The sequence below is a fragment of the Eriocheir sinensis genome, unplaced genomic scaffold, assembly GCF_024679095.1.
Source record: "Eriocheir sinensis breed Jianghai 21 unplaced genomic scaffold, ASM2467909v1 Scaffold1201, whole genome shotgun sequence".
NCBI lineage: Eukaryota > Metazoa > Arthropoda > Malacostraca > Decapoda > Varunidae > Eriocheir > Eriocheir sinensis.
In genome coordinates, this window is record NW_026110521.1 from 15,001 (window position 1) to 75,000 (window position 60,000).

The 60,000-nt window shown below is 43.3% G+C and overlaps 1 non-coding gene across 1 annotated transcript; it reads right to left on the minus strand.

Annotated features, from left to right (window-relative positions):
* Positions 1 to 17,292: 17,292 nt before the first annotated feature.
* Positions 17,293 to 17,433, minus strand: LOC126989536 (U4 spliceosomal RNA). The gene has a single exon (XR_007743414.1). It is a non-coding gene; the product is annotated as a U4 spliceosomal RNA (small nuclear RNA).
* Positions 17,434 to 60,000: the final 42,567 nt, after the last annotated feature.

Consider the following 60,000-nt stretch of genomic DNA (forward strand, 5'->3'; position numbering starts at 1 on the left):
GAAAGAAATATGTACTCAGAAAAATAACACACACCAAACAAATGACTTTCCCCCCTCCTAAATAATAATAGGAACATGTCGAGAGAGAGAGAGAGAGAGAGAGAGAGAGAGAGAGAGAGAGTTATGCTGGGGTCACACTTAGCAGGATGTGGTCCCCGGAAGAGCAGGATGTGTGGATTTTTATTCCGGGATATATCCTGGGCCAAAATATCCAGGACAGTAGCAGGATGTGGCCCCGGGCAGGTGGAGCAGGAAGGATCGCATCCACCGCGGCATTGTCTGGGAACGGGACGCGAGCACCGCGCCGTTTCCGGCCAGGCAGCCGCGGTATACCGCGGCTTTCGCACCATCCTGCGCATTCAGGCTTCCCGGATACTCCAGGAAATGACCCATATACGCGGGCTTCCGCGGCTGCCTGGCAGGAAGCAGCGACAACCGCGAGCTGCCGGTGCGGATGTTAGGGCAGGCGGGGATGTCCAATGCGGATGCCGCAGACCATGGCCGGATGCATGCCCAGGAATCCCAGGTATATAAAAGAAACGCACACCAGGTCCCTGACATTTCACGTGAGCCCTCGTACCTGTTGCAACACCATGGATAACTCCGGAAGAAGGACGCTTCCAGGAGGAGGAACATCGCCTTGGCCGTGTGTGGCATGCACCACTACCTCATTACAACACTGGCCATTGATTACCTCTACCCTGCCCTCCACCCCGAAGGAAGAGAAGGGTTTGGGTGTGGCCCTACCTACAGAAGCGATTGCAATATGGCCACTACGACACTCTGATGGATGAATTGTATGCAGACAATCCTGACCTCTACAGGAATTACACACGCATGGACAGAGACGTTTTCGACAACATAGTGGAGAAAGTCACACCGATGATCGAGAAGAAAACAACCAGGTGGAGGAAATCAATCGATCCCAGCACAAGGGTTGCCATTACACTGAGGTTTCTGGCCACAGGCGACTCCTACAAGTCCCTGCACTATGCTTTCCGTGTAGCCCACAACACCATCTCGGGTATAGTTCCTGACACATGCAAGGCCATCATCACAGCTTTCGCCCCTGAAGTGCTACAGTTACCCGACACAGAAGACAAGTGGGTCAACATTGCTAACGGCCTCTACAAGAAATGGAACCTCCCCCATTGCATTGATGCCCTGGATGGCAAGCATATCCGCATCCAAAATCCAAACTTGGCAGGCTCTCACTATTTTAATTACAAGAAATTCTTCTCAATGGTTCTTTTGGCTGTGGTGGATGTGAGTACAAGTTCATGTACATCGACGTTGGAGCCGTGGGGCTGAATCTGATGGAGGTGTCTGGGCACGCACCCACCTTAGTGCAATGTTGAGAGTGGTGATAACCTTCCCCCACCCAAATGTCTGCCAAACACAGACCCTACGTCACCCACTGCCCACTACTATGTGGTAGGTGACGATGCATTTCCACTGCGGCCCTTCCTCATGAAGCCTTTCCCCTGCAGAGGGCTGACTAAGGAGGAGAGGGTCTTTAACTACAGGTTGACTAGGGCACGCCGAACAGTGGAGAATGCTTTTGGCATCCTCGCCAATCGTTTTCGTGTGCTCCACACCCCCATTTGTCTCCGACCAGACCGTGTTGAGCCACTGATTATGGCAGCATGTGTCCTACACAACATGCTGAAGAATGTGATTCTTGACGGAGACACAGAGGACCCTGCTACCCGACATGACTGATGGCCCATGGCGAAGTGATCCACCATTTGGAGAACCCTTGCAACGAACGCCTGGCAACAACTCTACCAACAGTGGCAAGACACAAAGAGCTATCTTGAGAGATTACCTGAAAGGTCCCTTTGGGCGCGGCTTGAGGTGATAATAAGTCACATGGGGAACAAAAATCTTCACAGCCATTCACTTCCTTTTCGCATCTGTCTCTCTCAAGGCTGACTGACTGACTGACTGACTGACTGAGTGATTGACTAGCTGACTGGATGACTGACTGACTGACTGACTGAGTGATTGACAGACTAGATAACGGAATGGCTGACTGACTGACTGAGTGATTGACAGACTAGATAACGGGATGACTTACTGACTGACTGAGTGATTGACAGACTATACAACAGGATGGCTGATTGACTGACTGACTTATTTACTGACTGGCTGACTAACTTGCAGACTGATTGACTAAGTGACTGAGTGATTGCCTAACTAACTGACTGACTGACTGACTGGGTGCTTAGCTGAGTGAGATAGATAGATAGATAAATAGAGAGAAAGAACGTTTTTAAAGAGAAAATTTATTATCACTGTTCCAATTAAAGTTTAGAGAACATTATATCTTGTGATTTTCAGAGCAACTAATTCCTTGACAGTTGGTGAGAAAGTTTTCGAGAGAGAGAGAGAGAGAGAGAGAGAGAGAGAGAGAGAGAGAGAGAGAGAGAGAGAGAGAGAGAGAGAGAGAGAGAGAGAGAGAGAGAGAGAGAGAGAGAGAGAGAGAGAGAGAGAGAGAGAGAGAGAGAGAGAGAGAGAGAGAGAGAGAGAGAGAGCACATACCAGTTATTCCCTGTACGTATATATTGAACCTAATGAGATGGAAAGAAGGAAGGACAAATATAAAAATGACAGTCACGGCATTATGAAGATTGACAACCTGGAAATAAGTTATACGCAAGTGGAAAAAAAACCCTGATGTGTTGATGAAGGAAAACGGGAAGGAGAGGGAAGGAGAGGGAAGGAGAGCGAGTACAGAAGAAGGGAGGAAGGCAGGTAGGTAAGGACACAGGTATAATAGGCAGAATGGATAAAGAAGGATGAAGGAAGGAAAAAAAAATACTGACGAAAGACTGAAGGCAGGAAGGAACGAAGGAAACAAAAGATGGAAATATTAAAGGTAGGAAGAAAGGAAAGAATGAATGAAGGAAAGAAGAAAAGAGGGAAGGAAGGAAGTCAAACGGGCAGGGATAAAAGAAGAAAAGAGGAAGAAAATAGTCAGGCAGATAAAGAAAGGAAGAAAGAAAACGGGAAGAAGGAACAGAGAAAGAAAAGAAGGAAATCAAACAGGATAAAAGAGAGATAAGTGGGTGACAGCGAGGAAGGAAGGATACAGAAGAAAGATAGACAGAAAGGAGGAAGGAAGGAAGGAGGTGTAAGGCAGACAGCGATCCGACAGGCAGGGAGGATAGATGTCCCCTAAGCCAATGTTAGGCGACACTGTATGCACGCAATCACACAGAGGATCTGAGACACTGTGTGTGTGTGTGTGTGTGTTTGTTTGTGTGTGTGTGTGTGTGTGTGTCATGATGGAGGGGATTTAGTTCAAGGGATAAACAAGACAGAGAGTGCAGGGAAAATATTAACAAATGGTGTTATGAAATTTGATGTTTGGGATGATTTTGTGAAGTAATGGATGATGGTGATGATGAAGAGAATGAAGAGCAAGAACAAGAAGAACAAGAAGAGGAACAGGAAGTACAAGGGAAAAGTAAAGTTAAAAAAAATACGAATGAAAAGACAAAAAATAAAATAAAACAAGAAAACGAAAAAAGAAAAGAAAAACAGCAGGGACAATAAAACGAAGAAGAAGAAGAAGAACAAGAACGAGAAGAACAAGAAAACAGGGACAAGAAGACGGATAAGGAAGAACTGAAGGAGAAGGAAACGATCACACACACACACACACACACACACACACACACACACACACACACACACACAGTCCCCCTCCCCACACAAACAGCCCCCCTCTACCCCCCCCCCCCAACACACACACACGCCTTAACACGAAGACCACCACATGTCACCTCAGAATGGCCGCCAACAGGTAATTCTGAGGAGCGTTCACACCTGAGCACGCGACAATATTACGACAAAGGACTGACGCCGGGAAGGAGGGAAGGACACGGCAAGGAGAGACAGACACACAAACACAAGCTGATGGAGAGACAGACAGACAGAGAGACAGGCAGACAGACACGAACAAGCTGACTGACACAGATACAGACACACTTACATACAAGCTGAAGAAAAGACAGACAGACAGACATGGAGACACTGGGAAAGAGGGAAGGAAGAGATAGACATTAAGGAGAAACAGACAGACAAAACAAGTCGAAAAACAGACGAACTAACAGACAAACATTTGTGAAGAAAGATTAAAAAAAGCCGCAAAAATACAAGGATAAACAGACAACAGACAGCCACAGAAGCAGATAGACAGTGTGAGAGAGGATAGGATAGAACAGACATCAAGGAGACAGACCACGGGTAGGAGAGAAATACACAGAAATACAGACCTACAGACACAGACAGACAGACAGGTAAATGCACGGAGACTAACTTCTTAACATGTATAAATTGAAATGCCAGACGGACGGGATATAGATGAAGGACATTTACACAGAGGAACAGACAGACAGACACAGATAAATGAATGGACAAAAACAGACAGCTGGACATAACATCACAGCCGGGCAGGGCGGACAGGGGCTTAATATATTGCGTTAACAAACCCAGCGTCACGAATTCAGCCTCGGTAATTTTCCACGGCAAGAATGTGGCGTCTTTCTGTGAAGTTGCACGCGCCTACACAACACAGGACATGCGAAGGGGTGTGATTCTTGTATCCTTGGCACGCGAAGGCTCACGATTCTTGTATCCTTCACCTTTATTTCATGTGTTTTTCATATGTTAAGAAAACACTCGTCTCCTCCCGAAATTGACCTCGCTTTCGGCCACCTTCTTTTATTCTTTTTTAGGAGCAGCGAGTAGCGGGCTTTTTTTTTATTATTGTGTCCTTTTTTGTGTGCCCTTGAGCTGTCTCCTTTGTTGTCAAAAAAAAAAAAAATACTCAATTTACATTCTATAATTTGTCTTATTTCCATTTTTTGTATATTTGTTCCACGCCTGAATGTTGAATGGACACAATTACACATTTTTATATATTTTTTTTTTCAAACCTGAACGCTGATTGTCGTTATATTCACAGGTTTGTCTTCCTTTTTTAATTATGACACGATTCTTTTACACCTCAAAGTCCATTGGAAACAGGAACAATTATACATTTTTTATTATTTTTTCTATTAATTACTTCTTTTACACCTGAACGCCAATTAGTCACGCTTACCAATTCATTTTTATCGGTATAACATGTTTCTTTTACAAGTCAACGTTGATACATTTAAGACGGTCAGTACCTAGCGAGGGCGTGGTTGTGTGAGCGATTCCTATGGCTCCTACAAGTTCTGGTTCACTGTCCACCCATCCAGCAGAGATTCTACGGTTCATCTGCCCTGTGGAAACTCTCTCATTGCCGCCTGGACGAAGAAGAGAGAGCATCTAACGAGAACGTGGCTGTGTGGGCGACTCCTACAAGTATTGGCTGGGCGGTTGGCTACTGGCTGGTTGGGTGGCTCCTACAAGAAAGCTCTCCTATGTGAAAGCTCTTTATCATTGGTGTTAGGACGGAAGGGCAAGTAGAGAGGACGTGGCTGATTGGCTGAGTGCGTGGCTGGGCGGCTCCTGTTGACTCGTGTCCATTCACCCAGGACAATCAAGGTCAGGCGGAGGTGACGTGACGGGGCTGAGACGCGGACCGTAAATCAGTGTGGGTCTTCGCGGGAAAAAGACGAGAATAAAAAAGAATGAATGAATGAAGCTCGTCGGTCGTATTGTTAAACTCGGATCAGGAAACGAAAGAAATATATAAATGTCGATCTCTGGCGTTGAACTAAAAGGAAGGATAAGAAAACTGTCGGCTGTGATGTCGGGGAAAAAGGTATAAATGTAAATATAAGAAGAAATAAATATCACGACGTTGGATAAAAAAGGAAAAGAATTGTTTCGATCGTGAAATCAGAACAAAAGGAAGAAAAACGATCAATCTTAAAGTTCAAACAGAGAGAGAGAGAGAGAGAGAGAGAGAGAGAGAGAGAGAGAGAGAGAGAGAGAGAGAGAGAGAGAGAGAGAGAGAGAGAGAATTACAATCATGAAATATACAATCGGACGAAAAACTATTGATTGCGGCGAGAAATCAACACACTCAGTTTTTTTTTCTCTCTTCTTTTAAAATACAAACTAAAGAAGAAAAAATCGAGATGCAGAAAACAAGGAATACGATGAATGGCAGCCGGAAGTCATCATCACGAAGACACGATATTTTTTCTTCTCTTGGGACAGGCGAGGAACAGGAAGGCTTCACGTCTGAGTCACGGCGAGACACGAACTTCAACACTATTGCTTCTCACATTAACAATTTGGCCATATTACACGACATTTCGTCGCCCGAGCACACACATTTGACAAGGCTTTCGTGGGTGTTACGGGCATTTCCAGGAGTAGTTTTATGACCCTGGTGGGAGAATGACCCTTCCTCTGTACGGTGAACCTAAAGAAACACTCATTAGAACCCGATTGGTCCCCTCTTTGACCTTCAGAAATAGTTGATGTGAGAAGCGAGTGTCTTACCGATCGGAGAGCTGCGCGGGGCCTCCTGAATGCTTGAGTCCAGCGACAAGAATGAACCCTTCCGGGAACAGTGGAATTATATGTAAACAAAGACTGCTCGGGACTTGAGATTCTTTGGTATAAAATTCTTGGTATATAATTCTGAGTTGAGAGAAGATTGACTTTTTGAATTCTTGCCTTAGCGACTATTGCTGTAAGGTTTTGAGTTAGAGACATGTTATTTCTTTTCTAAGTTAGAGACCATTTGGATTGAAATTTTGTGTTATAGCCAAATATATTTCTATAGACTACTGGTGTAACATTTTGAGCTACAAACTACAGGTATAAAATATTGACCTACATAAAGACTGTTGGTATAAAATTTAAAGTTCAGACTAAAAACCATGATATAAAAAAATCAATTACTGGTGAACGAGAATAAAAAAATATAGGTTTGAAAGTGTATCAGACGGATTTGTATTGAAATAAACAGAAAATAACAATATTGCAAAACAAATAATACAGTAAAGAAACGCCACTATCATTGTACTATGTTGATCGTGTTAAAAATTGCAAATAAAATGTGAAACTGAAAAAAATATGCCTTTACTGAAAAAAAATGTAGAGACTGGAAAACTGGAACCTGGGAAACACGGAGAAATTGAGGGAAAAAAAAGTGTTACCAGAAAAAAAAATATTACAGCTGAAGAAACAAAGTGGGGAGACAAATCAACAACAAGACAATAGAAAACAAAATAAATAAAACTGCAAGAAGAAAATATATGAACTCAAGAAAACACGAAGATATAAACTGGCAAAAAACAAAAAAAAAAAAAAAAAAATACAAACACACACACACACACACACACACACACACACACACACACACACACACACACACACACACACACACACACACCTGTAAACATAAATACAAACAAACGACGCGGCTCAGATGTGTAATCAGGTGGTCTATTTCCAGGTTAATGACCACGAGAGAGAGAGAGAGAGAGAGAGAGAGAGAGAGAGAGAGAGAGAGTTGATGGGCCGTAAAACTCGTGATTCTAAAACTATTTTGTGTATATATATATCTGTGTGTGTGTGTGTGTGTGTGTGTGTGTGTGAAGGAAAACTATGAATAACTCTCTCTCTCTCTCTCTCTCTCTCTCTCTCTGGATAATTAAGGCCTGATTTATCCTCATTAAAGGCACCTGATTGCGTGTCCCACAGACGAAGGGAGGAAAGGAGGGAGGGAGGGAGGGAGAGAATAAAATAGGGAGAGAGGGAGAGAGATAATAACAAGGGGACGAGGGTAGCATGAAAGGAAGGAAGGAAGGAAGGAAGGAAGGTAAGAAGGGGGAGAGAGAGAAAGAGAGGGAGAGAGAGGGGAAGATATTGAAGGAGAGAAAGGAGACAGGTGTTATTGATTGAGGTAGAGGAAAGAGGGGAAGGAATGGGAGAGAAGGAAGGAAGGAAGGAAGGAAGGGAGAGAGGGAGGAGAGAAGTACTGGAGAGAGGGGAAGATATTGAAGGAGAGAAAGGAGACAGGTGTTATTGATTGAGGTAGAGGAAAGAGGGGAAGGAATGGGAGATAAGGAAGGAAGGAAGGAAGGAAGGGAGAGAAGGAGGAGGGAAGCACTGGAGTAAATGGAGGAAAAGATGATGATGAAAAAGAGCGGAAAGGAGAGGAAAAGAACCACAGAGAAAGACAAAAGAATAAAGGAAGGAAAGAAAATTTAAAGTTGATAAGAAAAACAGGAGGGAAGGGAAAGGAAGGGAAGAGAATGGAAGGGAAGGGAAGAGAAGGGAAGGGAAGGACTAAGTAGGCAATGAGTGAAGGGAAGAGATGGGAAGGAATGTGACGAGAAGGGAAGGGAAGGGAAGGGAAGGGAAGGGAAGGGAAGGGAAGGGAAGGGAAGGGAAGGGAAGGGAAGGGAAGGCAAGGCAAGGCAAGGCAAGGCAAGGGAAGGCAAGGCAAGGGAAGGGAAGGGAAGGGAATAGAGGAGAAGGGAAGAGAAGGAAAATAAAAGACGAGAAAAGGGAGGAAAATAGGGAAAGGGAAGGAAAAGGAAGAAAATTTTGTGAAAGGAAGGAGAAAAGAGAAAAAAAAAGAAAAAATGGGAAGGAAATCAGAAAAAGGGAGGGAAAGGGAAGAAAAATTATTGAAAAGGAAGGAGAGAAAAAAAGAAGAGAAGGGAAGGGAAACAAAGAGAATGGGAAAGAGGAGAGAAAATAAGGGAAGGGAAGGAAAGGGAGAAAAGAAAAAAGACTAATGACAGAGGTAACAAAAGGGAGGGACCTTCACCCTATTAACACACCCTTCCCTCCCTCCCTCCCTCCCTCCCTCCCTCCCTCCCTCCCTCCTTCATTTCCCTCCCTCCCTTCACCTTTACCCTCACCACACCCTTGACCTTCCCTCCCTAGTTACCTCCACCCTTCGTTTCCTTCCCTCCCTCCTTTCTTCCCCTCCTTCCTCCGGCCTTTTCTTCCTCTCTTTCCTCCATTCCTCCCCTCTTTGTCTCATTCCACCCTTCCACTTCTATCTTCCTTCCTTCTCTCTTCCCTTCTCTCTATTCCTTCCTCCACCCTTCTCTTCCCTCCTCCCTTCTTTCCTTAGCCCTTCCATTCACCCTTCTCTTCACTTTTCCCTTCTTTCCTTCCCTTCACATTCCATTTCTTTATTTCCTTCACCTTTCTTTCCTTATTCCTTCCTTCCATCCCTCTCTTCCACCTCTCTATCATTCTCTTCCTTCTCATCCTCCTTCCTCTTCTTCCTCCATTTATTAACCCTCCATCATTCTCTCCCTTCCTTCCTCCCTATCTCCTTCTCCCTATTCTTATTTATCTCTCATTTTCCTCCCTTCCCCCATTGTCTTCATTGCTTTTCCTATCTCCACTTTTTTTCCTCCCTTTATGTAATCCTCTCTCCCTCCACCTTCCCTTTTCCTCCCTGTTTCCCTATCTTCTGCACCCTCCCCATAAAACTTAATTTCCCTATACTTATCCGACTTCTCCTCCCTTCTTTCCTTCCCTTTCCTTCCTTCGACTCAATTCTTCTGGTTCTTCTTCAATTCTAATTCATTCTATTCCCATCTCTCTCTTCTTTCGTTTTGAGAACTCTAATCTCTCAATCAGGGTCCAGGTATTCTTAAACATAACGAAGCTCACCTATTTGACAAGGCTTTCGTATAGGAGTTTTGAACATTTCCTTGCGTAGTTTTATCAGATAGACAGAAAGAAGGTGAATGTGTGTCTAGTTAGCAGTAGGTCAGGTTAATGAATGAAGGTGTTGTGGGCGGGTGATAAGACCAGGTGATATGCTAATTAATCAACTTCCCTTAACGGAGTCACCTGATAGCCCTATCTGATTGTTTGTCAACATTGTGTGTGTGTGTGTGTGTGTGTGTGAAGTCCCACAAAGCGAATTCTTTCCTCACACACACACACACACACACACACACACACACACACACACACACACACACACACACACACACACACACACATATAACAACTTGCAAAAGAGGGGAGACAAGGAAAGCAAGGACGAAGGGGAGGAGGAGGAAGAGAAGGAGGAGAAAGAAGAGGAGGAGGAGGAGGAGGAGAAGGAGGAGAAAAAATATGAAAAGGAAGATGATAGGTATAACAATAAATAATAATATTAATAATAAAAAACAGAACAAGGGCAAAGATGATGATGGAGGAAGAAGAACAAGAACAAAAAGAGCAAGAACATGAAGAAAAGAAGAAAAAGAAGAAAACAAGAACACAAACAAGAGAAGACAATCAAGGCGTAGGAGGAGGAGGAGGAAGATGATGAAGAGAAGGAAGGGAAAGAGAGTGGGAGGGAGGGAGGGAGGGGAGGAAAAGGTCAAAGGTGAATGGAGGTAAGGAATGGGAGAGAAAAAGAGAAAAAGAAGGAAAGAAGAGAGAGGAGGGGGAGGAGAGAAAGGGGGGAGGAGGGGAAGTAGCAAGGGATTGACTGCATTAATCTTTGCCAAACCTGCATACAAAAACAACAACAAAAACAAAAACAATAACAATATAATTAAAAAGAAAGAAAACAGCAATATTAACAAAAAAAATTACGACAGCAACAGACGAGGAGGAGGAGGAGGAGGAAGTGATGGAAAAAGAAGAAGAAAAGAAGAAAAAGAAGGAACGACAGGAACAAGAAAAACAAGGAGCAACAACAACAACAACAAGAACAACAACAACAACATTAACAGTAATTACTATGCTGAAACAAAGCTCAATCTTAGGAAGCGGAGGAGGAAGATCAGAAGGAGGAGGAGGAGGAGGAGGAGGAGGAAGAACTTTTGAAAAGGTAGCGTGACCCAAAGTGACTTTCCATCCACGCAATCTGAGGAGGAGGAGGAGGAGGAGGAGGAGGAGGAAGAGGAGGAGGAGGAGGATTTGAGATCGATGTATAATTGATGTGAGAGAGAGAGAGAGAGAGAGAGAGAGAGAGAGAGAGAGAGAGAGAGAGAGAGAGAGAGAGAGAGAGAATGGGGCTTCGCATGAGCAATTACGTCTAACCTACTAACCAGCCTCATCTTCTCTCCCTTCCTCCCTTTCTCCTTCTCTCCCGCTCACAATCAGTCAACCCCAATGCTTATATATGACATTGACGCCTCACCACTCTTATTAACCCAGTAGCAACAGGGATCATGTTTCTTAATGGTCCCTCTAAGCGAGAAAAATGAGAAAAAATCATCACTCACACAAACCGTTCCATAATGTATATATCAACGCATTTGTGATCAGTTTTTGCATCATCTATTTTGGGGGGTTTATATCATGGCACAAATTTGGCCCATCGCTGCTACCGGGTTAATGCCTTGTAAGTTTGTTATGTTGTGTTAAGTCTGGGCTCATGGAGGTAAGTTTTCTTTTCTTTGTTAACAGTTGTAGGTACTGTTTGTGAATATGTGTTTAGATCAAATGCAGTTGAATCAAGTCTCTCTCTCTCTCTCTCTCTCTCTCTCTCTCTCTCTCTCTCTGTTATCTTCCTTCCTTCACCATCTTATTATTCTCTTCTCTCTCTCTCTCTCTCTCTCTGTTATCTTCCTTCACCATCTTTATTCTCTTCCTCTCTCTCTCTCTCTCTCTCTCTCTCTCTCTGTTATCTTCCTTCACCATCTTTTATTCTCTTTTTCTCTCTCTCTCTCTCTCTCTCTCTGTCTCTCTCTCTCTCTCTCTCTCTCCTTTTATCTATTTTTGTTTAATTTTCTTTACAACCTTTCCATTCATCTCCTTTCCTTGACCTTTCCCTTAATTCTTATCTCTTTATCTTTCCCTTCCCTTCGTTCCTTCCACATTCTTTCTTCCCTTATCTCTCTTCTCTTACGCATATTTTCTCTCGTCTTTCCTCCTCCTCCTCTTTCCTTCTTCTCTCTCTTCTCTTTCCTTGCCTACCGTTCCTTCCTCCTCTCTCCCTCACACTCACTTCATCCTCCCTTCCCTCCTTCCCTCCTGTTTGCGTGGGGGAGGAGGAAGAGAGGGAGGGAGGGAGGGAGAGAAAAAACGGAGGGAAGGAGGGAAAAAGGAGACATGTAACGTTACTTTCCCTCCCTCCTCCCTTCTTTCCCTCCTTCCTTCCTCCCTTCTTTCCTCCTTGCCTTAGAGATAACGGACCACTGATTGCTGAGAGAGAGAGAGAGAGAGAGAGAGAGAGAGAGAGAGAGAGAGAGAGAGAGAGAGAGAGAGAGAGAGAGAGAGAGAGAGAGAGAGAGAGAGAGAGAGAGAGAGAGAGAGAGAGAGAGAGAGAGAGAGAGAGAGAGAGAGAGAGAGAGAGAGAGAGAGAGAGAGAGAGAGAGAGAGAGAGAGAGAGAGAGAGAGAGAGAGAGAGAGAGAGAGAGAGAGAGAGAGAGAGAGAGAGAGAGAGAGAGAGAGAGAGAGAGAGAGAGAGAGAGAGAGAGAGAGAGAGAGAGAGAGAGAGAGAGAGAGAGAGAGAGAGAGAGAGAGAGAGAGAGAGAGAGAGAGAGAGAGAGAGAGAGAGAGAGAGAGAGAGAGAGAGAGAGAGAGAGGTGTTGATGATATAATAGTAGTAGTAGTAGTAGTAGTAGTAGTAGTAGTAGTAATGGTGGTGGTGGTAGTAGTAGTAGTAGTAGTAGTAGTAGTAGTAGTAGTAGTAGTAGTAGTAGTAGTAGTAGTAGTAGTAGTGCGCAGGTAAGAGGCAGGCAATGGCGCCACACACAGGTATACACTAATTAGGACTAACGGAAGTCAGCCACCTGTCCCACCAGTAATTAAAAGGCAAAACACACACACACACACACACACACACACACACACACACACACACACACACACACACACACACACACACACACACACACACCTCCTCCTCCTCCCCTAAAAAGAATAACCATCGGATGTTAAACAGAAAAACACACAAAAAAAACATTGTTATACGTGAAAAAAACAATGCTTTTCACAACAAAGGACAAGGACATGAGGAGGGCGAAGGAGAGCAAGGACGGACGTGGGGATGCAGCACGTAACGACACACACACACACACACACACACACACACATTAACACAAGGACAGAGAGGAGGAGGAGGACGAGGACAAGGAGGAAATGGATTAGATAACCTTCAAGGATGATTTACGAAAAGGAAGACGAGAAGAGCGAAGAGGAGAGGATGAAGAGAGAGAGGATGAAGAAAGAAATGTAATAACTGTGTGTCTGAGGAAGAGGAGAAGGATGGAGATGAGAAGAAGGAGGAGAAGAGGAGATGAAGACAATGAATGCAAGGTGTAACTGTGTGTGTATAAAGAGGAGGAGGAGGAGGAGGAGGAAGAAGAAGAGGAAGAGGAAGAGGAGGAATAGGAGCATGAAGACGACAATGAGACGGAAAAGAAAGAAAAACGGAAGGGAAGAAAGAAGGGAAGAAGGGAAAAATAGGAACGAGATTGCGGGAGAGAAAAAAAGATGAGAAGGAAGGAAGAGAAGAGGAAATAGGAGACGCAATAAGATGAAGAAAACGAGAAAAAAAGACACGGGAGAAAAAAAATATTGGAAAAGCGAAAGAGGAATAAGAAAAGACGAAAAATAACAGGACCTGGCGTTACTGTGGCGTGCATAATCAACCTCTGTCACCTTCCTTTCCTTCCCCTCCGTGCCCTCACCTGGCCGCCCCCACACACACCTACCTGACTCCCAATAAGACGTCTCGATCGCCTGCAGAGTTCACCTTGACCGCCCCGCCCCGCTCAGCCCTGTGTGTGTGTGTGTGTGTGTGTGTGTGTGTGTGTCCCTCTAGCGCCGAGTTATCGTGTTTTAAGACCAAGAATAGCAGGAAGGATTACAAGGGCGGTTATGATGAGGTTATGAAGGAGTGTGTTATGGTGTTATTTTTCTTCTTGTTCTTGTTCTTCTTCTTGTTTTCTTTTTCTTTTTTTCATTTTATATTTTTCTTCTTTGTTTTTTCTTTCTTTTCTTCTATTTCTTTCTCTTCTTTCTCCTTCTCTTCTTTTCTTCTTTCTTTTTTGTTAACTCTTCTTTTTCCTGGTCTCCTTCTTTTTTCTTCTATTTATGTTTCTTTAATTATTTCCTTCTTTCTTTTTTCTTTCTTTCTTCTCTACTTCTAACTCTTCTTCTTCCTCTTCTTCTTCTTCTTCTTGGTCTAATTATTGTGGCTTCCCAATAGTGACTTGTGAGGTGGTGAAGGTGATGGTGATGATGGTTATGACAAGATGGTGAGAAGAGGAAATATACAATAGCTAGTGTGGGATGGTGGTGATGATGATGATGATGATGATGGCGGTGGTGGTGGTGGTGGTGGTAATGATTATGATGGAAAGATGGTGAGAGATATAAAAAAATATGTCTTGAGGTGGTGTGGGATGATGGTGGTGGTGATGGTGGTGGTGATGGTGATGATGGTGATGGTGGTGATGGTGGTGGTGGTGATGAAGATGGTGGTGTTGGTGTTGGTGGTGGTGGTGGTGATGGTGATGATGATGATGGTGGTGATGGTGGTGGTGGAATATTACATAACTAGATGCTTGCGTGTGACGCTGCCTGAAACAATAGAGGCGCACACACACACACACACACACACACACACACACACACACACACGCGCGCGCACACACAAAGGGTTCAAAGCTAAGTGTGGGACCATAATTCAGGACTTTCTCAACCACAACACACACACACACACACACACATACACACACACTTCCGGCATCACCACCACAACCATCACCACCTCCACTGCCTGCACCACCACCACGGCCAGTGTCAACCTAGCTGTATATTCCACCACCACCACCACCACCACCACTCTCTCCACATTATATAACACTTCCACCACTGAATCAATTACCTCCACGATAACGTCCTCTTCCACCTCCACCACCAACCGTTATCACCACCACCACCACCACCACCATTACCACCATTACCACCAACACCATTGCCACAAAAACAATAACACAGAATTGACTTTATAGGAAAAACGTATTACAGTATGGGGAGTCGATGCTATAATAGAGGAGGAGGAGGAGGAGGAGGAAGAGGAGGATATAAAAGTAAAACTAGAAAGAAATGACAAAAAAAAACATAAATCAGAGAGAGAGAGAGAGAGAGAGAGAGAGAGAGAGAGAGAGAGAGAGAGAGAGGAACTGAAGGGAGATGAGATGTCACCTACCTCAACCCTTCTCCCTCCCCCCCTACAACCCCCACCCTCGAGCCCCTAAACCATGGCGAATCTAGCCCCTCCCCTCCCCCTCCCCCTCCCCCCTACCCCCTTCCCCCCAAAACAGTTATGTATTCTCGGGCTCATTATACCTGGGAAGGAGGAGGAGGAGGAGGAGGAGGAGGAAGGATGGATAATTTTGGGAATAACAAAGATTAAGGGAAAACGTGAGGTGGTTGCAAGCTCTAATAAGGGTAAATAATAGAGTGGTAAGTAGTGGTAGTAGTAATAGTAGTAGTAGTAGTAGTAGTAGTAGTAATAGTGGTGGTGGTGGTGGTAGAAAATATATACTGTTGTTCTTGTTTACGTTGTAGATATTGTTTTATTTACCAACAGAAGAGGAGGGACAGGAAGTCAAAGAAGAAGAGGAGGAGGAGGAGGAGGAGGGGGTTGAGAAGGAAGAGTATGAAGAAGAAAAGGTAGAGAGAGAGAGAGAGAGAGAGAGAGAGAGAGAGAGAGAGAGAGAGAGAGAGAGAGAGAGAGAAAATGCAGGAGGAATGTGAAGAGACCGAAAAGAAGAGGAAGAGGAAGAGGAGGAGGAGGAGGAGGAAAGCATCACCTCCTAAATATGACAACTAATGAAGCAATCTCTCTCTCTCTCTTGACCTCATGACCCAAACACAAGCGTTGCTGAAAACAATCTCTCTACCATTTTTCTCCTTTACAAACTATAATTTTCGACGATCTGACTCATTCCATTTTATTTTTCTTCCATATCCGTGACATTTTTTTCCCCCGTTTTCTGTTCTTTTTTTTCTTTCCATGTTATTGTGCCGTTGTGTCTCGGTGTGTCAATGTTTGGTTAGCGAATCCGTGCCAATCTCTCTTTTTTCTGTCAAAACAACGCATGTGTCTCTTGGGTCATGCGGGGAGTGAGTCGTTCTATCAGTCAATCAATAGACCAGTCAGTCAGTCAGTTTATGTCTTGTGTGTTTGGTCTGGTTTGTGTTGAATTGTCTGACTGCTAACTCTCTCTCTCTCTCTCTCTCTCTCTCTCTCTCTCTCTCTCTTGTACACTATGGCGAACTCACACACACACAAACAAACAAACATTACTTACTCCTTTGTTCTTCTGTTTGTATGGGTTATAACTTGAGAGATAATTACACACACACACACACACACACACACACACACACATGCATGCACCCTGACGTGTGTGTGTGTGTGTGTGTGTGTGTCCAGCTAATGGTCACTCACGTTCCCACAACCCTCACTGCAGCTGTCACTTAGTCTATCCGTCTGTCTGTCTGTCTGTCTGTTTTGCTCTTTTTGCCATTTATGTGCTTGTTACGCGCATGTGGTGGTGGTGGTGGTGGATCAGGGGTGAAGAGGAGGTGGAGTTCAGAAGGAGGAGGAAAGAGAAGAAAAGTGGAGCGGAAGGAAAGCGCGGGGAATTAGACGGGAAAGAAGGAAGGGGCGGAGAGAATGGAGAAGGAACGGAGAGGAAGCGAAATACCAGGAGTGGATGTTGTAGACGACGAGGATGATAGAGTGAAATACAGACGTGACGAAAGACCAACAGACGGAAGGAAGAAGGAAGGAAGAAAGAGGAAGAGGGAGGGGGGAAGGGAAAGGGAAGGGAGAGAAAGAGCCGTCCTGAGTTCGTTCAACCGAAGCATTGACCACCACCATTACAAACACCGCCGCCACCACCACCACCACCATATGCAGGAAGGGAAAACACGTGGCGGTGGTCGAGAGAGAGAGAGAGAGAGAGAGAGAGAGAGAGAGAGTTCTTGTGGGTGTCGTCATTCAAGTGTGTGATTTTTTTTTTGCCCTCTTCACTCTCGTTCTTTGCCTCACTAACAATAGTTCCGTGTGTCTGTCCGCTATTCCCCCCCCTTCCGAGCGGTGCCACAGGGCCGGCGTGGTGCTGACTCCAGACAAGGATTTAGATAGGCTTCCCTCCCGCGTCGCGCCACCTCAGTCTGGCAGCGCTGTACGGCACGGCTCGCGGCCCACCTGCCTGTGCTGGGTGTGGCGGGGCGGCGGGGCTGCTTCCTATCCTTCATAACGCAACGGGGACCACGGCTTGTCATTCTCGTGTTATGAAGCATGATGGCTGAAGCTGATATTACTGCAACTACATAAGCAATATAATCAGAACTTTGTTTTTCAGTTTCAAGTCAGATGATTAGATTTTTTAGCCCAAAGCTGGGCTAACAAAAATTGCCATGGCCGACTATATTGCAAGTCGCCCAGGCGGGGTATTGGGAAAAGTTTTCAACTAGCAATAATCGCACCTCGGATGAACCTCATTGGTTACGATACTGCCACTGCGCAAAGCTAACACAACCGATCCCGCGGCGAGATTATATTCACCTCTGACTAACACCTGAGCTAGGTAAAATAGTAATATGCAAAGTTTTCTTTATTATCAGGTAAACACGTTTTATATCTACAAATATGTTTTTGTAATTATATTTCCAAATTAAGATTAGTTTTGAAAATAGAATTGATTTATAAATTATAATGATATAAGGCTAAAATTATGCGCCTTCATACCACAAAGGGGACCCAGTAACGTTATTTTTATATCCTGACGATTAAGTTTGATTTCCTACATCATATATTCTTCACATAATAACTTTTTCACATAATAGCCAACCCACAATACAGAATTACATAAATAATCAACTTTGGCTATCGAGAACAGTGCAAACAGAGACACACGAGCCGCCCCGACAGAGACCACCGCCGCCGCCTTGGAGGGGAGACTCAGGCAGACGCGCGGCTCCAGACATGGGAAGGCAGAGGACAGGTATCGCCACTCCCTAAGACCGCTGTAGTATGCATTATGGATCTCTTTCCGGCCTGCATGACACTACAATTTTCTCAGACGCTCCGGCCTCTCACATCAACTACTTCAAGAGGCCTGAAAGGAGATTAATCGAGTCTTTATGAGGGTTTTTCACGTTCATGGTACAGAAGAAAGGTCAAACTACCACCAGGGTTATAAAACTACCCCAGGAAAAGTGGATGGTATTGATTCAAGGCTAAGAAATTATATAATAGAGTTCCTTCCACGGGAGTAAAAAGGAAAAGAAAAACATGAGATTGAAGATAACGCTCAGAAATTAAAATAAGCAACATTATTAAAAAATACGATAGTAAGTTATAATGAAACAAATAAATAAACAGCAGTTGAAATACCAATCCATAAAAAAACATACTTAGTTAATTTACAGTCCATCGAAGAAAGAAAATAACGTCAAAACACACCTCTCTCTCTCTCTCTCTCTCCTAACACACACACACACACACACACACACACACACACACACACACACCACCACCACCACCACAGAATTCAAAATAATGGGAAGAAAATGCAACGTAATCCATAATAATTAACGAAGACGAAGACGAAGACGGCATGAGGCTAAACGATGATGATGATGATGATGATGACAACAGAAAATAAGGAGAAAAATTAAAGACAAAATGAAACAATACAGAAATAACACTAATACTAATACTAATAACACTGATAATACATAAACAAGAAAGAAGACAAATGAAGGGAAAAAAGAACTAGTATACTTGATAAAATATATAATACAAAAAATAATACTGATACGAATAACACATATATAACCACCACGAGATATACAAGTAAACAAACAGACAGACAGACAAACAAACACACACAGATAAGAAGACAAGTAGACACAGACAGGCAAACAGACACAAAGGCAGAAATAAAAGGAATACACACGAACCAGGGGAAACCCAGAGAGACAGACAGACAGACACGGAAAAACAAATACACAGACACAGACACAAAGGAATACAGGCTGAGACAAGAAGGTCACCATGACGCAATAGTCTCGAGCTGGCTTCTCTCTCTCTCTCTCTCTCTCTCTCTCTCTCTCTCTCTCTCTCTCTCTCTCTCTCTCAATGGAGGAGCTAGAAGCGTTAATAAGCCAGGTAACAAAAATCAATTGATACTTTGACCTACGGGTTGAGAGAGAGAGAGAGAGAGAGAGAGAGAGAGAGAGAGAGAGAGAGGGAGATAGAGAGAGAGAGAGAGAGAGAAGCAAACGACTCGGAATTTGTTAACCAATTTTTAGTGTATAAGTTTTCTTCATAGTAATACAATAATAATAATAATAATACTAATAATAATAATAATCATAGAAATGAAATTGATGATGATGAAAAAGAAGAAGAAGAAGAGGAAGAAGAAATACGAAAAAAAAAATTACTCATGCCCTAAATATTACTTTCATTTCCGTGTTGCCTTCTCCCCCTCCCCTCTCTCTCTCTCTCTCTCGGGGTGGTGCTGACTGACCTCCACTGCATAAAACAACCGTCGCGTGTGTTACTGGGCCAATGACGCGTAATTATAAAGAATAACGAACATACAATACAATACAATTACTATGTTCAGTACTGCGCTTCGTCCACCTCGCCTCCTCTTCATTTACTTGTTTGTCCTCCACCTCCTTGTCTTCCCTTTGTCTGTACCCTTCTTTTCTTCCTCCTCCTCTTTCTCCTCCTTCTACTCCTAAGTCATGCCTATCTCTTCTCCTACACATCCATTCCCACATAGCTCCTCTCAGCCCTCTTCACTTGTTCCTTTCTCTCATCTCTATGCCTCCTTCTACATCTCTCAAAAGTTTAATTACGACATTTTTATTACAGCAAGGTAGGCAGTTCAAGGACAAATATCAACACAATAACACAACAAAATCTCGCTACTCACTGCTCCAGAAAATGAAAAGAGGCTGAGACGACACAGGAGAGATCAATAATTTTAGATAGAGAGGTGTCTTGATATGCTCTCCTCCAGGGATGCCACAATATCGTACTCACCAAACTAGATTTTCCCATATCTAACGCATAACGACTGCACAAAACCCCCTATAATTAACACTTCTAGTAATATATATAAATAGGTGTCGTTAGTTTTGCGGGTGGGACATTTTTTAGCCTGAAATCGGGAAAAATGCGAAGCTGAGAACGACAATCTAGCACCGTTGGTCTCCTCTTCAAAGCGTTCAAGTCGTAATTATAACCGACTCACTCACTCACTCCCGAAGAATGAGAATAAATGCAACACTGCTTTTTATATATATACATTTTTTAACTTTAACTTCTGCTCTTGTTCTGGTTCTTCTTTCGCTTGTCATGGCATAATTTTTACAACCTCACCCCAGAAAATGAAACTATTAATTCCAGACCAAAAATGCTGAAAAATAATAAATCCAACAAAGATTTTATATATATGATACATTTTTTTTAACTTTAACTTCTGCTTGTCATTTGCTTGTCATGGAATATTTTAACTAACTAACTCACCCCAGAAAATCAAACTATTAATTCCAACCAAAAAATACAGGAAAAAAACACGTCCGCTTTACTATAACAAAAACTACTACGAGGTTTGACTACTACTACTACTACTACTAATAATAATAATAATAATAATAATAATAATAATAATAATAATAATAACAATAAAGAACAACGATAATAACATTCTAACCTTTCTTCTCTTACTCGCTCTAATAAACACGACAAAAGGGAGGAAAGAAACAAGATAGTAACCAACACACAATGGACAACAAAACATCCTACCCTTTGACCTCTCTCTCTCTCTCTCTCTCTCTCTCTCTCTCCATTCTATATGACATCGTAAAACACAAATGAAAGACAAACAAAAGGTCACCCACGTGTCTGCATGGTGTGTGTGTGTGTGTGTGTGTGTGTGTGTGTGTGTGTGTGTGTGTGTGTGTAATTATCTTGCTTCATCCGGTAGAAAAGAAGCAAAAGTTAACTATTCTTGCTGATCAAACACCTGCTCTCTCTCTCTCTAACACACACACACACACACTATCAAAACTTTCTATCTGCTCAACCATTTTATTTTATCTTTTTAATACTAATGTAACACCATCATCACCGCCATCACCACCATCATCACCACTCCAATCCCACCACCACCACCACCATCTCACTATACACACGCCACCACAGTAATTAATAAAACCCATCATTAGTACCCTTCCCTCCCCATCCTCCCTCACCCCCTCCATCCAGCCCCCCCACTAACCCCATCAGGAAGTGTTACCAATTCTGATGTATACCTCATCCAGCTCTTCCTCGTATTGCTCATCACTCTCATCACCACTAACATGACTGGTTATCGCCCTGGAGTCATCACCACCACAACGAAAAGTAACCAACCGACCAGACATTCACTTTTTTTTTTTGCTTGACCTTCTTGTATATCAACTGCTTTTTAAACTAGGCTAATTTCCGCTTGGAGTAGCTTTTAATAACTGCACTTTTTTATTGTATTTCTTGGGCATTCGAGCAACTGATCTTTCGTCCGCAAGGAAAATGAATAAATAAATAAATAAATAAAAATACATATACGGTACTCCATCTCACTCTTTTGTTTTTCTTCATCTTTTTTAAATTTTTATGAATTTTAACTATTACGGCATTTTCTTGAGCATTCAGACAAGAAAATAAATATATCCAATAGGACCAACAAACTCCAACTCGATAATACACTAAAAAATATATGTAAAAAAAGACGGCCACATTCCTATAACAAAAAATAATGACACAACGTTTAGATAATAATAATAACAAAAAAATTCACATCCGCAAAAACCTAAAATCCTCACAAAATCGTATCTTCCATTTCTTTAACTTAATTTTTACTCTTCTTAAATATATGTATATAGATTTTTAACATGACCTTTTTTCTCAGACATTCAAAGTGCTTTCAACTCCACAAAAACCTGAAGTACTATATGAAAAATTGCCATTCATTCTTTTTGTATTAATTTACTTTAACATATTCTTAAATAAAAATTAATACGAACGAACCCCCTTTTTTTTCTCTCCTCCTACTACCCAGTCTTTTAACACTTCATTTTTCGTCTTGTAATTTCTGGCAAGTAATTTTACATCCGCAGACCGCTAAATTATAATCATAATTCACACCATATTTTAAGCGGTTTCCCTACTTTCTAAATCTAAAATATAAACGACTTTTAAACAAGACTCTACCTTTTCCTTCTATTCTACAACCTTCAATATCGTCTTGTTTTTTTTCCGGGTCTGACAACAGTAATTTCATATCCGCTGAACGCTACAACACACAAGAAACATGTACTCTACTTTATTTCTTAGTTTTTTTTCTTCCATGAATTCAAATTACTTAACAAGGGGCCTTTTCCTGCAATTACCCAACCTTCAACACCTGTTCCTTTCCTTGGACGCTCTGGTAAGCCATTTCACATCCCCGCAAAGCTTAAGTACAGAAAATATAGCTCTAATACCACCTTGCATAAGCGTACATATTAAATACTGCATAAGCTAGGTCACTATTTGAGGTGGCAATGATTGTTGTTCTCTTTGATGTTCATTAAGCTCCAAACGTTGACTATTGATATCACACACGGCAAGGTTTCAACACACGCAATAGTCATGTGCAGTCACTACTCTTGTGTGCAGTATTAGGATCTCTATTTCAGCACTACTGCTTTCCCTCTCTCCTTTGTCATCCTCGCATTGTTAAATCCATTTCAGTGCTTCAGGAGGTTACGGGCTGATTCTACATGTCTTTACAGAGGTTGTACTCTACCTACTCTCCCTGCTGCATTACTACTACTACTACTACTAATAATAATAATAATAATAATGATGATAATATTAATTCACACGATGATAGAAACGACGTTCATCCCTTTCGGGCGCCATCCACATTCCCTTCAGCATCACGAGTTTGGCTGCGTCCAAGCCACGTTCTGCACGCACGCAAAACAAGTGTTCAGGTAACGTTACGACCATCACCAGCGTGTAACACGGCTGGCGTGCCGCTGATAGCTACACCCATTGTGTTTTTAATGCGAAGAAAAATGTTTCGACTAATGAAGACCTCTCACCCCACCCCGGCGGATGTCACGTCTCCACCGTGCACCGGATGGCACTGACGAAGGGTTTCTGAACGCTTACCCATAAAAAAAATTAGGAAGACAAGAAAAACGAAAATATGAGAATACAAAAAACATAGGCAAGGGAAGCTAAATCCACCCCCAAAATGTATTTATAGGATTGATGACGACGGTATAAAAATAATATATAATAGGCAATAACCCAACCCCCCCTCCCCTCACGAATCCCCCCCCCACACACACACACACAAAAAGATAATCCCAGTCTCATCAAACTTATTTCCAGGAACAATAAAACTGATAATGCTAAATTTTCTCAAGGCGTATATTCAAGCAAGGACACACACACACACACACACACACACACACACACAGAGGTAGATCAAACAGACAGACAGACAGTTAAACAGATCACCGTGACAGTTTCCACACGTCTCTTAGTGGTCTGTGTGCCCTTGAGACGGAAAATGATCTGCTTTGATTGCCTCGGTGGGAGTGTCTCGAAGGCTATACACACACACACACACACACACACACACACACACACACACACACACACACGGGAAAGAATAAAGTGGAAGGGATAAATAAGGAAAGTGAACTATATGGTGCGGCTTGCTATGATACAGTAGGAAAGATAAAAGAAAAGATGAAAGAAAAGACATTCACAAGTCTTCGTTTCTGCTCCGGGAAGGGGAAGGAATAAGAGTTGATGTTCTTTTGTTTCAATCGTCATGACTCATCGCTTGGCCTTCCCTTCCCTTCCCTTCCCTTTGCTTCCCCTGACCCCCTTTTCCTCTTTCCTTTCCTTTCATCTCTTCTCTCTTCTCTTTCAATTCTCCTTCGTTCTCCTCTTCTCCTCCCCACCTCCTTCGTTTCATTTCCTATCTCGTCTTTTTTTTTTCCATTCTAACTTTTCTATTCCTTCACCTTCCCTTTTAATCTTCGCCACCTTGCCTCTCTCTCCTCGTTTCCCTGTCTTTATTTTCTCTTTTCTTTTCCTTAACCTTCCCTTTTAATCTTCGCCATCTTGCCTCTCTCCTCGTTTCCCAGTCTTTCTCTTTTCTTCTTTCTTCATCTCCTTTATTCTCCTCACTTTTCCTTTCCTATTCGTTATTTTCTCTGTTCTTCTTCTTTCACTTTCGTTTCCTTCCTTCCTTTCTCTTCCCGACCTCCTTCGATTATTGCCTCTCCTCTCCTTTCTCTTTTTTTCACTTTCTTTCATCTAATTTTTCATATTCTTTTTCCCTTTTCCTTCCGTCTCCTTTGGACCTTCTTCTCTTCTCTATTTTCTTGTCTTTTCTACTCTTCCTCTCCTTTCTCTTCCTTTCCTTTCTTTCCCTTCTTCTTGTCTTTACTTTTTCCTTTCCTTCATCTCGCTTTCCTTCCCTTCTCTTTCCTCCTCCTCCCCCTTCCAAACCCCTTCATTCCTTTCCTTTCTCTTTCTCTATATATTCTTTCCCTCTTTTCTTTCCTTCCTTATTTATCCATTTATTCTCCTTATTCTTCTCCCTCTTTCCACGCACTACATCTACCTAAAATAGAAGAAACGAATGAGAGAGAGAGAGAGAGAGAGAGAGAGAGAGAGAGAGAGAGAGAGAGAGAGAGAGAGAGAGAGAGAGAGTGACGTAATCTTGTGTATGGAAATATGGCGAGAAAACAAGAGACAGGATTTGAAATGAAGGCAAACAGGGAAGCCATGAAAAGGAGGAGGAAGAGGAGGAGGAGGAGGAGGAGGAGGAGGAAGAGGAGGAGGAGGAGGAGGAGGAGGAAGAGGAGTCAAGGGAGGTGAGGGAAGGTGAACATCAAGGGTCAATGCGTACCGTTATATTTATCTCAACGGAGGAGGAGGAGGAAGAAGAGGAGGAGGAGGAGGAGGAAGAAGAGGAGGAGGAGGAGGAATTAGAACTGGGTGTTGGAGGGATAGAGGTGGAGCGTTGCTAAGGAAGTGTGAAAAGGAGGAGGAGGAGGAGGAAGAAGAGGAGGAGGAAGAGGAAGAGGAGGAGGAGGAGGAGGAGGAGGAGGAGAAGGATAACGGTTAGGATAATTCGTTGGGGTAATGATTTAAAAAAGTTTCATTCTGAGAGTTCCAAACGAGGAGAGAGAATTTAAAGTCGGAGGAGGAGGAGAAAGAAGAGGAGGAAAAGGAGATAGAGACACAGAAGGAGGAGAAAGAAGGAAAGCGAAGGGAATGGGAGGAAAGGGAAGGGTATACATAGTAGTTGATGGGAAGGGAAGTAGAAGGAAGGGAAAAGAAGGGGAGGTAAAGGAAGGGATACATACTAGTTGAGAGGAAAGAAGGATTACCAAGGGGAAGGAAGGGGGAGGAAGGGGAAGGAAAGGGAAAGAAGGGGAAGGAAGGGAAAGGAAAGGGAAGGAAGGGGAAGGAAGGAAAAGGAAGGGGAAGGAAGGGAAAGGAAAGGGAATTATGGAAGGATAAGAAAGGGAAAAGAAGGGGAAGGAAGGGGAAAGAAGGAGAAGGAAGGGGAAGGATTGGAAAAGGAAAGGGAATTAAAGAAGGGTAAGAAAGGGGAAAGAAGGGGAAGGAAAGGGAAGGAAAGAGAAGGAAGGGGAAGGAAAGGGGAAAGAAGGGTAAGGAAGGGGAGGATAAGTTTGTGATGGATTGATGGGCGGTGGGGCGTGGTTGGTGTAACGGGAGGGGAGGAAAGGGGGAGGAAAGGGGAGGAAGGGAGAGGGGAGAAGAGGAGGAGGAGTGCTACAGGTGAACTGAGGAGGAGGGAGGGAAAGGAGGAGAGGAGGAAACCATCATCATCATCACCACCATCACCACCACTACCACAATCATCACCATCATCACCATCACCACCACCATCACCACGCCCTTGCTCCCCGCCCTTTCACATTTCCTCATATTCGTGATTTGAACACCACTTTTTTTCCCCTCTATGTGCATGCTTTACACACACAGACACACACACACACACACACACACACATGTACTTTCACTCTGCCCTGGTTCTGTAATTATATTCTGAGTTGAGGGAAAAAATTGAGAGAGAGATGTGTGTGTGTGTGTGTGTGTGTGTGCGCTTCTACAGTCAATTCAGATTCCTTTCCCATGTCGATTTCCCTAAACTCAGCTGTAGCATCGAGAGCAGCACAGTTTACCTTCTCCGTGACACAAGGCAGCACAATCATTAAGGTTAGCACAGTTTACCCTCCCCAGCCTCCCTCGGGTCAACCAGTCATTAACCAAGGCACGAAGGGAAACGGCGTGTGGTTGGACCCGGCGCTCTGGACACGATTTTGCCTAGACAGAGTTGCAGCCACGCAGTGTATAGACATGAAGAAAGGTAAGTAGGTAGGTAGGTTACGTAGGTAGGTAGGTAAGTAATCAAGCAGGCAGGATGGATAGAGATGAAGGAATAAATACATGTATGTGATAATTAACACATTCATATCATTAACATTAAAAAATATATTAGTTCCCATGTAAACAACTTTTTTCGTACAGTTTGGCGCTACAGAACATTATGATGATAGCCATTATTTTTAGTACTGTTATTTTTACTGCTATTATTATTATTATCATCATCGTCAGAGAGAGAGAGAGAGAGAGAGAGAGAGAGAGAGAGAGAGAGAGAGAGATTTGATTTGATACATTTATTGAGATATACACATACATCTAACAGTATACATATATAGCCTCAAAAGGATGAAGGTACCTTTGTTTAGAGAGAGAGAGAGAGAGAGAGAGAGAGAGAGAGAGAGAGAGAGAGAGAGAGAGAGAGAGAGAGAAGGGGGGGAGGGGGGGGTGACGAGCGCGACCACAACTTGTCACCTGAAGGCTGGAACGAAATGGAAAAAATACGAACCGAAACGGAACGAAAATACGAAAAGTAAAGAAAGGAAAGGCGACAGACAGACGGGAAACCGAGAAAATGGAGGGGAAAGGAGTACAAGGGAACAGACAGGAAGGGACAAAAAAAAAGAGGAAAAATAAACAGACAGGCGTGAAAATGGGAAGAGAAACGAAAACTTAGAGAATGGAACAGAAAAGTAAAGAAAGGAAAGGCGACAGGGAAAAACGGGAAAATGGAGAGGAAAGGAGTACAAGGGAATAGACACAAAGGGACAAAAAAAAGGAGGAAAAATTAACAGACAGGCGTGAAAATGGGAAGAGAAGCGAAAACTTTGAGAATGGAACAGAAAAGCAAAGGTGAGAAGGACTGGGAGGGGACGGAAGATAATCGAAAGCAAATTAGGGGAAAGGAATGGAATGATAAAGAAGGAAAATGAACAAAATCACGTGAAATACGAAATACAGACACCAGAAGAAAGGAACAAAAAAGGGAAGAGGTAGATAAGATAAAGAAGAGGATGAGGAAAATAAAAAAAATAAAAAATCCAATGAAACAAAACAGGAAAAAAAACGGACGAAAGTGAACTGAGAGGAAAATAGAAGAACAGTAGAGAGAGGAAGAGAAAGAAATAACAGACACCGGTACGAAAATTATAAAAAAAAAATGCAATGAAAGAAAACAGAATGAAAAAGAAATAAAGGAAAAAACGAGACCAGAGAAGAACGGAAAGGAAAAGAAAGGGAGAGATAAGATAACGGAAAACACAAAGTCGGAGGAAAAAGTCACAAAATGGAATATCAGAAGAAAGATTGAAAGAAACGGGAAAAGAGTGAACGGAGGAGAACTTAAGAGAACGGATACTGAATGGCGGACAAGGAAAAGGAATAGAAGCAAAACACAATAATGGAAGGGCAGAGAGAGGAGGGAAGAAAAGAAGGAATAGGGATAATAGTTAATGACGTTGGGAGAAACAGAAGAGGAAATAATGAAGAAGATGAAAGGAACGGAAGAAGGAACAGAAGAGAGAGAGAGAGAGAGAGAGAGAGAGAGAGAGAGAGAGAGAGAGAGAGAGAGAGAGAAGAACGGAAACGAGAGAAATGAGATAATGATGGGAAGAGAAATGGAAGGAATAGGAAGAAGAGGAAATAATGAAGGGATGTGAGGCTTTATCCATTATCTTCTCTCTCTCTCTCTCTCTCTCTCTCACCTACAACCTTTATCCGTCCTTTTTTCCCTCTGTTTCGTGTCATAAAGGAAAAAAAATTAAGTAAGAGTGAAGCAATAAAACCTGTATTGAGTGTGTGTGTGTGTGTGTGTGTGTGTGTGTGTGTGTGTGTGTGTGTGTGTGTGTGTGTTTGATCCTTGTGGTTCGTGATACAAGGCGATACAGGCCAAGAAAAGCGAGGCGTTTGATGCTGTATTAAAAAAAAAGAGAAAAGGAGAAAGGGAATAGAAAATGAGTCTAGGAAACGCGAGCGACCCAAACCAATATGGAGGTCATGAAAGGAGACCAAAGAAAATATAAAAGTAAATAAAGAAAAGAGAGGAAAAAAGCTAGTGATGGAAAACTAACTAACTAACTAACTAAACCAGGCTAACAGTATCAGCACTAACTAAACCTTACTAACTATACTAACCAACTAACTAACTAACTAAACTAACTTAACCAGTCTAACAGTACCAAGCACTCAGCACACCCCACCTGCCAGCGATCACCCTCCATGCTGCCAGGCCGATGATGGATCTTAGTGAGGTCAATCGATACACGTTAATATGCAAACTTTAATCTATCTAGGTCGAGGGGTACGGAGGCAAGATTGATGGGGACGAACTACAAAGACGGAGAACGCTGCACACGATACCGTAGTTGTAAATGTTCCGGGAACTAATGACGTTTGAAGAATGTACAACGAAGAAGAAGGGAAGAGTTACAAAAGAGAAAGACAAATAGGAAATGTTTGAAAGAAGAGGAATTGAAGAAAACGAAGAGAACAATGATAATATTAATGTTTGGGATAATGTTTAAAAGAAAAAAGAAGAAAACTTGACCAGAACAATGCTGATAACAATGTTTGGGATGATGTTTAAAAGAAGAAGAAAAGAAAAAGAGAAGAAAACTTGAACAGAACAAAACTACTAATAATGTTTGGACAATTGTTTAATTAAGAGTAGTGTAAAAAAGAAAGAAGAAAACTTATATACAGAACAATGCTTATAAGAATGTTTCCACTAAAAACAACCAAAAAACATTTGAACAGAAGATTGACAGTAAGTGTTTGGACTAAATACAATCAAGAAAGCAGATTGAGAGGAGAGAACGAACGCTCCAGAGTAGAGAAGAATGCCAGGCGCCTCAAAACTCCGCAAACAAAGAGACGCTTGGCTGACTGATGGTGTGGAATGCGCGCTTGGCGGAATAAAATTTAATGGTTAGTTTTTATGCAGCCGCTGTGTTTCATTTCCCTATTATCTTTTTGCATCGCTACACACACACACACACACACACACACACACACACACACACAGGAAGCAGAAGGTCAAGATACTGGTATCACATAATATTAATGAGTCTTTAATTAGTTGCAAACAATGAAGGTAGCATGGTTAATTACTACTACTATTACTACTACTACTACTACTACTATTACTACGGCGGAAGGAACAAACAAATTATCTAATAATAATAATGAGAAGAAGAAGGAGAAGAAGAAGAAGAAGAAGAAGAAGTAGAAGAGGAAAAAGAAGAAGAAAAAGAAGAAGTAGAAGAGGAAAAAGAAGAAAAAGAAGAAATAGAAGAAAAAGAAGAAGATAAAAGAAGAAATAGAAGACGAATATTAAGTTGGATCAAGAACAAGGTCTGGAATCTTAATATGACTCTAATGATGATGACGGCGGATCCAAAATTACAGGATGATGATGACATTAAAGAAAGAAAATATGAAGATGATGATGATGAGGGAGATGTGGAGGCTACGTGAAGGCTGACTGACCGCATAACTGACTCAGCGATTGACGACTGGCTGACTGACGGACTGACTGACTGAATGGCTAACTGATTAACTGGAAGAGTAACGAAATGATTGCCAAATATATGACTGACTGACTGATTGCCTGACTGACTGACTGACTAAATAAATACTTAACTGAGTGACTGCATGAGTGGCTGACTAACTCGCCTGACTGATTAATTACTGACTTACTGACAATCTACCTTACTTCTGACTCACTATGACTTACTGGCTGACTACATAGATCATTACTGACTTACTAACTGATCTACTAACTTACTGACCAAAGACTGTGACTGACTGATTTACTGACTGGCTGACTGGCTGACTGGGGCGAGGAGCACGTGTCAGGGCCATGTCTACTCCTTTGTGTATGAATCAACTGTATCGATCCGTTTCCTTTTTTTTCTTTTTTTCAAGGTCATGCAAACGGTCGATTCTCTCTCCCCCCCTTCCCTCCTCCATCCCCCCTTCCCTCCACTGAACCCCTTACTCCCCCCTCCCTTTCCTCCCCTTCTCCCTCCCTTTCTGATCGTGTTTGTCCCTTCCATTTTTCCTTTCCTTTCCTCAACCTTCTCCTCCTCCTCCTCCCTCTTCTCTTTACAATGCTTTCCTTCTTCCTTCTTCTCTTCTTCTCGTTGTTGTCTCCTCTATTTGCTCGCTTCCTTCCTTCCCCATCTCATCTTTTCAATCCTTTCCGTCTCTTTTCTCTCTTCTTTTCAGTTATCTCTTCCATTTTCGTTCCTACTCATCTTTTCATCACTTCCTCTCCTTCCTTCCTTTCCTTCTCTCATATTCCTTCCCTTTCCCTTCCTTCCCTTTTCCTCTCTCCTCTTCTTTCCTCTCTTTCGTCTCATTTACCTCCTCTTATTTCAATCTCTTCCCGTTCGTTCATCATCCCTCTCTTCGTTTCCCCTTCCTCCCCTCTTCCCTTCCTTCTCACTCCCATTTCTCACTTTTTTCCTTCTTTCTCCTTCCTTCTAATCTTCTCTCTCTCTCTCTCTCTCTCTCTCCCCTTCCTTCCTTATCTTTATTCTCTCTCCCCTTTTTCCTCCTACCTTCCGTCTTTAGATGTAAGTTCCTTCATTCAGAACTCGGCTTAAAAATTATTTCGCATTTTACTTTCCTTTCCGTTCAGCTTCCATCCCATCCATTTGATCCTCCTCCAGAATTCTCTTAGTTTATATCTTCTGAAATCTCCACTTCCACTTCCTCCTCCTCCTCCACCTCCACCAACTCCTTCATCTCCTTCCTCTTGTCGTTATTCCTTCTCATTCCTCACCACAACTTCATTCCCACCTCTCCATCATCACAATCCTCAGAAGCACATTTAGTTTTCTTCCTCCTCCTCTTCCTCCTCCAACACAACCTCCACAATTACCTCCTTCACCATTACCTCCACCACACAAAGGCTGACTGACACCCGTATCACCAACACCTCTCTCTCTCTCTCTCTCTCTCTCTCTCTCTCTCTCTCTCTCTCTCTCTCTCTCTCTCTCTCTCTCTCTCTCTCTCGTTCCCTCCATCATTTCAAGGTGCGTGTGTTTGTTTGTGTGTGTGTGTGTGTGTGTGTGTGTGTGTGTGTGTGTGTGTGTGTGCAAGGATCCGAACCAGCAATGTTCCGGGCCACAAAAGGACATCTTGAAAGCGTAAAATCACCATGGGTCCGATATATAAGGAATTTTGGGTCTATTTTTCTGATTTGTATTACTCTCTCTCTCTCTCTCTCTCTCTCTTTCCTATTTCAATTTTCTTATCTCGTTTTCCTTCTCCGTTTTCTTTCCTTCCTTTCATCCCTATACTCGTCTATTCACGTCTCTACTTCAAGTCTCGTGTAGCGGCAGTGAATCGCTTCCTTTCTTTCTTTACATGAGGCGGTGTGTTTTGCAGCCTTGCCAGATTGTCGTACTCAGCCTCCTATGTTTCCCGATTTCCGACCCCAAAACTGCCTCCTCGCCCCCAATAACACCCTTCATATATAGTTATCGTTAAAATGGTTAAGTATTGGTGTGTTTTGGCAATAACTATGGCTCAGAAACAGGTAAATACGAGGCGCTGAGTACGACAATCTGGCAACGGTGGTGTGGCGTGGCGGGGATGAGAGGCCCTTCAGCATGCCGTCTCTCTCTCTCTCTCTCTCTCTCTCATCAACCTCAACGTTCGATTCTGTCCACATTGACATTTCTCACGAGGACATACAAGCCACGTCGTACTGGATGCATTTGTAAAACGTACCGAACACACACACACACACACATTCACACATACACTCTCTCTCTCTCTCTCTCTCTCTCAGAAAATATACACCCGAAAAGTAAAGGAACGTTGTGGTTTGTGGTGCATTTAAGGATAGCGGAGCGTGAGGAGGAAGAGGAGGAGGAGGAGGAGGAAGAGGAGGAAGAGGAGGAGGAGGAAAGCATAACCAAGAACAGGAATAAAAAAAAAAAATCAATAATAATAATAATAATAATAATAATAATAATAATAACAATAATAATAATAATAATAATAATAATAATAATAATAATAATAATAATAGGAGAAAAAATAAAATACTGAAGGAGGACGAGAGAGAGAGAGAGAGAGAGAGAGAGAGAGAGAGAGAGAGAGAGAGAGAGAGAGAGAGAGAGAGAGAGAGAGAGAGAGAAAATATCGGAAGTAATTAAGGAAGGCAGGAAGGTAAAAAAAAAAAAAAAGAACGAAGGAAGCAGAAAAAAAAGGAAATCAGAAAGCAATTCATCCACCAACATATATCAACCACTCATCCATCAACATCCAAGCACCGAAAGTCACCCACACCACACACACACACACACACACTTACTCACCCACCAACACCCATCCACCGTCATCCATCCACGTAACCCATCTTAACCCAACCCACCATACACCCACTAACACCCACTAAAACCAACCCCATTGCACCCACTCACCCAACTCATCCACTACCCACCTCTCCATCCAACCCATTACACTCCCCTCACCTACTCTCCATCACCCCCCACATCCTCCTCATCACACCCACCCCATTACTTCACCCCGCTGGAACCACCCCACCTCATCCTACCCATCCCATTACAACCCCTCACCTCACCCCTTCACCCCTCTCATCCTCTTCCTCATCCCCACACTCAACCAGGCAGGAACACACACACTCATTAGACTCCCCCCTGTGATTTAAAGGTTACAAATACACCCATGCCATTATATCCACACCAATCCTCCCCCCATCCCTAGCTCCCCCCTCATTACACTCCCAATCCACACCCACATCCCTCCCACATCCCACATCCTCATACTCATCACACCTTTCTTATGATCTCAAGGCGTCGTTCCCTACCTGAGGAGTGTTCTTACCTGCGCGCCTAGTGAGGAGAGTGACAGGTAATGTATGAGAGGGAGGGAAAGAAGGTAAGGTAAGGTGGAGATGGATGATTTAATGGCGGTTCTCTCTCTCTCTCTCTCTCTCTCTCTCTCTCTCTCTCTCTCTCTGAACTTAATTTTAGCTATTCTTTACTATCGAGTACATTATTTTTTTGTTTGTTTTGTAATTAAATATACTATTATTAATGTTTTCTCTCTCTCTCTCTCTCTGAACTAGATTTTAACCTTTTTTTCAGTTTTATCAAGTACATTTTTTCTGCCATTATGTATTGTTATTATCACTATTTTCTTTGTATTCCCCTGTACGCCATTCTTTTGTTTTCTTTCTTATTGTTTTATGTTGTTATATCACTGTAAATTCGCCTTGTACTAATTCTTTGCTCTTTTCCTTCCGCGTCAGTCTCGTAGTTTCGGATCAGATCGGATACAAACTAGAAATAAGCGGTTCGGATTCTCTATAATGAACACGCTTTATTTTTAACTTCCCTTCTGTCTCTTCCCTCCCTCCATCCAGCCAGCCATCCAGTCATCCAACCCTCGACTATTCTGTCATCATCATCCTCATCAGTTTCACTACTCATCCTCTCTCTCTCTCTCTCTCTCTCTCTCTCTCTCTCTCTCTCTCTCTCTCTCTCGTCTCCGGCTTACTCTTTCTTTTCTTCTTTGTTTTAATTTCTTCTTTCTTCCTACCCTTTCTCTCCTTCTTTCTTACCCTCATTTCTCTCCCTCTTTCCTCCCCTTGTCGTGTCAGATATTAGTAAGTTTCCCCTCCCTTGTTGCGCGTATCTCTCTCTCTCTCTCTCTCTCTCTCTCTCACTCACACACACACACACACACACACACACACAGGCACAGACTTCTAAGAAAACGCTAGGAAACGCTAATTACGAGCACGAACGAGAGAGAGAGAGAGAGAGAGAGAGAGAGAGAGAGAGAGAGAGAGAGAGAGAGAGAGAGAGAGAGAGAGAAAAACACTGACATGAGAACAAAAAATAGTCATGTCACTCACTCATCACTCACCTCACTCACTCACACAATCACTCAATCACTCTCACTCACTCACTCACTTCAATCATTCACTCCCTCTCACTCACTCACTCACCCACACACTCACTTCACTCACTTATTCACGTTACTCACCTCATCGTGCAGTGAGTGAGGTTAAGGTTGAGCACTGGCCGAGGAGTGAGGTGCTGAGCGTGTGTGCGTGCGCGCGTGTGTGTTTTTTTGAGTGCACATGCCACGCGCCTCAAATATCTGCAACACACACACAAACACACAAACACACGAACACAAAGGTGGGGATTAACACCTCACACCTGCACGCACAAATTACAGGTGAAAAAAAAATCAGAAACGAAAAAAAAAAAAAAAGCACACGAGTAGATTGATTTAAAAGCCAGCAGCAACTCAACACATGTGCCCAGGTAACTTAAGCAATGTGTTACTTCGTCTGCAACACCGTCAACACTCCAGCAGGTAACACACGTCAGGGTCTGTCAGCGAGGCACCAACACCAGCACGCCAACACAACCACGCACAGGCCGCGGGAGGAACGCAACACACACACACACACCCTCCCGTTACACCCTTGCCGGAAACACTGTTGTTCCTCCGTGAGCGAGTGGTGTAATTCCCTGCCTGGCAACCCTGCAGCGGCGGGTCACGGGAAGGGATGCCATGACGGGATTTTTATATTATTGTTATTATTACTATTGCTATTATTATTATTATTATTATTATTATTATTATTATGAGTTTATTATCATTGCTAGTATTATTTTAGTATTATTATATTATAGCTTATGATTCAATTCCCTTTATTTGGTTTTCTGCTTATTCTTTTTTATATAATCATTAGTTGCTATTTTTGTCATTATAGATATTTTATTATTTTTTATTATCATTATTATCTTACTTTTAGTGCTATTATCAAAATCGTCTTTGTTATCATTACTGTTATCATTATTACTATTATTATTATTATTATTATTATTATTATTATTATTATTATTATTATTATTATTATTATTATTATTACTCTACTACTCTTTAAATTATCATCACAAGTCATATAAATTCTCTGCCTATTGTTATTCTTTTAATGTATATTTGCTAGGGACGATATTTTTATTTATTTATGCTGATTAATGTGTTTCAGACCAGCTTTACCAATACTCATATACTAACATTTACCTACGAAACTGCAACAAAAAAATACATATATGTTTACATGGCCAAGGGCGTGTTTACTGTTAATATATAGCGATGTTTGCTGTGCCAAGGCCGGGGAGGGCGAGCGTGGTGCCGATAAGGCGAGGCTGACGAAAAAGAGATAAGGTATGTGAGGGGGTGAAGTGTGCGTGGGAGGGGTGGAGTGGAGGAGCGAGGTTTGAGTAGACTGATAGCATTTATACCGTATTTTAATTACGAACCAGCGTATATACCCCCCCCCCCCCCTCTCTCTCTCTCTCTCTTTCTCTCTTTCTCTCTGTCCGTGGCGCTGAGAAGTAGTACAGTCAATAAGTAACAAAACTACGGTTCTGGAAATATATACCGTGACTGTTTTCCCATCTTCAAGGGGGAGAGAGAGAGAGAGAGAAAAAGAGAGAGAGAGAGAGAGAGAGAGAGAGAGAGAGAGAGAGAGAGAGAGAGAGAGAGAGAGAGAGAGAGAGAGAGAGAGAGAGAGAGAGAGAGAGGATGATCACCCCTTCCTCACCTTCCTTCCTTTCTACCTTTAATTAACCTGCTAACTACCGCACGGCGTATCTGATCGTGTCTAGTTAGTTCTTGCAGCCCCGGACAGGTGTAGAGGTGCACCTGCGTACCTGGCAAGGGTTGTAATTAGGAGGAACAGAGCGAAGGGGCCGGGAGGGGACGATGAACTGAAGGCGATGGTAGAAATTACTATCATTAACATTATATTAAGTACTGATGAGGGTGGTGATGATGGAGATGATAGTAGTAGTAGTAGTAGTAGTAGTAGTAGTAGTAGTAGTAGTAGTAGTAGAAAAGATGACGCCACTATAAACAATTGCCTACGCCATGACGGGCTGGGGCCAACTACCATTCAGGCCCCTCAAGCAAGTCTACCGGCGCTATAGGCGTAGACGTAAAAAAAAAGTAGTAGTAGTAGTAGTAGTAGTAGTAGTAGTAGTAGTAGTAGCAGTAGTAGTAAAAGCCCCAGAACTACCTATATAAGAAAAATATATATAAGATACACTCATATTTTCCTTAATTTCCCTTTTTCCCTCTTCTTCTCCTTCCCTCTTCCTCCCACGACTTGACGATTTTTTTAGGGGAGACAAAAACAGATATAAAAGTGGCTCATGATGCGGCAATTTTTCTCCCCTCCTCCCGTCCCCTCCACCTCCTTTTATGCGAGGGAAGGAAACGAAGATGACAATATTTTCTCATTCACTCCACAAATCCATTCTTCGTCTTTTCTCTCCCTCAGCAAAAATATTTAAATGACGATGAAGAAGCCAAATGCAAAACCAGGAAACAGAGCGAAGGGGCCGGGAGGGGACGATGATAACCCATGATAACCCAGCTCGTAGAATAGTTAGTGTGATATTCCATTTTTTCTTACCTACTACTACTACTACTACTACTACTACTACTACTACTACTACTACTGCTACTATTACTACTTTCCCACCTGGTCATATAAACACTAATTACAAGGTGAACGAGGACCCCAGAGCGCAAAGAGTGGGAACGAGAGAGAGAGAGAGAGAGAGAGAGAGAGAGAGAGAGAGAGAGAGAGAGTATTTTCCCCTCATTTGTCATCTGTTTACACACACACACACACACACAAGACAGTCATGGGAGCGAGGGAAGACACACTCACACATTCACACACACATTTCCGCGTCAAAAACCGTGACACATATGACTCACCACACACAAAAAAGGAGACGTGACAAATTTGATGCACACGAAAATGAAATAAAAAAGCGTAACAAAAAAAGGAACAAAAAGAGGAAAAACAAATAAAACATCAACACTGCATTTTCATCTCCGTTTCGTTCCTCTTATCAATAAAAAAAAATAATATACATACGTTAAGCATTATATTACCTACATTTGTGTCAGACTGTAAACTAATATCATCGTAGGTTAATTAATATAGCCGGGTGTCTCCTAAGGTATATTCATCTACCAAATAACCCGTGTAAGAGAAGGAATAGATTTATGCAGCGTGCTTAGGCGAGACACGGAGCCAGCAAAACTTGACGTTGAACTAATACGAATACGAAAACGCAAAGTAATACAAAAGCTTCAAATAGGCCATGCTCCAAATCCACGTAAGACGACAACGAAGGAGGGAGGGAGGGGGAAAAATGTACTATTATTAACGAATAATCGAACTTTCTAAATCCAACCTCAGGAGTCCGCCATAACGGTGTGCACGAGTATTAAAGGGAAAACAGGCTGTCACATACTCACCGCGGAGGTCTGGTGTGGCTTGTTAGGCGGCGGAGGTGGTGGCTGAGGCTGCTTCTTTGGGCCCGGTGGGGTAGCGGCAGCGGTGGGGGTTAACGGTGGGGCGGGGGCGTGCGTGGAGGCTGCAGTAGGGGCGTGGGCGGGGGTGCGGGTCGAGGCAGACTCCCCCTCACCCACAGAGAGCTCCGTGTCACACTCATAGCCAGCGTCCACCTCCGTGCGGGGCTGCGGGGGGCGGGGCGAGGGGGTGGCACGCGGGGCGGACGGGAGGCGGTAGGTGACCACACTCTTCCTCGGGCTGCGTCGGCGGGGCAGGGTGGAGGGCAGGGACCCCCCGGAGAAGGTCTTCTTCAGTATGCCCTTGCGAGGTCCGATGTCGCTGAGTCTGCTGACGGTATTGTACTTCCTGACGCCCATCGCCCGCCGCCGCCGCTTCACTCTGGCGTGGGAGTCCCAGGTGGTGGTGCCCTTCACTCCCTCCGCCTGGTCTCCCCTTCGGCGGCTGCCACTGGCCAGCCTGTGAGGCATCTGGACCGCCGCCTCCAGTATGTAGTGGGAGCCCCTCAGTGCCTCGTACGGGAGAGTCGCCGTGCCCTCGCTCACGACCCTCACGCGGCCTTCAGGCTCAGAGGCATCAAAGAACCCTTCGGTGAGAAATCCCGCTGTCTGTGTCGGGGAGGCCATTGCAGGGCGTGAGAGCTGCCCCCCGTTCGTCCAGGGGCTTCTTGCTTCATGGCGGGAGGGCGACTCAGTGCCTCTTAGGGCAGACTCGTGGGATTCCAGCCCAGAGTCTGAGCAGCGTTGTGGCGTGGCGTCACTGGAGTCGTGGTTCAAGTCTCTAGACAGCCATAAGGGGGCGTCGTCACCCTCCGTCAACGTGTATTCACTTTGTCTGATCGGAGGCCACGGCGTCTGCACTCTGGTGAAGGGAGGTGATGGGCGGCCCGCGTCCTTCTTTGACGTCTTGCTGCCTTTGGTGGAGTCCTTCTTGAGGCCAAGTCTGGGGATGACGCGCTTCCTGGAGGCGACGTTCCCGGGTCGTGCCTGCGGGGCCCTGGAGTGTTGGTTCAGCAGAAGATTCTCGAAGGAATGTCTGACCTTCGTGAGTGTCTCTTGACCAAAGAGTCTCTCCCTCATTTTGAGCTTCTTCGATGCGGCGCTGGGAGGAGAAGGGCGAGTCTGCAGTGACGGCGCCCTGTCCGTGGGGTGCTGCCGCAGAATCCAGTTCTCGGAGGCAGCCTCTCTTTCAAGACTTTTCAAGACAAGTATTTCAAAATTCGTCAACGGCCCCACGGTGGCGTTGCCCTTCCCTCCGTCGCCTCCGTGCAGGAGTCCGCTGCCCGGCAGTAGCGGAGGCCACGCAACGGGAATTTTTGAACCCCGCCGCCGTTCCTCCCCGCTCAGTGAGCTTTGAAACTCCTGATCTCCATGCAAAGGGGACGAGGTGGGGAGGTCTTCATTAGGAGGACAGAGGGAGGGTGATGGCTGCCGAGGGCGGGGAGGAGTTGGCTGAAGAGGAAGGGCCGTGAATGTTGACATGTGCGGCAGCCCAGCATCACCCCCCCCAGTGTCTGCATCCTTCAGGCTTTGCTCAGGGATAGTGAAGGTCATGTGAGAATCACCCTCTGCGGAACAGCCGGAAGTGCACGTGCAAAATATCCCCTCCTGCTGACACCCCGCCGCCGGGTGATGCACCTCCGCCAGGGTCTCCATGGGCGCCAGGCATGACTCCGCCTCAGGGATAACATCTACGGAGACATCGGTCCTGGAGAATGCGCCTCCCGCCCCTTCATCCTGCACCTCTCCGAAGGCTGGGTTCCTCTGTACACTGAGGCCGCCGCGAGGGCAGTTCCGGGCACTGCGCCACGCCGGGGAGGACGCCGCCGAAGGGTTGCTGTGGTTGTTGTTGCTGCTGCTGCTGCTGGAGACCGACGAGCCGGCGGACCCCAGTCTGGCGTCCTTCCTCTCGATATTCCACTTGGAGCTGCGCCCCGACCTTTGCCTCGAGGAGGGGCGGGTGGGGCGGGCGGGGCCTGGCCCCACCACGGGGGGCCTGAAGAAGCTTCCGCTGGAGAAGGAGCCGCACGGAGCACGTGAATTCCTGTAGTCGTTCATGAGGATGTCACCCTCGGACGCGGCATCGTAACGTGACACACTGGGGCGGCGCCGACCCTCCGAGGCGTGTGATGAGGCGGAGCTTGACCGCGGCAGAAAGGTGGAGAACATCCTATGGGGCACAGACTTCAAAGTGGGCGGGGAGGAGGAGGAAAAGGACGAGGAGGGGGAGGAGGAGAAGGAGCCTGACGCTGGAGACATCTTGTCGGGGCGCGGAGAGTGTCTCTGTCCATCGCCCAGGATGACGAAGGTGCGGTACCTGTCGCTGTTACTTCGGCGGGCGGCTCTTACCGTGGGGGGCGTCGCGACTTGGCTCGTGCCTCCTCCTTGCTTCGAGAGGCGACGCAGAGGGGGGGCGGGGGCAGTGAAAGCAGGAGGAGGAGGGAGCGGAGGAGGTACAGGCCTTACTCCCTTCCTGCTCCTTTTCCTCCCATCGCCGCCTCCCACACTCTCCTTGTTTAAGTTGTTGAGCCCTTCCTCTTCCGCTTCTTGCTGTTTAATTCCGTTCTTCTGGTGTGAATAACTCGTTGTCCCTACTCCTGTATTATCTCTTCTCCTCAGTCTCGTTTTCCGCTCCCCCTCTCCCCCCTCCTCCGCCGCCTCCACTCCATCTCTCCCTTGCGTGGTGACTATCTCGGTCCTCTTGAGTCTCCCTTTCTGCGTGACTCTCGCCTCGCTAATCGTCTTCTGTTTCATCACGACAAAGTTTCTGTTTCACACGTTTATTCCAATCTGTTCAGCACATCCTTATTCTGGCACTTGGTTGGTCAGTGCGGATGATGACGTCAGAAGTGGTGCCCTCCTGTTGGTCTGTGCAAGGAGTGACGTCAGAATCAACGCACTCGGATTGGTCTAGGCACATAATGACGTCAGTGGTGTCCTGTGATTGGTCTGTACAGGCAATGACGTCAGAGAGAAGGGTGAAACTACTCGAGTGTAATGTCATTTGGGATCATCCGTCTGATTGTTGGGTGAGTGTCTGGCTGGCGTGCATAATGTGGACTGGTGAAACTATGTGTGTGTGTGTGTGTGTGTGTGTGTGTGTGTGTGTAGTAGTAGTAGTAGTAGTAGTAGTAGAAGTGGAAGGGAAAATGGAAGGAAATTGAAAGGAATTGAATAAGGGAAAGGGAAAGGAAGGGAAGAAGAAAGGAGAATGGAAAGAAAGACTAAAAGGGGGAAAAAGGGATGGGAAAAAGATGAGTTGGTATGTGTGTGTGTGTGTGTGTGTGTGTGTGTGTGTGTACGCCGGACCAACACAGGTATAAGCAGAGGGCGTGATCGAGGGCTTCGCTGGTTCACGCACGCCTTAATCAAAAGTAACTCTCCGCCCTTGACGCAATAGAACTCATAAGAGAACGCCTATTTCAATATCTATTTTCATCTACCTTAGTGTTTTTCGTCTTTTTATAATTATAGTTTTTTGTCAATTATTTTCCTTTTTCACACAAACTCTATGTAACTGCAACTTCACTTTTTAACACTTCGATTGTTCAAGCACTTTTTATGTCTGTTTTTCTCAGTGAGTATATTTTTGTCATTCACTTCAAGCATTAATTATGTTACTGATTGTTTTTTCAACTTCTTTCTTTGCTCATTCTTTTTGTGATTTTCTTGCCAGTACCGAGTTTTGAATTGTCATTTTTCATATCTTACACATTTTGCTCTTATATAGTGATAAAATTTTCAGTGTTTAAACTTGATTTCTCAAATACTCTCGCTAGATCATAGAGCAAATACAATTTCTCCATCGGGGACATTCCTCTACCACACACCACATATAGCAACATTTCATTAACATGCCAATAAAACAGTTTAGTACTACAGTAATACCAAAGTAACACAGTGGCAACCCAAGAAATGCAGATGTTAAGGTCGACAGAAAACCAGATGATGCGTTGAAAATGGAATCTTTGCAGGAGCAGGATGGGGTAGCTACCCTAACATCAGACAGATAAATAATATACACAAAAAAAGTACTCTTACCTTGCAGTGAACGAACAATAGCTGATAATAATGATGATGATGATGATAATGATGATGGTGATGAACAGAGAAACCTATAAATATCACTTCCTCTCAAAATATTGAATGCTGTGGTACCTTCCTTCTCCCCATTCAACCCCACAAAGCAGAGAAGTGAGAGTATGTTAAAAAGAAGTAGCTTCCCCTCAAAACCATTTTCTTTGTACTTATATACATAGAAAACGTGCTTGCAAACTTTTGAAAGGGAGACAAAAGTAAAGTTAGCGCTGCACTCTCCTGATGCCACAAAACCACGTTCCCTCCCGCCGTGACGGAGCCCGGCCATTGAGGTCCCGCAACCTCCTGCTCTGCTAATCAAGGCAAACAAACATCTCCGCGGCCCCACATTCCGCCGTCTTCCACTGCTAACTCGATTCACGCACGCGAGCACAATGAACACGCGGATATAGGGACCAAAACGCCAAAACGCGATAAAGTAAGTTTGAATCAGTTATTACAATATCATTCATTTGTACACAGGGATGAAGGGATCATTAAAGAAAGTCTGAATCAATTAAATGTTTTGCTATTTTCCTTTTGTATACACGGATGAACGAACTAAAATGCGTTGAACCAAATATGAAGAATTCTGAATTTTTCTAGTGGCGTGAATGATGGGAGAAAAGGATGCTAGGAAACTTTTATGAATGAGATGCTTTCTGAGTCGATTTATTTTAGTTATAACCAAACACTCACGGAGGTGCTGACACATTAAATACATGGTCTATTTTTTCTTAGCATCGTTTATACAGTTGAGCATAAATCATTGAAGCGTCAGGAGAAAGGTAGACCTATATATATATACTTAAGTTTCGTTCCTTTCGTCCTGCCTAGTCAGTTTAACACTTATCCATTGGTCTGTTGTTATTTTCCTTTATAATGAATGCCAATTAAATTCCGATGTGCTCTTGTTTTTTATGGCAATAACGAAAAGATCTAACTAAAAACAAATCAGTAAGCAGCAAATTCAAATCAACCACTATCAAAAATACAATGAATACGACGATTCTTCAGCTGTAGAGAACAATATCTACAAACATAAACACAAATATAGTCAACTCACAAAACGCCATATTGATATCGACCAGTGATCCCAATGCAGTTATTTAGTACAGTTACAATTTACGCGAACACATGTTTCCTGCATAAATAATAAGCCAATTAGATGAGTTTAGTAACGGCGTTCTTATATATAAAAAAAGGGTAAGATATGACTGGAGTAAATTGAGTAAGTATATAATCAAACCGAGGTAGTCATATCTATCGCCTACTATATAATTAGATGCAGCTGTGTATGCCGCTTATATTGTACAGCTATTTTCCGTGGTTAAGTTGTCCTGTTTTAACGAGGCAACAATTAGATGAGCCTGCTAACGGAGCACGGCTAAGGGAAAGGGTAGGAAGGCGGGCCTGAAGAAAGGAAGAGAAAAAGGGAAGAAAGAAAGGAAAAACAGAGGAAGTAGGCGGACCTGCAGAAAGAAAGGGAAAGAAAAAAGAGAGAAAAAGAAAGACACAAAAGGGAAGAAGGCGGGACTGTAGAAAGAAAAAGAAGAAAGAAAAAAAGGAAGGAAAGGAAAGAAGAAAAGAAGATAGGTTAATAAGGTAGGACTGCAGAAAGACGGGAAGAAAGAAAGAAAGAAAGAAATGGTAAAAGAAAAACACAAAGGGGAAGAAGGAAGAGGAAAGAAAAAGAGGAAAGACAAAAGGAAAAAAAAGTTAAGAAAATAAGAAAGGGTAAGAAAGAAAGAAAGAAAGAAAGAAAGGAGAGAAAAGGAAGAAGGGATTACAAAAAATAACAGGAAGATAAAAAATAAGGAGGGACTGAAGTAAGGAAAGGAGGGAAGAAAGAAAGAAAAGAGAAAGAAAAAGAAAAAGCGAAAGAAGAAAAAGAGAAAGAAGAAAGAAAGAAAGAAAGAAAGAAAGAGAGAGAAAGAAAGAAAGAAAGGGAGAAAGAAAGGGAAACAAGAAAAAAAACAGAGAAAGAAAATATGAAAATGCAAAATAAAGACAGATGAAGTAAAAGAAGTAAAAAGGAGAAAATAAAAAATAAAAAACAAAGGGAATGAAGGAAAAAATAAAGAAAGAATGAAAGAAAGAAAGAAAGGGCAAAATAAAGAAGGAAAGAATATAAAAAACACAGGGTTGCAAAAAAAAGTTCCGGGAGTGAGGCAAGATGTTACTTTTGTTGTGTTCTGAACGCATCGAAAACCAAGTGCGTATAATTGATAAAAATGAGTAAGGAAGAATTGCTTGTGACATCTCTATAACACACACCATGCGCCTTGCTTTCACTACAGAGCTTATTATGGTAGTAGTAGTAGTAGTAGTAGTAGTAGTAGGCTAGTACCATTAATATTACTTCTACCATTATAAATACAAAATAAGTGACTCTCTCTCTCTCTCTCTCTCTCTTAGCAGTAGTAGTAGTAGTAGTAGTAGTAATAGTAATAAAAATAGTAGGCTAGTGCCGTTATGAGCCTACTACTTCTACCATTATAAGTACAAGATAAGTGATTCTCTCTCTCTCTCTCTCTCTCTCTCTCTCTCTCTCTCTCTCTTAGCAGTAGCAGTAGTAGTGGTAGTAGTAATAGTAATAAAAATAGTAGGCTAGTACCATTATTAGCCTACTACTTCTATTATAAGCACATGATAAGTGACTTTCTCTCTCTCTCTCTCTCTCTCTCTCTCTCTCTCTCTCTCTCTCTCTCTCTCATGACCTAACCTGACACCCATTACATGAAAGCAAAAGCAATACACGAAAGGCAAACCGGTTCACTTGGCACCTTGATGTTCCAATTTGCTACTTCCTTGTCTTAAATTCACCTTTATTATGCTTGAGAGAGAGAGAGAGAGAGAGAGAGAGAGAGAGAGAGAAGGGACGGAAGGAAAGACAAGTAAAAGCAGAGAAAAGGAAATAATGCGAAAAAGAGAGAAAGACGGATAATGGTGTAAAATAAGAAAGAAAGAAGGAAAGAAGGAAAGAAAGGGTAGAAGGGAAAAAAGGAAGTGTGAACGAGAGAGAGAGAGAGAGAGAGAGAGAGAGAGAGAGAGAGAGAGAGAGAAAGTAACATGACAACAATCCCCGCACCCGGAAAAAAAGATGAGTGAGTGGATGGGTGACTGGCGGATGAGTGGGTGGGAGGGGGAGGTGAAGCTGACAGCGAGATCAGGAAATGCCGTGAAAGAAAAACTATTAGGAAAACAAATGATGACAGGGAGGGAGAAAAAAACATTAAGAAAACAAAGGAAGATAGAAAGTGAGAGAAATATTGCGAAAACACGAAGAATACTCGAGGTAAATATTCAGAAAACACGTGAAGAAGAATATTTTAAGCTTATTGAGAGAGAGAGAGAGAGAGAGAGAGAGAGAGAGAGAGAATTATAGCCTAGTATTTACATTATTATTTCTTTCTAATATTATACTGCAAGAAACATTGTAATAGAAATGACTTAGCATGGTAATAAGAAGAACAGGTTGAACAAGAACAAAAACAAGGAAAAACATCAATAACAACATCATCATCATCATCGTCACCACATCCCCCCCCCCCCAAAAAAAAAAAAAAATAGACGGACCTCCTTCGCTGAGATTGTTCTTCTTAATAAATAAAAAAAAGAGAGACCCAAACACATTTCAAACACACAGGCTACACATATTGACACACGTACACACACGCACACACACACACACACAAGAAGAAAAAAAACACAGTACCAGCTCTTCTTTTTTTCTTTTTCAACGGTCGCTTCACTTTCCAAACACACAAACACTCTCTCTTTTTGTTTTCAGTTATTGGTTTTTTTTTCATCAAAGGTAAACAAGATTGAAAAACATATATAACAAAACAACAACAAAAAAAAAACACTTCACGTTCCACAAACTCATATAAAACACACAAACACAAACAGAAAAACAAACAAACAAATCCACAAAACAATAAGTATTCACAAACACTGGTTAAAGAAAACGTACATTATAAAGTCCAAAATAAATATGTATGTATGTATGTATGTATGTATGTATCGCACATGTCTACATACTCAGAGCGCGTATGTCCGTGTGTACGTGTGTGTGTATATATATTCGTGTGCGTCACTGGGAGATGTGGAGGTGTATGTGCGGCCTGGGTAAGATGTGGACGAGAAGTGAAGAGAGCGCGAGGAGGAGGAAGAGGAAGAGGAGGAGGAGGAGGAGGAGGAGGTGAGTGGCGTCTTCTCTGCGTGTTGCGTTTAGTTGAGTCACCCCTCGGTTCGCTCGGGTGGTGGTGATGGTGGTGGTGACAGTAGTAGTAGTAGTAGTAGTGGTAGTAATGGTAGTAGTAGTAGTAGTAGTAGTTGTGGAAGGGCTGTAATGTATTCTTTTTTTAATGTAGGTGAAGAAAAAGACCCCAAAACCACATCCACATTAACTCATCCATTCATCCACCTGCCAATCCACCTCTCTGGCCATTCATTCATCCATTCCCACCCATCCATCAACCTCGCCTATCCACACCACCGGACATTTCACCCATACGCCCACTCACTCAACTCATACAAACCCATCCATTCCACCAACGTACCTGGCTCCTTCACACACAAACCAACCTATCCACATACCCATCACTACCCACCTACCCATCCACTTACAACCTTAACTCCACACTTACATATCTTTACGCACTTAAGTATTTAAATTGGCTTACTTACCTCTCTCCTTTTTTACATCAGAGGAAAAACAACAAAGAAAAACTTGCAAAACTACTATTCCGCAAAATGAAAAGTGTTAAAATAAATAAAATAACAAAAAAATGGTACCAGTTTACAACCCTTCCACTCATCTGGCTGTCACCTATCCATTCATTAACATTAATAGCACCTGCCTACCTATCTTTCCTTACCTATCCATAGCTATAATACACATTTGACTACCATCTATCCATCTATACAGCCTACATATCCGCACCTATCCATACACTCATCACCTATTCATATACACGCTATCCATACATCCACTTGCACTATCCACCCACCTACAGTCTATCCTACCCATCACCTACCTAGCTTTTCACTATCCACTATGTGCTTATCCTTATCTACCTAACCAATCACATTCCATCCTTCTACCTGTCTCTCGCCTACCCATCCACAATTATCACTCAACCACTATCCACCTCTCCACCCACCTATTAATCCCCTACCCATCTATCATCACTCCACCTTCCAACCCCCTATTCACCCCCTCCCCATTCCCCCCTCCTCCCCCCTCCTCCACACCTGCCAGCCCACCAAAGAACGTAAATTGGTATGTGTTGGTAAAAAGGTCAATTTGGTCTTCTTCCCTTCAAAATGTTCCCCGCCGGCACGAAATGAGACTCACCTTTTGCACCTGTAGTGGACAAAGGTGTGTTTCCGCCTGACTTGTCGCGCCTCCCCCTCCTCCCCCCCCTACACACGTTTTTCTCTCTCTTTTTCTTTCTCATTTCGTTTTCCTTCTCTTCTCTCCTCTTTTCTTTTCTTTTCTTTTCTTTCTCTTTCTTTCTCTTCTCTCTTCTCTCTCTCTCTCTCTCTCTCTCTCTCTCTCTCTCTCTCTCTCTCTCTCACTCTCTCTCTCTCTCTCTCTCTCTCTCTCTCTCTCCCGGAACAGGTGGATAAAGGAGGATAATGAGGTGGACCTTTTTTTCCTTAACCACGTGCATGTCAACACACACACACACACACACACACACGCCCGCGCACCACGTCTATGGACACACACCCGAGTTCCGCTCAAATACTGCATACTATATAGAGATAAATCTGGTATACCTGCGCGTGGCATCAGCGCACATCTCCGTGACAATAATCCTTCTGTGGTGGTTGAGAACACATTACAGTGGAACACAGGCCCAGCGCAACGTCAGGTCACCACAGTTTACTCTCCGTATGTTTCCCCAGGCTACCCATTTATTAACCAGCTCGAAGGGAAGGACGAAGAGCTGGATGGGCTGCACTCCGATGGCCCATGTCTGGATTCGAACCCAGCCTCGCCGATTCGTATCTAGGGGCGCTAGCCATTAGACCGCGGAGGGGTTAAGTAAACACACACACACACACACACACACACACACACACACACACACACACAGAGGGAGAGAGAGAGAGAGAGAGAGAGAGAGAGAGAGAGAGAGAGAGAGAGAGAGAGAGAGAGAGAGAGAGAGAGAGAGAGAGAGAGAGAGAGAGAGAGAGAGAGAGAGAGAGAGAGAGAGAGAGAATATATGTCGTGTGTGTGTGTGTGTGTGTGTGTGTGTGTGTGTGTGTACGTGCATGCATTGGTCTCAGCTCGGGTGGCGATGGTGAACGTGTCAGTGCTAATTATGTGAGAAGAGATTCGAGGAGGAGGAGGAGGAGAAGGAGGAGGAGGAGCAAGAAGAAGGTTAGAATTACATGGGAATTTCCTTTTAATCTCGGCTGGAACAAAAAGAGAAAGCAGAAAACGTTGGTAGCAGAACGAGAACAAAAAGAAGAAATAAGAAGAACAAGAACAAGAACAATAGAAGAACAATAACACTAAAAAGGAAAACAAGAACAAAGAACAAAAAAAAAGAAAAACAAAAACAAGAAGAAACAAACAAAAAATCAGGTACATAAAAACATAATCAGGAAAACAAAACGAGAGAAAGGTCAAGAAAATAATAAGAGTTATCGTACACACAAAAAAAGCAAAAAAAAAAGGGCAGAATAGAGACAAGCAGCAGACAGGCAGTAATAAAAAGAGAAAAACTAGTATACAGAAGGGAAAACGGGCAGTACTAAAAAGAGAGAAACTAGTATACAGAAGGGAAAAAGAGAAGAAGTAAATAAAAAAGAGAACACAATAGAGGAGAAAAGGGAGGAAAATAGAGAATAGAAACTACAGAAAAAGAAGAAAAGGAGATTGAGGGAAAGTTGCAGGAGCAAGAACACGGAGGAAACTGGAGTGTGAGGGAAATGAGGGAAGGAGGTGGAGGAGAAGGAGGAGGAGGAGGAATGAGAGTGAGACAGGTAGGCAAGAAGGGGTCAACGTGCTTTAGCATAAGAAAGACTAATTATTTCGTACAGGTGTGTGGGAACTGGGCTCGGTAAGTGGTGGTGGTGGTGGTGGAGGTGGTGATGGTGGTGGTGGTGGTGTTTGGCAGATGAAAAGTGATGAAGAAGTAGAGAGAAGAAGAGAGGAGGAGGAAGAGGAGGAGGAGGAGGATAAGGAGGAAGAGGAGAAGAAGAAGAAGGGAGAGGAGTAGATGATGATGGTTGTTGTGGTGATGTTTGGCAGATGAAAAGTGATGGAGAAATAGAGAGAAGAGAGGAGGAGGAAGAGGAGGAGGAGGATAAGGAGGAAGAGGAGGAGGAGAAGGAGAAGGGAGAGGAGTACATGGTGTTGTTTGGCAGATGAAAAGTGATGAAGGAGTAGAGAGAAGAAAAATAGAGGAGGAGGAAGAGGAGGAGGAGGATAAGGAGGAGAAGGAGGAGGAGGAAGAGGAGTAAATGGTGAAGACGAGGAAGAGAAGAACGAATGGAAAATAAGAAAAGAAATTAAAGTAAAGGAGAAGAAAGGAAGAAGGAGAGTAGAAGGACCAGGCTCATGAAAAGGAGAAATAGAAAGGAAAGGAAAGGAATACCAAAGAAAAGGAGAGGATATAAAAGGAGAGAGAGCAAGAAGTATGATGAAGAGGAGGAGGAGGAAGAAGAGGAAAGAAGAAGAGAGGAAGATGATAGTGATAATTAATTAATGAGGAGAGAAAGGTGTGGTAAGTCTTAAGAACTGGAAGGAAACAATAGACGTATTAATAGAGGAGGAGGAGATAAGAGGAAAAGGGAAAGGAAGAGGAGGAGGAGGAGGAGGAGAAGGAGGAGGAGGAGGAAAAGGAATAAAAAATTGACAGAAAATATATTATCGAAATTTGCTCTATTTTAATGTCCTCCGAAACTGTGAGCAAGCCAATTAACTCTCTCTCTCTCTCTCTCTCTCTCTCTCTCTCTCTCTCTCTCTCTCTCTCTCTGATGCTCTTTTGTTTATCTTTCTCATTAAGGTCAACACACACACGCACACACTAACGTACGCAAGCAAACACACACACACACACACACACACACACACACACACACACACACACACACACACGCCTTTTTTATTCTTTCTCTCTCTCTCTCTCTCTCTCTTAAACCCTAATACACGATATGGACAGGTGCAGGACAGGTGTGGAGGGGACCAATGAGAACCTCCCCCTCCCCCCCTCCTCCCCCCTCTTACCTTACCTACCCCTCCCTCCCTTCCTTCCTTCCTCCCCTCCCTTCTTTCTTTATTTCTTATCTCCTTGTTCTCTCCCACTATTTTCTTCTACTGTTTATTTCCTTCCTTCTTCTTCTCTCCTCTTCATTCTTCCTTCCTCCCCTTTCCTCTTTAACTTCCTTCCCTTCTCTATCTCTTCTTTATTTCCTCTATTACTCTCTACTTTAATGTTTTGTCTATCTTAATCCTCCTTCTCCTTTCCTCTTTTAACTCCCTTCCCTTCTCTCCTTCATTCTCCTCTCCCTCCTCCCTTCTTCCCATCCTCCTCAATTTCTTCTTTATTTCCTCTATTACTCTCTACTTTAAGGTTCTGTCTATCTTAATCCTCCTTCTCCTTCCCTCCCTCCCTCCCCCTTTCTCCTTCCCCTTTCTCTTCTCTCTCCCAGTTCTTGTCTGTCAATTTTCCTCCTCTTCCTCTTCATCTCTCCCCATCTTTCCTCCCTCCTTTGCTTGTCCGCCTTTTTCTTCCTCCCTTCACTTTTTCCTTCTCTCCCTCCCTCCCTCCCCCGTTTTTCTCCTTCCTTGCTTCCGTTCCTCCTTCCCTCTCTTCTCTCATGCAATGTTTATCTCCGTTCCTCCAGTGATATGGTTCTCTCCTCTCTCTTTCCCTCCATCTCTCTCTTCCTTTTATCTCCTCTCTTTCCTTCATTAGCCTTTATTTCTCCTCCTTTTAATGCTTACCTTTTACGCTCTCAATTATTCCTCCCTTCCTTCTCTCCCTCCCTTCCTCCTTCTCTGTTTTTTCTCTCATTCTCCTTTCTCTTCATCTTCTCATTTCTTCTTCAACCTTTGCTTTCTTCTTTAACTGCTCACCTCCATTCATCTCTCTTTCTACGCATTTTTTATCTTCCTCATTTCCTTCCTTCTTTGCTTTCTTTCTACGTAACCTTTCTCTCTCTCTCCCTTCCTTTCCTTTCCTTCTCCTCTTCTTCCCTTCTTATCTATATTTCATCTTCGTCTTTAAACGCAGAACGCAATTTCGATCTTCTTTTCTGCTCGTCTTTCCCTCACTCCTTCCCTCCTTCTCTCCTTCGTATCTCCCTCTCCCCCCTTCCCCTCCTTCCCCCCTCCCCCCCTCTCTCTCCCCTGCTCCACCTGGCCAAATAATCACCTCAACAACTTCTGGTCGTGACTTCTTCCCGACACGGACAATGACTTCCTCCTCCTCCTCCTCCTCCTCCTCCTCCTCCTCTTCTTCGTATGACTGGCTGCCCGTCTACTCCGTTAGGGCAGATGAAAGAGAGAGAGAGAGAGAGAGAGAGAGGGGGGGGGGATGGGGGGGGAGGGGTGCAGTAGTAGTTGTAGTAATAGTAGTAGCAGTCTTAATTGTAGTAGTAGAAATAGTAATAGTAGTAGTAGTAGTAGTAGTAGTAGTAGTAGTAGTAGTAGTAGTAGTAGTAGTAGTAGTAGTAGTAGTAGTAGTAGTAGTGGTGGTGGTGGTAAGAACATTAGAGCAAAAGTGGATTGCAAGAAGCAGATAGACTTATGGACGGCAACTCCTGTAAACCTAACCCCACCTAACCTCACTGTCCATGAATTTCTTTATTTTTATTTTTAATGTATCTCTCGTATTGGCACTCACAACATGACTGCCAAGCCTGTTCCACTCATCTACCACTGTTAGTAAACCGATTCTAACCTATATCTTTTTTTAATATAAATTTATCTAACTTAAACCCACTGTTACGTGTCCCACCCGACTCTCTTTCCACCAATACCTTGTCAATATCACCCTTATTAAAGCCTTTCATTCATCTATAAACTTCAATCAAATCTCCTTCTCTCCTCGTCATTCTTTCTTCCTCTCCTTTCCTGCATTCCCCTCTCCCTCCTTCCTCCTTCCCATCCTCCTCTATCTCTTCCTTAATTCCTCTATTACTCTCTACGTTAAGGTTTTGTCTATTTTAACCCTCCTTCTCCTTTCCTCTTCTAACCCCCTTCAAGTCTGGTGGCAGCAGTAACAGTTATGAATCAGCGTGCCCCAGTTTTTCTTTTTCTCCATTCTTTGTGTACCCTTCAGCCTGCCTCCTCGTGTGTACCGATCAACAGAGTACTCCCACACTCAGCCCTTCAGCACACACTCAAGGGTTACCGCCGGCCCAGAGCAGCTCCTCCGGCGGGCCATTTCGTGGGTGTGGTGGAGCCTGACCAGCCTGCCTGTCAGCCTCCCGAACACCTGCCCGTCTTTATCCAGCGCGGCATGAATGGACGCGAGAGAGAGAGAGAGAGAGAGAGAGAGAGAGAGAGAGAGAGAGAGAGAGAGAGAGTTTTCTTTGATATTATTTTTTCCTTTCGACCTTCTCACTTGACAGAACTTATACCAGTGCAAAAAGTGTTGTTTCTTGCAAGTTTATCTATTTTTTTTATTGATACCCAACACTCTCTCTCTCTCTCTCTCTCTCTCTCTCTCTCTCTCTCTCTCTCTCTCTCTCTCCTTAATTTCTCTGCTCTGATTATTACTGCAAAAAAATAAGAAACTATCGCACTATTACAAGCCATAAATTCCTGTACACACACACACACGACCCACCCACCCCAATTCCTATACTTTCCCTTACCTAACACCTACAGGTCCCAAAAACACAACAGCAATCACACTCTCCCCCACTGCCAACCTCCCTCAAGACACACGCCGCCTTCCCACGCCTTCCCTAACGCAGATAAATGATCCAGAGACGATTGGTGGTTCCCTCATCCGTTTTCCTTCCTTCCCTGCCTCTCTCCCTCCCTCCCTCCCACACATGTCACTCTCCGTTATTTAGTGTTGCATTACTCGGCGTCTTGTGTTAGTCAGGAGTACCACCTTCTACGGCAGGCCATTCATCATGTTGTTCTTCCTTCTTCTTCTTCTTCTTCCTCTTCTTCTTCTTTTGCTTCTTCTTCTTTTTCTTCTTCTTCTTCTTTTTCGTTTTCGTTTTCATTTTCTTCTTTTCGTTTTCTTCTTTCTTTTCTTTTTCTCTCGTTTTGTTCTTCTTGTTCTTCTTTCTTGTTCTTGTTCTTCTCCTTTTCATCCCCTTCCTCCTGTTTCTTCTTCTTTTTTTCCTCCTCCCTCCTTTCCTTCCTTCTGCTTCTTCTCCTTCTCCTTCTCCTCCATCTTCCTCCTCCTCCTCCTACTCCTCCTTTTCCCACCATCACTACACACCTCTCCTTGTGGACAAAACTATTATATTTGGACACGAAGATTTGCCGTGTGAGAATATATCCACACCCATAACTCAATATGTCCCTTGTTTTATGGCCTCTGAAGGCACTCGTATTTCTTTATTCGTCTACGGTTAAAATATCTTGTCCGCCTCGCGTCGCTTACACGTCTCACTCTGCGGACAAAACTCTTATGCTGTACACGAAGACGACTTGATGAACGAATATGTAAACGGCTATATTTCGATTCGTTTTTGTTTTATGGTCTATCGTTAGTCATTTGTTTTTCCTGTTTCCTTATGATTAGAGTATATTGACCCTTTCCCTCTCGTCTATACATCTCATTCTACTACCAAGACTATTAGATTGTACGTGAAGACTTACTGTGAATTATATAAAGATCTATAACCTAATAATCATGTTTTGTCCCTGTTTTATGGTCTAACTTGTCATAATCTTTCCAATCACTTATATAACTACAGCAATTCCCTTCTTTTGTTTTTATCCATCTTATTAATGAGTTGTTTTTACTTTGTTATTGCTATTTATCATTTTTTATTCTTATAGTGCATTGAACACATTGTCAAACTATACCCAGTGCAAAACTACCTCAAATCTTCCTTCATATACCAGTAACAGGCTACTATGTCCTTCCTTTCTCTTCTGAACGTCTTAATAGAGAAGATGTTTAGTGTTAGTGTTTGGGGTCAGGGTTAGCGTCTGATGTTAATGTTAATATCTGATGTAAGTGTTAATTTCTGATGTTAATGTTAGAGGTTAGTGTTAGTGTCAGTCTAGTGTTAGTGTCTCATACATTCACATCTTTCATCTATCCATTTTCTTTTGTTTTCTTTTTTACAGTTAAGGAAGCAAAAATATCCACCTCATTTCACTCACGTTTCCCTATGTGGGCGCTTCCTCATTCTTTCACTCCTCGTAAAAATAAACAGCTCCATAAATATACATATAACAGACTGACTAACTTCTTCCGCACTGTATCCTCTTCAAATCTAAACAATTCTCAGGACAGTTGGTAGAGGCGAGTTCAAAGCCCCTTCCGGAACTAATCTCTTGGTCCTGGACGATGCTCTTTTATTATATATGCGAGGTGTTTTCCGGGGAGCAGGTTTTTGGTCTCTCCCCGCGCACACTTCACTTCCTCCACCTGTTGCGGCTTTTGCTACGAGGGCGGATGAATGGAAAGGAAAAGTGTATAAGATTGGGCGGGAGGGAAAGAGAAAGAGGTGGACGATGGGTGGAAGGAATGTAGAAAGGGAGGAATTAGGGGAGGAAGGAGAGGAAGACAGGAAATAAGGAAGGAAAGAAAAAATGAAATAGGAAAGAAGGGATGATAGGAGATAAGGAAAGGAGAGAGGAATAAGGAGAAGGAAGGAAGGAAGGTGGATTGAAGAAAGGAAAGAAGGGAAGAAAGCAAGGAGAAAGAAGAGAAAAGGTGAAAAGAGAGAAGAAGGAAACACAGAAAAGAAACAAGGAGGAGAGAAAGAAAGAAAGAAAGGGAAGATGAATTGAAAGGGAAAACGAACAGGTGTGTGGAAGAAAAACCAAAACAATGATGGGAGGAGCAGGAAGAGAGCTTAATGAGGGATACAGAAGGAGGAGGAGGAGGAAGAGGAGGAGGAGGAAGAAAAGGAGGAGGAAGGAAGACAGCGTGACACTCTTAACAACCTGACAACACGCCACTTGACCGCGGGGGGAACGGACGCCCACCACCACCACCACACCCGGGGAGAGAGAGAGAGAGAGAGAGAGAGAGAGAGAGAGAGAGAGGTAAGTAGGTACATTACGGAAGTGTCTAATGGTCATAAGTTAAAGTAGTTATTTAGTTTGAGTGTGGGAGAAGAGAGAGAGAGAGAGAGAGAGAGAGAGAGAGAGAGAGAGAGAGAGAGAGAGAGAGAATTATATTACGCATCCGTGACTAATGGTTTTAAATTCGTAGTCTTTTAGTTTAAGAGAAGAAAACATAATAATAATAATAGCAAACATGTATATTATCGAACATTTACTTCATTTACTTCATGGTTAAGAATCCGCCTCTCTTTTGCATCAACTAATAACAAGAGTCAGTCATTGTACTTTTTACCTTACGACATTATGAAGGAGTTTATATACAACTTTCATTTCTCTGACACATGAGCGGTGAAGTGTGTCTTAAGTGTTCCCTTCACACTACATAAAAAAAAGAGACATCCACAACTTCCCTCTTAAAACATCATAGACAAACCTCGCCTGCCAACAAACTTATTAATGCAAACTTATTAATATACGTATTTTTTTTTTTTATTGGTCTGAAGCTTTGCCGAAGAACCCATTTTTCTTTCCCATAACCGCCGGCTGCTTTGTTTCCTTTCTATATGCCCTTGAGCTGCCTCCATTACTCTATAAAAAAAAAGCAATAACCAGACAGACAATAGCGCTATGCATGATCAAGGTAGGAAGAAGCTGTATAGTGCATGAGAAAGGTATTTAGTCTTTTATACCATGCATGAACGTTCTTAGCGCCGTGCACGACCAAGGTAGGAAGAAGGCAGTGCGCGAGACGGCCGTGTGTGTGTGTGTGTGTGTGGCTGTCATGCAGATGCTGGACACGGCTTTATGCATGGCAGGACAAGGCAGGGAAGATCTCACGCTACACTCATCATGCAGTGAAGACGTCTCTCTCTCTTTCTCTCTCTCTCTCTCTCTCTCTCTCTCTCTCTCTCTCTCTGGCGAACACCCTCCAAAAATAACTATAAAAAAAAAATATAAGTTTAAAAGTTGCCCTTTCACTCCGTTCATTTTCTATACAGTCAATGCACCAAAGAGAAACAATAGTGTAAGGGTAACTTGTCGAAAAGTCTCTCTCCCAAGGATTTCTCTCTTTCCCAAGGATTTCTACGAATTAGCCAAGAATGCCGTCATCAGTGAGCACTAATAACCAGATCTAGCACACAAAAAAGTATACTAGGAAATTAAACCGGAAATTAAAAGCTTAATACGCATTGACAGTGTCCAGACATGTTGAAGCCTCTTTCTTTTTTATTTGAACTTGCATTAATATTGCTCCGCGAAATACGTTGCTAAACTCTACGGTTGCTCCACCATAGTTTTCACTGTTACCCACCACACAACTATTTGGTTACAACTTACTACATACTACATGAATCTATCCTGCACTAACATCGGGATCCCACCCTAACATTACTGAAGAAAATACCTGGAAAACACCTTCCATAAATAAGTATAATAAAGAACATAAGTATAAAAGTTACCCTTTCACTCCGTTCATTTTCTATACAGTCAATGAACCAAAGAGAAACAGTAGTGTAAGGGTAACTTGTCGAAAAGTCGGCAGAATACACTAAACCAATACATGGCTTCCACAAATTACGGAAAAGCATTTGACTCAATGAGAAGTTCATGAGTCACGCAGCCACTCAGAAAGAAGGGGAGACATTCCCGTAAGTAATTCAAGAAATTTTAAACAAGGAGGTGTTAGGCAAGGCGCATAGGTGTACGAGCCGGAGGGGCTGGAGAGACTGCAGCGCCCTAGATTTTGACAGACAAAGATTTTTCTAGCAGAGTAGCCATCTTTAGCTGCCTAACAGGACTACTGAACTGGCGACTCGTGAACCAAATCCGGCCCTTGAGGGTATAACATGGACACAGGAAGCGAACATAGTGAATTAAGAACAAAGGTAAGAAATTTCAGTGACGAATAAAGACATAACATCGACTCGAACTGGTCATATCATCCATATAACTGATAACATGAATAACCAAAATAACAGACTGGCAGGCAACCCAGTAATTCTTGCAGAAGTTTGAGCAGACGGAGTACCGGGTTGAGAGATGAAACTAGAGCATTTATTGAAGCAGGATCGAGTAGCTACATTGACATCAGACGGAGTGGGGTAACGCTGAAAAAGTTCTTTGTCCCGCAGTAATGGCTGAAGATGATGATGAAGGCGGTAACTTGTACATTTACCACCACCCACCAGTATTACAGTTTGTACCTTCAGCACTACATAAACAAAAAGACACGTAACCATTGAAACCAGTGATATAAGTGTCCTCTATAATGACGCAGACGACTTATAACGATACATTAAAAAAGTCACACAGCTCCCGAAATATTTGGCAATGTGCGGTGTTTTCTTCTGTGTTAAATGCATCAAATAAATCCCAAAAGGTTAGTCAATTAAGTGTGCACATTCCATATATTGGTCTAGTGCTTTAAAAGACCTCAGTATGATCTAGTGTCTATTATATGACATAAGAATTGCACACACACACACACACACACACACACACACACACACACACACACACACACACACACACGATATCCCCCCAAGACTATACACATAAGATATTAAACAATGCCCTAAGAATACAATTAGATAAAACAAACAGATAAGAAAGCAAAGATGTGAAAATAAATAGTTACGAAAATATAAAACATAAAAACAAAAGTAGGTAAAAAATACGTATATAAAATAAAATACAGGTAGACAAAAACACACCTGTAGGAACAAACAAGTAAGAACAAACAGGCAGACACATACCTTGGTCCGCTGGTCACATCTGAAGGTGGAGATCAACTTGGTCCTCGAGGCGATGCTGGAGAGCCACCTGAAGGAAGAGGTCGAGGAGGAGGAGGCGGACGAGGAGGAGGACGAGGAAGAGGAGAGGAATGAGGAGGAAGAGAAGGATCCCACTTGTCCCTGGGCACCGCAAGAATCCATGGCCTTCCTCTTCTGCTTCTTCTTCTTCTTCTTCTTCTTCTTCTTCTCTGCCTCTACATTTCTTTCACGTCACTTCAGGAACCTATTTTTACGGTTCAATCTTCCTGTGTAACGTCTTCCCTGTCCCTTCTTCATGCACTATAGCTGTTCACCAACATTAGCGATTCTGTTTGTCCACGAAGTTACTGCAACGAGAGAATAACCGTCAGAAAAAAAGTATCACAAGCTTGCACAATGTTCTCTGACTAAAGGTCCTCATTTCCCCGTTAGATTTAGTGTTTCTTCTATTGTCAAACTCAACACCACTCCAGTTATGTTCCTTTCATCGTCAAGTCCTTCTTCCCTCAGTCAGTGTGCTTTATTCTTATTCCTGCACCAGTTCGGCATTTTAACACAGCTAACCATCAGACATTCCACTTTTTTTCTATTTTCAGTCATATGACGCCAGCCACTTTAGCTAAAATCTGCCTGGGAACGTTACAAAGCAAGGAACGTCTGATTTTTTGAACGACTCAGCAATTCCGTAATTAATATGTCCTCAGTTCCTTTCTTCGGTCTCTGCGGTATGATGTGACGGAAGCAAATATTACACAAGGCCGGGAATATCTGACTTTTTAAACAGGGATTCTAGAGATTTCCACTCAGCGGCAGGCATTTAGTTACCAAGTCTGTCACTCCTTAATTCCTTACGTTTCTTGCAAGTTCATGAGTTTCTGCAATGCATCGCTTCTCAGTCAGTAGGCAAACGTTCCAATCTCCATCAACGTTTCAAGTGAGCGGGGAGACTCAATATTGTTCTGCCAAACCACTCGTCACTGTTCGACTTTCTTTTTTTTTTCTGTTCATTGGTTTGATGTGCATTCTCGCAGCACCTCGTTAAACATTGCGGATTCATATACACTTAACATTATTTGTCTGTTCATGTGTCTCACGTGCTCCGCGGCTCCTCGTTAAAGATTGCGGATTTAAAACGTTTATTCTAATTCAAAGCAATGCTACGTATCAGGATATGGAGACGTCTTTCCTTTCATTAAATTACTCTACGTTACCTCACATCACAGGTCGTTTACATAGGAGAAAACTTCGAAGCCAATTTATGAGTTTACATTACCTCCTCCTATCCACCCTATGAAGAGTCTCATCACTCATCAAACTATTGACGCAAAGAAAAAAATGAATACACAACAAGATGGAGAGAAAAGTCCTCAAGTCACACAAACTACAAAAATTTACACTATCCCTCCTTTTCTCTTTTCCAATTACCTCTGCTTCAAACTAACCGTTCTTTTCCCTCTTTATTTAAGGTAAAGTCGGGGGCATACGCTATACTGCGCGTGGCCCCGGTGCTCATTTCCGCCACACTGGCCCTTGACACAGAGCCAGCATGACATCCGGGTTTCCACAGTTTCCCTTCCCTAGGTTTCCTCAGGTACTAATTTACCGACCAGCCCAAAAGGGACGATGAGCAACTGGGTAAGCTGCACGCCGGCTACCCAGGCCCGCGGATTCGTAGTTAGTCATGCTAGCCACTGCACCACGGAGGCAAAGATAAAGTTAAATACAACACGAGGAGGGAAGAGATTTCATTGACGCTTAAAGGGGCTATTACACTGGGCAAATTTTCCGTGGATCTTCAGTCAAACCACGATTTCCGCTGGCGTGGTTCTCATATTTGCGTGGTTTTCTGACGTGTCCACGATCTTCCAAAGCTACGGTAGATTTCACTGAAGAACGACGGTATTACTCATCATCTTCATCAGCAGCAATAACAACAAACAATTGAGAACCACGTTAGCGGAAATCGTGGTTTGACTGAAGATCCACGGAAAATATGCCCAATGTAATAATATCCCCTGTAGGCAACCACTCGCAAGTTGTACACAAGGCCAAGCAGCAACTACCAACACCTCAACCTTGCGCTGCTTTCCCTCACACTAATGATCTTTTCCCGCTCCTCCTCCTCT